The 72,089-nt window shown below is 45.5% G+C and overlaps 1 protein-coding gene and 1 long non-coding RNA gene across 2 annotated transcripts; one reads left to right on the top strand and one right to left on the bottom strand.

The window, feature by feature from the left end:
* Positions 1–45,859: 45,859 nt before the first annotated feature.
* On the bottom strand, positions 45,860–46,793 carry LOC147662955 (uncharacterized). The gene is made up of 3 exons (XR_015305458.1): positions 46,681–46,793; positions 46,208–46,592; positions 45,860–45,932 (listed from the first exon to the last, which is right to left on the bottom strand). It is a non-coding gene; the product is annotated as an uncharacterized LOC147662955 (long non-coding RNA).
* Positions 46,794–49,835: 3,042 nt separating this feature from the next.
* LOC147662954 (uncharacterized) lies at positions 49,836–51,673 on the top strand (the record flags this gene model as incomplete). The annotated part of the gene is made up of 2 exons (XM_086950767.1): positions 49,836–50,170; positions 50,922–51,673. Coding segments are annotated over exons 1-2 (1,062 nt in total), but the record flags the coding sequence as incomplete, so codon positions are not given.
* Positions 51,674–72,089: the final 20,416 nt, after the last annotated feature.

Below are 72,089 nucleotides of genomic sequence, written 5' to 3'. Positions count from 1 at the left end.
TTGCTTCCAGGCCGTCTTGTACGCCTGTTGCGGGTGTCGCTGATCTGGGGTGGCACGAACCACCGAGCTCCACCGGGGTCCGCGCGAGGGTCGGCTTTACCAGCAAAGGCTCAGTTCGACCACTTAAAGCCTCTGTCTCGTGGCTTCCGGGCACCGGAGCCTCAGGCATTCCGTCTCCGACCTCTAATGGCGCCACGCGGGAATCGCTCCCACTTCTCGGGTCGTTGCCGCCTTCGGTCCTCCGACAACCTGGGGGTTCTCTATTACTTCCCCACCCCTGCTATGTCGTCGCGGGGGGAGAAACAATGCTTTAGACGGTCCGGGCTTGCTGTATCGGAGGAGCACTCAGGATCTGCGTCCACTCACTCCGCCATCTTGGCCACGCCCCCCACGCTGGGTGACTTTAAACCAATCTTACCAATTTGCTCATTTCTTATTTTATCCTCTTCCTTTCTCAATGAATCTTTGATAGTGGTTAGGGATTGGCAAATAATATCAGAATTCTAAAGAAGTATCATCATAAAGAAATATTCATTTAAAATAACTAATGAAACAGACTCTGTTTATAAGTCAAAATATTTTATCTAATATCTGAATTGCTCATCAAGTACAAACCAGCTTGAATCATAGATAGGGCTCCCGGTTTTATGGTATTTTTTTTTTTTTAACATTTCCGTCTGTATTTATCCATATTTATTTTTTGGACATTTTATCTGTATTTGTCCTTATTTATTTATTTATAAAGTTTTATATAGCGCAAACAAGATCCCGAAGGATATCAGAGCGCTTTACAAAAGGATGAAAGGAAGGACATAAATGCAATAGCGACATCAAGTATCAAACCCAAACAGCTACAAAACTAGTACAAAACTAGAAGTATGACATTTATTATGGTTGAGAGTCTACATTTTATCTTGCCTTTGTAAACTTTGTGACTGCCTCTAGTGTGGCATCATAGCAGTCAACTTGTCCTTTTTAGATCTCGCAGAGAGACCTATTGTGGCTAAACCAGAGGCTAAACCAGCGGATTTCCGAAGCGGATTTCTGAAAGTTCACGACGCGCGTCCACATCAAAGCTATTAGCCTCCCTCCCACAGGCAACAAGAGGCTAGTTCACGACGCGCGTCCACATCACAGCCATCAGCCTCAGCTCCGACGGGCAGCTTGGCCTCAGGCATTCACCCCAGCGCGGCTTCTCCTCCCCCCTAATTACATCCCTGCTGTTTACTTCTTTCATGGCCGCGAGGCCGTGCTTCAAAGGGATCCGCTGCCTGCTTTAATTACATTAGCTTAGTTTTGGTGATTTTGGTTACTATTGGGTCTAAAGTTACTTTTTTTATTTCCGCGCGGCGCCAATGCTTCTTTTTTTAAGTTTCTCACGGATTCTTTTCTCGAGTCTGGCCTTTACTTGTCTTGGCATACGATCCACTGCGTATCTTCACCTACCCTCATCATTATCACTTCCTCTAGCGTCCTGTCCTTTTGATTCGACTTACCGCATCTCTTTTCGTAGCCCCCTTCATTTCTAATTCTGTCTCATCCGTTTACGTAGTCTATTTCCTGGTCTCACCTGTCATATCTTATGACTTCTTTCTTTTCTCTGGACCTTCCCCCAAGTCTTGTACTTTTCTAGACACATTTTAAACTTTCTTTTCCCCGACTTAAGCCTTTCTCTCTGACCTATTATCTCTTCTCACCCTCCTTCCCTTTGCATGCCTCTTGACCACCCACCATACCATGCTGCTCTCGGCTTTCCCCGTTCCTGTACACCCCTTGTTCGAGACACCGTCTTTTTGTGTATTGAATCATGCCATGCCCAGCTAGCTCTGCCCTGCATCCTCTTACAGCTCATCGTTTGCACTCGTAGGAGGCGTTTACTGCGGGGTCTCCTTTCCTTCATTCTTTCATCATCGCTTTCATGGTACAATGTGAGATCTCCTGCTTGCACCCAAGAGTTAGAATGTCAGCGAATGCAAATATGTGCAGATTAGAAAGACTCCTCTGCTGGAAACAGCTGCCGGCTCAGCTGGTCGCCTCACTTTAGTGACTCCTCGGTGCCAAGGAGAAGGGTTAGCAGGTCGGTGCTGCTGTATGTATTTATTTATTTTATTATTTAGTGCATTTTTATATAGCGCGGACTTTACCCAAAGGTGTCAGAGCACTTCACAACAGAACCAAGAACGTTACATGAGGAGAATAGTCCATATTTTACACGTTACAGAAACATGTACTGTTACGTTCAGGAGCCTTGTCCTTGGAACAGCTATTAATAGGCTGAGGTTTGGACTCAGCACTTCAGAGGCTTCTAGAGCACAAAGTATGCCAAATAAATGTAGCTGCTCACTCATCGCTCAGGCCGTCGCCTTTCAGTGATAATCGCCCTCAGTGTTTACTCTATGGAGTCTCAGTGACGTCATCCTCCTTTGCTCAACCACCACAGTGCTGGCAAGTGGCCCCTGTCATGTTTATTACTCAGCCGTCCCTGCCGCTTTAGCCAGCATCACTTTTAGAGCCCGCAGCTTTGACTTGGAGTACCGCTCTATTAACAGAAATATGTACGTTCTTTTATAGAACGTAATCTCATCATAAAGTACTTATCAACTATATACAGAAAAGACATAGTATTTACAAAAAATATTGCAAAGCACAGGCGCGCGCTTGGCCTCGCACACCACCATCATTTTTCTTCAAAGGCTTGAGAGCTTGAAGGCAATCTGCTTCCCCGCCCCCCTGGTGTTTATGGCTTTTCTCGCTCGCTAATGCATTTTTTCCCCTCCCACCCTTCCTTTGATGTCCATGCGTGGCCTCTGCCTGTCTCCTCTCCGTCCTTCACAGCCCCTTTTTGTCATGGAGTCTCAAATTTGGGGACTACATCTTCAAAACAAGCCTGTTCATGTTGACACTTGTTTTTTGGAGAAGGGGGTGCTTGTAGTGTGACCTAAATGGAAAAAACACGGCGAGGTGCCTGAGGTTCTGAAATGTAGTCTGATTATGCAGCAGCAAAATTAACACATCAACTTTCCAGTAGATTGGCAAGTTTTTCATCACTTGGCAAGTAAACATGCATCCTGGAAACAATTTATTTTTTGTTTTGCGTATAAATTAAGTTGTAAAACTGTACATTTCCGTATTTATTTAACTGATAGACGTGCACTCATACTTTGATGTCTGTTGTGTTTTAGATATTTAAGCTGCCAATATTACATAACAATACATCCAATGGTAAATACTAGCATTATACCACAAATGAATATTGACACATGCTGTTATTAAAGACATTTCATCCTGTTTTTTAATTTTCCATGCTGTCCATCTGCTCAGCTGTTATCCACGAAAGACAGCACGGACTGTCACTTAAAAGCAGAACAATTTTCAGTATTTATCCTCTTTTAAAAATAAATGCAGACAGAAAACACATTGTTTTCTGTCTGTATTTATCTGTAAAAATCTGTAAAAATAGAAAACAGAGAGACTTAATCATAGGTCATCACACAAGAAACAGTAATGATAACAAAACTCAATTGTATACCTCAAATTTCAGTGTAGTAAGTGAGTGGATAGGCTAGGAGACAAAAGGATAAAGAGATTTGCAAATAAGTTTTATGCAAATTCAGAATATCATACTAACCGATCACTCAAAGTTCTAGAAATCAGGAAAGCTACCCTCTGGCCATGAGAGTAAGCTGGGAACAAGAAGTACCAGGATCAGCAGAACAACAGCCAGCCAAAGTTAGGACACAGCAACACAACTCTCTCCTCTTGCACAGTAGGAAAAACGCACCTACCCCCTACCCTCTCTCTACTTGTGAAAAGCAGCGAGTCTCCTAAGACCCCCAAAGCTGCCTGGCGCAGGATCACCTTTAATTCACTTTGGATTTTCTAACAAAATAATGAGGCAGGCCCTACAAACTGGAAGGCAAGAAAAAGGTTTATTACTCTTAAGAGGAGACAACATCAACTGCAGACACCAGGATGTCTCAGGGAGGTGATCTAACTGTATCTCTTGTGACTCTTCCTTTAATACAGGTTTGACACAATGCATTTGTTTAATTTCTTATGGCTACAAGCTTGGAGTCTCCGTCCCAGGGCAGGTTGTCACACAAGCCCAACATTGTTTCATCAACATGGTTACACAAGCCCAACATTAATTCTCCTCCCACCCAGGTCAAAACAGACAATCCAATCCCGCAGCTGGACCTTGCTTCAGGGTCTAAAACATGTGAGACCGTCCAGACCTAAGAGTCCATTCTGTTGATAAAAACAGGTCCCATTGTTGGCAAATACAAGTCTTGCTGTGTGCAGTGCAATAAACCATGTTTGCAAGAGTCTGTTTGGTATTTGGAACCTGTTTGTGTAGGAATATCCATGGGTTTGCCTGTAAACAGAGATGAGAGGAAACACGTGTTTGTGGCTGCAGGTGGTGTTGATGTTTGTTGTGGCAATAGTTTATAGCCCCCAGCACACATATCAGGTTTGGTCAGAGAGTCAGAAGGATGCTAGCAAGGACAGGGTGAAACGAAGGTGACCAACAGAGTACAAAATGGCTGCGTCAGTCAGAATAACTGCAGGTTATGTGCATGTGCATGAACATAGCTAGCCAGCTTGTCAGTCTATTTCGATCTCCATAATTTCCTGTATCTCTTGTTCATATATTACTCTCATTTTTGTTAGCTGAGTGTCCATAGTCTTCGGGCGCAAGGTACTTATGCAAAGAGAACACAACAGTGGTATACAGTGTACAACCAAACAACAACCACATATTGCCAATACTGGGACCAAGAGAAACATTGATATTTTCCAACCCAAGTCCGTCAAGATGCCCCAAAGCTAAACATGCAGTTGGGCTGTTCATTGTAGTCTTTGGTGGCATACAGGTTGTACAGGCAGATACACAGACAGCAGGAGAAGAAGATCGCTATCAGTACAAACAGCATTGTCAATAATCTATGCAGTGAATGTAACAAACTGGGAGATAGTGTATACAAAAGGGTTTTTTCTGTACCACAGTTTAAACTTGGTGATGAGCATAATTCCTAGATGATGCAGTAAATTCATTCTAACACAAAAACGAGTTTATCATACTAATTGTTTTGTAGGATAAGGACCACTAAGTGCATTATTGTGAACTGGACTATGTGAGGAGCCAAACTAATACGTATATTCATGATGGTAACTGGCGTCGTATAATCCTTGAGATACAGAGTTTACTCTTTCTTCCATATAGTATGATATTCCTATGCTATTATTAATACAATGACACTATGGATGCAATTGATGTAGAATTTCAAAGGGAAAACATTTTTCTTGTCCATGTGGGGCATAATGAATACAAGGTGATTGAGAGAGAAATTCAACCTAATATAATTGATGGTCAGATTGTCAAAGCTCTTCTTTCCAGTGTCCTTTACAGTGAGCCTCACTGGTAGGCTTCCATTGTTCATCTAGCGTTGGCGCTGTTGAGCACCGGCGGTGGAGCTATGCGTCGAGCTCGGATCCAGATTCCATGTTGCAGGGCGAGGTCGTTCTTTCTCTGGGATCACAGTCCCTTTGCCCTGTTCACTAACTAATCTATCACTGGTACCTTAGACAGGGTACCCGCACCTTATTCTTGATCCATGATGTCCATCCCTACTAACCCTATTCTATCTTCGTGCACTGTTCCTTCATCAAGTGGATTAAAACCCCATGTGAAAAAGAGGGTTGGGGGAGTCAAAGGAAGAGAGGGTGGAGTGGGGTCAGACTGGAGTTGGACCAAGGGGGGGCAGAGACTCCACACAAGTGAGCCCACCAATTAGGCCCAATGGCCTGAGTCTTCAGGCACAAGCAGACCAACAGGCTGGGCGATTCTGGACAGCCCTTCTCTCTTTCATTCTTCTTGTCGGTGATAGTGCCTCGTCTAGCATATCTTTGCTCTGCCGCTCCACCTTGGTCGTGGCCATAGGCGTTTCATGACAAGCAGCCAGGCTGTGCATCGCCTCCGACCTCTCTCTTCCAATGACTGGAGGGCGTCTTGAATCTAGTAGTGAATATAAAACAAATTTTTAGAGAACTGGCAGGGGAAGACGTTACACAATTTAGTTTTCTCTACCAATCCCAAGCAGCTTGGGCAATATGTATCATTTACTTAAAAGGAAGATAATATGGATACTCAGAATCTTTACATCTGTGTATATTATTCACTCATGAACCTTCACTGTTGTGCAGGTCTGCAAACACCTATAGGAATTTCCAGCATACATATTATCTCTTGTGTCCATTTCTTTTTACGTTTATGGTTGTGGCAAGACATCTCAAATTATTAATTATATAGCTGGTCAAATTTAAACTGACTTTTCCAGCAAAAACCTGTTGTTACAAACAAATTCCTGCAGGGCTATATTTTCTTCAAGCTCTGCTAGCCACAATAAAAAGTGTGATGCGCTATTATCATGGGCATACAGGTACCCTTCCTAGTTTTGTGCACCATAAAGTACACAGGCTGAGCATGGTCACATCCAGTCAATGTTCTTTACTTTTAACTAAACATCTTGACCTCAGTACCCACTCAGCAGGGCTTACTACAACATTCCTTTCAGTTTAGTTCAAATCATTTTCTGTAAACATTATCCTTATTTTTACATCATCCTTTACACCCTAGCTACTTCACTAGTTAATGAAGGACTTGCGATGTCCCTACCACTTATATGCAATGTTTGTGGTAACATGAACATTCATGGTGGTGCCACTAAGGCATTCAAACGAAAGTCACCGACATATAGCTCCCTTTTAAGGGTCAGATTAGGGGACATTAGTCGTCTTACCCGTCCTTTCATTTTCAGCCAATTAAATTCCATCATTTTACAGAAAGCCGGGGAAGTATCATGGCATAATATGGTATTTTGTTCCTGTCAATTTGTTCAAACACTAAGCCAATTAGACGTGTACTTGGGAGGTACAGTGGCTTCATTTATTCAAAAGCGTATTCACAGCATTCTGTGAAGTAAATAGCTAAGAGTGAGTCTACCCAGTTGTCTATGGAATTGGTCCCAGCATGGTCATTCCTGGACAGCGTAGGTAGGCTCAAAGAAATTAAGAAAGAGAGAGAGAGAGAGAGAACAACAAGCTATCCAGTGCACCTACCACGTAGAACAGTACAGGACAATTCGCATAATAAGCGCATAAGCCAAAAGAAAACATAAAACGCACAGTCTTTGTATACACACAATACAGTTTCAAAATGCTTTATTCGGTTTGTACAGGTACAACCATGTAGCAACATACATAAGTACAGTTTCAAATCATATTTATGTAAGTTAAATAATGAAACAATTAAAATTACATCAATATCCATGCCAATCTTGTTTCAGTTCAATAAGGTATGTCTCATTTGAGTACAAAGTTAGATTTGGTCACTATATACGTTTTAGCAGCAGTTGTTGTAGAAAAAGTTAGTGCAAAAGACGCCAATGTAAAGTGCAAAATCGGAAAGACCTATTATATGCATAAAGTGCTATTGACATAAGCAGATATGCAGAATTAAAGATAAAGTGCAACGTCTGATCACTTTAAACATTTTAGCAGCAATTTGTTTACAGTAAAGGTTTGTGCAAAACGCCAGTGCAAAAATGCAAAAACCGGAAGACAGTATTTACCATAAGGTACTTTCGGCAGGTGCAAATATGCAGAATAAAGTATAAAGTGCATATAAATAGATACACGTGCAAACAATGTAACTCAAACAATAAGTCATTAGATAGGATAGGACACATTCGTGACATGAAATGTAACAGCCAGGGGGTAAACGGGGGGAAAGAAGTCATATAATAATTGATTTCCTATGCCAGATACATTTTAAGATATAAGTGGCCACACGATAACACACATCCGGGGAAGCCAAGTCAAACAACAATTGAATTGCGGCTCTTGTATTGCACTTGTTATGTTCTAAAAATAGTTGCTTCAGATAAAACTTTCTAAAACCAGTATAAAAATTACAAAAAAGTAAAAAGTGGCAGATGCTCTGTTTAGATTTCCCATCGCATGGACACAGACATATCCCGGGTTTTTTTACTGTAGGGAAAGCCACTAAATGGTGGACTATTCCCAGCCTCAGGCGAGCTAGAACAAAGCGATGGGAATTAATGCTGACAAATGTAAGATAGGAGGGGAGACCTGTGCTAAGGTTGTACTCCATGTATAATTTAAACGTACTTTGCATTGCATACTCCTTCATTCTGGTCCCTTTTACATGGTCCAAGTAGGTGGATTTGAGGTCACGCTTTGTTAAAACTGATTCTGTTAATATATCTTTAAAAATGTCCTGACCAAAGCGGGTCTTATACCAGGATTGAATGTGTTTTAGCCAGGGGATTTTCGAGTGACGGTCAAGTTTAATACAATCCATAATTACTTCCTGGGTGAACCTGGTTTCTTCTTTGGCCCATATGGACCGCTATAGGGACAGGGGACGCAATGCAATCAAATCTGTAACATAATTTATGCCTAACTCTCTGTGAGTAATCTCGTTTGAGGCAGAAACAGGGAGGCATAATAGTCGTTTTAGGTACTTGTTTTCCTCCTGCTGGATTGACAGGGCAATCTGAGGATTATATCCCCATATCCCTGCTCCATACAGGGCAGAGGACATACACCTTGAATTATAGATGGAGATCATCTCTCGGATTCTACGGCCCCCCAGTTTAGAGGCAAATCTGAAGATGCAATTTACATTTCTGGTCATCTTCAGACCAACACAAGATTGCTCGTTTACCCATCTCCCATCTCCTGAAAAGGTGATACCTAAATAACAGAAATATTGGACAGCCTCGAGTTTATCCCCATCTAAAAAGAATGTCTTGTTTTTCTTCATTTTCTTTCCACAGGTCATAGTCATTGTCTTGCCCCTGTTGATTTTGAGTTTTCTTCCCTGAATAAAACTATGGAACTTCTCAATTAACTTTTGCAGCCCGTTCGCGGTCCTGGAAATCAGGACCACGTCGTCCGCGTATAAAAGGATGGGTATTTGCTTTCCATTGATGATAGGGGCATCAGCATAAGATTCTTGTAAAAATTGGTCAACCTGATTGATAAAAAGGGAGAATAAAAGAGGGGCAAGCACGCACCCTTGTCGGATCCCTCTGCCAATTTTAAAAAAGGGGGTACATTCACCGTCTGTTCCGAATCTGACCTTACTTGAGAGACTACTGTACATTCTAGCCAGGAGGTGGATGATTTTGGGCGGTGCGCCCATGGCAAGTAGTGTTGGCCAGAGCAGTGCGTGTTCTACCAAATCAAATGCGGAACTTAGATCGGCGAAGCACACAAACAAATTCCCTTCCTTGGCTTTTGTGTACTTGCCGATAATAAGTTCCAGGTTCACGCACTGCTCCATAGTTCCTAAACCCCTTCGGAACCCGTACTGGATAGGCGAAAGAATATTATTGTCTTCTGCCCAGGACTCTAATCTCACCAAGAGTACACGACTCAGAATCTTTAACGACGAGTCCAAAAGTGAAATTGGGCGATAATTTCGTGCTTCTGCCCTAGAGCCCTTTTTGAAGAGTGGCACTATAATAGATTGACCCCATGAAGTTGGGGTCAATACAGAATAGGACGCGACAATACATGTACCAAGCACAGAAACCGAAGAAAAACGCAGGGTTAGTTGCACAAAAGGACTTTTTCATGCACGTCGCGCATCTCATAGTTTATTTAATTTATCCAGGGGCCAGGCTCCTTCCTTCCCCCCTTTTTGACAGTAGATGACCTAAGCAGGTGACCTGAAAATACTTACTCTTTTTAATGGCTGGACACAAGCACAGTCGTACTAATACTCACAGTGGTGTCCCCCAACATCTAGCAACGATAGTCCAAGTTGAGGTATAGGTGTAAAGTAGGGATGCCAGTCAGATGTGCAATGGTACGGCTCTTATGTTTCTATGTGGATGGAAGAAGAAGGGGTAAATCTGAAACATGACAATGTCTCTAACTTTTGTGCGGAGGGAGACAGGATGAACCCCAACCCAGGGGACCCTTCACTTCTCCATTTGGTCAGTACATAAGTCAAATTCATCATTCTCACTAGTGTGCGTTACTTCGGCCTAAATAGGATAGAAAGTGTTCCTAGAAAAAGTGAAAGGTTGCACACTTGTGATACCTGCTGGAGCCGGGCTCTTTGTTCTGCAATAAACCTTCAGACTCCTGATGTAAACTGCCTTCCCATTCACTGGCTTCCAGGAGACACGTTTTTAGTAAGTAATGTGTCACATTTTAATAAAAATGCTATTTGTCTTTCGCATGTGGGCAGCAGGTTTGGGCCTGTTTTTCACAGATTTGTAACTGCCAGGGCTGGCAGACCTACCCATGGACTCCACAACCATTGACTAGGACATGCCTTAAATGCTTGTGCAGGCTGCACAACTCTATAAGACATAAAAGAAGCTGTGCCTTTCTAAAACCAGCAATATGTGTTTGCGCCTGACTTCTAAAATACGGTGGCTAGAAAAGCTTTTCCTTATTACAATCTAAACAGATGACCTTTTTCCTAGGAGGTTGTGGGTGGTTAAAACAGAGCAAGACTTTCCTTGAATGTTCATTCAGGTCATGTAACTTGTGCATGGGCATCAAAATATGCCCTTTCAGTAGCATTCTCAAAAGCTTACTTGATTTTCCGTAAGCTTTGCTCGCATTCATGTGACCAAAGAAAAGAAACATTCTTTTTAGTCAAGTCTCTTATTGGCACGCTGACAGTGTCAAAGTCTCGCATGTCCACATTTGCAGCTTTGCATCCGTCAATTTTCCGTCTGTCTGATTTATATTAATCTATTGTTGCTGATTATTGCCATATGTTTTCATTGTATGTGTTTTTTAAGCTCATCTTCCAAAGAAATATGAACACAGTTTGCATAATGAAAAAGTCTTTATAACAAAAAAATTAAAAAGATGAATCAATAGAAATTAATAAAAAATATATTTTTATAGATCTGTTTTGCTTCATAATTTGAGTGGTTACTTCAACAAGATCGCTAGAGGTTTTGGCAATGTCCAAGTTAAACGCAGGAAAGCTATTAATCTTTATTTATCGTGTCAATTTCCCTATATATAGCTTGCATATTTAATATATAGTGGTCCCTTGTTTCCTAAAAAGAAAATCTTGCATACATCTAGAGCAATAGGACTGAACGTAACATAGAAACATCTTGTGGGGGACTGGCAGTTGTTAGCACTTGACCTTTAGCTGGATCGGGTGTCATACCCCATCAGAAAAGATATGGATAAATCATTTTAGCTTTGCCTTAAGGAACTCACATTTATCAGCATTCAAAGTAAAACCGGCATCAAGTGAGCAACTGATACACTTGAGTAAGAGCGTTGTCACACTCCTTCTGGTAGCTCCGAAAACCAATATGTTATCACTGTAATTGAAAGCAGTTATAACCGGCTGTATGATACTTCGAATTACATCTTGGAATAGCTCTGCAGCTGATGACATACCAAAACTTAGTTCTGTGTAACAGAACATACCAACATGTATAGATAAGAAGGTTGTAAAGTACCTGCACTTCTCCTCTAGGTCCAACTGATGATATCCTTTATTCCGATCCAGACAAGAGAATACCTTTTCCCCATTCAATTGTGTTATCATGTCGGCAATATGCGGACCTGGATGTTGTTCTCTTTCATTGGCCTTATGCTCTTGACGCTTATCTACGCAGATGCGTACAGCTCATCACTGTCCTTTTTGGGTACTACCATTATGGGAGAAATCCATTGAGCTGGACTAGTAGAACACTCAAGACATTGTGCTTGAGTAAATATTCAAGTTCCTTTTCAGCAGCTTCCTGTAAGTGAAAGGCAATTTGTCTGTGTCTTTGAGCAATATGATGGAAGTCCTCATTAATGTGTAATTGGACTTTCATAGTTATGAGTTTTCCCAACCCATGAAACAACAAAGGGAATTGACTTACTATTTTGTGATGAGCATTCACGTTATAGTTCACAGATATCAGTCCCATATCAGTGGCTGTGTTGAAGCTGAGTAATCAGGTGCTTAATGCTTAATTGAGTAACATGAATGAGAAGTTGTACTTTTGATTCCTTATGCTTCATCGTTCTCACAAATTAACCTTTACTCTTTAGTGGCATCGATGCAGCCCACGTATGCACTTTAGTTTTCAATAGCATAATTCGGGGTACTGCAGACATATCATTAGATTTCTATTCAGGCATAATATTTATTGGTGCACCAATATTGATATTGAAAGGTATTGAACAACCATTGACCTTTAGTGTGATCTTCAGGCAATGTTTGAATGACTTTGCCGCTTTGTCTTGTTGGTTTATATTGGACCGATTTTTCCTCACAGGCAGCCAGTCCAACATGCTCATGCTACTGATGTGAACATCGACATGGCACACCCATCTTCTTCACTTTCACTTGATAGTGACACAGAAGAACTATTTGATGAAAATTTAGATGTCGATCATCTTCATTTGGTGTTGATTTGCCTCAGCTGATATGGGCGCTTGGCCTTAAGGGCGTGCTTCTGGAACATTTGAACAGCCATTTTGTCTTTGTGCTGTGACTCACATACGTTTTCTTTCCCCATGCACACTGTCACAAAATGGTCCTTCTTTCCACAGACTTTGCAGACCTGCCCAAGGAGGGACATTTATCTACGTGTAGAAGCACAAATCCACACATGAAACACAACTTCTTTTTCTGTGGAGAATTCACTCTGTGTCCCTCGGATTTGTGCTTTGGCTAATTTCTCACATTCATAACTGACTCATTCTGGGCACCTCCGGCCTCCATGGCAGCAGCTTGTCAATTAGCATGCTCTTCAGCTCTAGCATTAAGAAGAAGGGGTCCCAGTAAGAAGGACGTATGAATAGAGAGAATTTAGACAAAGTAAATAGAAATAAGTGCATCTATAATGTTTTATTCACATTATAGGGAACAGTTGTCAAAACCAAATGTACAATATACAATTGTATTAGTGCCCCTGGGAGTAAGGGGGACGTGCAGTCATGAGGGTAGTGTGGGGGGGAATTAGTGACAATAAAAACACGTATTATTCAGACATTATCATAGGTTCAATGTCAAATAGACAGCATATAGATATTGAATCAGCTTGAAAGTTCAGAGTACACATGCCCCAAAGTCCATACTGTACAAAATTTGGGGTAGGAGGAGGCTGTGTAGGAGCTGAGAAAGTCGACGTTTCGACCCAAGGGAGGCAGGAAACATTAAAATCCTTGCAGGTGGGTCTTCATCAGGACGGGAAGAGGGTAGCGGGGCAAGCAACCTAAATTTGAGGAAATATTGAGGATCAGTGAATTATTTTCAGAACTGGGTACTTGATAAGTTATATAAGGGTATACAGGTATGTCCAGACTAACCTGATTTAATCAGTGTTGCTGGGTTGTATTAATTAGTAGGGGTCGATATACACATTCAATCCTAAGTAAGGAAATTTAAAAATGCCCATTAACAATAGAAAAAAAGGGGCATGCTCATGTCAAGAGCTAGAGAGGAGAAAAATATCTCTGAACTTACTTGAGAAAGTACAATACATATCCCACAAGGGTAATGAGGAACGAAACGATCCGGGTGCCTGGCTGGGGGGGACAACTTCAAGTATCTGAATAAAGGAGGACATACTTCAGAATGGAAAGGGGGCCGTTATAAAAGTCACTCAAAGTCAAATATGCACGATGGTAGTGATCGGTAAAGCTTACCGATTTTCAGGAAGTCAATCTCGTGTCCCCGTTGAAGGAAAGGATTAGTCAGATTCCGTAACCTAATGCACAGGAAACACGGGGAGAACGTCAATGTTGGACTCTTGACGAGGCTAGGTTAAGGTTAATATCGGGAGCCGTGTGGGAGGAGAGGCTTACCGGTCTATGGTAGTTTAGTCGGAGCGCAGCGTCTACCTCGGCTGTCTCGAGGAGAACGCCGAACTTCCTGGTGTCTCGGTTGTCATGGCACCCAGGAGGTCACGTGATAATGAATAGCATAGAAAGACTAAGGAGTCAGTGGTTGTCTTAGTAACCCGTTAAGGGGTGAGATTGCATCGGTATTGTAAAACCGATATCGAATTAACATGAGCAGTAAAATATACTCGGATTAAATATATCCAGGTCCATATTTCGTGTAGTGGGCTCATAGGAGATATGGATAATCAAGGACATTGTCGTAAAGACTTAGTCCAAGAAATCTGTCCGTGTTGGAATGGTCATGCCCTCACCACTTGAGGATAGATTCAGTTATCAAGTGTACATTGCGCGTGGTCATAATTAATTACCCTGTGACCCTGTAACAAAAGGGTTGAGAGGTTATAAGTAGCGCAAGAATAATCAGGGGAATTTCGAGTGAGGCATATTTCTGAATTAATAGATATGGTAGCACATGGTATTAGTGCGCTGGGGTATGGGCATGAACAATAGTACTGCGAACCTATCACACGATGGTTAAGGCAGTGTCGATAGTACAAAAAATTGTCAGACTGTAGGAGTGATTGCCCATCAACGATTATGGTTCATTTACAGTTACAGTGAAATGTAGCCAACCAGAAGAGCAGTATTTGGTCTCCATTGCGGTATATAAAACAAGTCTACATAAATCATATGCATCAAGATTCAAAACCATACATATGTACAAGACTGCGTACCTATCACATGATGGTAAAGCAGTATCAGTTCACAAGTGGTTATGCATTACCAAGAGTACCCTGGACAGGTCGAATTAAAAGGTTTGAAGATTAGGGTAAGGTAGCAAGCTGAGAGAAAGAGCTGTCATGTTCATTTAGACCACATTGGATAGAGTTGAAAAAGAACATCCATTTGAGTTCTCTGATGTTCAATATATTTGTGATGTCACCTCCCCTGGGGCCCAAGGAGGCTTTCTCAATCACAATCCATCTCAAGCTCTCCGGAGGGTGTGAAGCTGATCTGAAGTGGTCTACAAGGGGAGCCCCTACCACTTCACACCTTATTCTGCTCATGTGTTGTAAGATGCGCTGTTTTATTTTCTGTTGAGTTTGACCGATGTAAATGAGATTACATGGACAGGTAATGGCATATATCACCGTTGATGTATTGCAATTGGTTAGAGATTTCAGTTGGATCTTGTTCTGGTTATGATGGAACTCCTTGGTTTGTAACGTACTGCTTCAGGCTTTGCACTGCCCGCACTTAAAGTGACCTACTGCAGGTTGGAGGTTCCAAAGTGTTCTTATAGTGGGTTCCTCCTTAGTGGGTAGGAGTGAACGTACAACATAATCTCTGACACTTCTCGATTTCTTGAAAGCATGGAGAGGTTTTTCAGGATGTTCAATATCATCTGCGATCAGTTGCCAATGGTTATTAACAATTTTCTTGATTTGATTACTCCTAGTGGAGAAGGTGGTGACGCATACAATGCGGTCCAATGAATTGATGGTGGAATCCTTTACTCTCAGGAGTTCTTCACGAGGGTAGAACCAGGCTCTCTTTCGGGCCTTAGTGATCAGTCTTTTGGGATAACCCCGCGTTTTCAGGCGGTCTGATAGATCTTCTGATTGTTCAAAATAATGCTCCTTCGTGGAGCAGTTCCTGCGAATTCGCAAGAACTGCCCAAAGGGCAAATTGTCTCTCAGTGCCCGGGGGTGGTGGCTACTATATTGAAGTAAGGAGTTCCTTTCGGAGGGTTTCCTGTAGAGGGTAGTTAGTAGGTGACCTTCGTGGTGATAGATGGTAATATCAAGGAAGTCAATGTTGTGGTGATCTGATTGGATAGTAAATTGTAGATGGGGAGATTGCTGGTTGAGCCAATTATGAAATTCAGTGAACGTGGTCACATCGCCATTCCAGATTATCAGTATATAATCTATATACCGAACCCATATATTTAGATGGTGTTGAAAAGGATTTCGAGTATTCAATACATTGTTGTCCTCAAAGGCTGCCATATACAAAATGGCTACATCCGGGGCAAAAGGAGCCCCCATTGCCACCCCTCTAGTTTGTAAGAAGAATTCGTTCTTAAATGTGAAGAAATTTTTTGTCATAGCAATGCGGAGAAGAGCTATAATGAATTCCGTCGGGACCCGCGTGGGTGCCGGTCTTGTGTCTAAGTACCTAGTGGTGACTGCTAATGCCTCTTCCTGCGGAATGCAGGTATAAAGGGATACCACGTCACAGGTTGCCAGCAGTTGTGTCAATGGATCAAATGGTAAGTTCTCAACCAGATTGATGGTTTGTAGAGTGTCCCTCAGATATGTTTGTGTGGATTCTGCCAGAGGTTTTAGGAAAAAATCAATATATCGTCCAAGTGGTTCTAATATAGAGCCACATCCCGAAACAATCGGGCGTCCAGGCGGATTGGTCATGTCCTTATGTATCTTACGCAATGTGTAGATTGTTGCCAGGCGAGGGTGTCGTTGGTTGAGGAATTCAAATTGAATTCCTCAACCAACGACACCCTCGCCTGGCAACAATCTACACATTGCGTAAGATACATAAGGACATGACCAATCCGCCTGGACGCCCGATTGTTTCGGGATGTGGCTCTATATTAGAACCACTTGGACGATATATTGATTTTTTCCTAAAACCTCTGGCAGAATCCACACAAACATATCTGAGGGACACTCTACAAACCATCAATCTGGTTGAGAACTTACCATTTGATCCATTGACACAACTGCTGGCAACCTGTGACGTGGTATCCCTTTATACCTGCATTCCGCAGGAAGAGGCATTAGCAGTCACCACTAGGTACTTAGACACAAGACCGGCACCCACGCGGGTCCCGACGGAATTCATTATAGCTCTTCTCCGCATTGCTATGACAAAAAATTTCTTCACATTTAAGAACGAATTCTTCTTACAAACTAGAGGGGTGGCAATGGGGGCTCCTTTTGCCCCGGATGTAGCCATTTTGTATATGGCAGCCTTTGAGGACAACAATGTATTGAATACTAGGAATCCTTTTCAACACCATCTAAATATATGGGTTCGGTATATAGATGATATACTGATAATCTGGAATGGCGATGTGACCACGTTCACTGAATTTCATAATTGGCTCAACCAGCAATCTCCCCATCTACAATTTACTATCCAATCAGATCACCACAACATTGACTTCCTTGATATTACCATCTATCACCACGAAGGTCACCTACTAACTACCCTCTACAGGAAACCCTCCGAAAGGAACTCCTTACTTCAATATAGTAGCCACCACCCCCGGGCACTGAGAGACAATTTGCCCTTTGGGCAGTTCTTGCGAATTCGCAGGAACTGCTCCACGAAGGAGCATTATTTTGAACAATCAGAAGATCTATCAGACCGCCTGAAAACGCGGGGTTATCCCAAAAGACTGATCACTAAGGCCCGAAAGAGAGCCTGGTTCTACCCTCGTGAAGAACTCCTGAGAGTAAAGGATTCCACCATCAATTCATTGGACCGCAGTGTATGCGTCACCACCTTCTCCACTAGGAGTAATCAAATCAAGAAAATTGTTAATAACCATTGGCAACTGATCGCAGATGATATTGAACATCCTGAAAAACCTCTCCATGCTTTCAAGAAATCGAGAAGTGTCAGAGATTATGTTGTACGTTCACTCCTACCCACTAAGGAGGAACCCACTATAAGAACACTTTGGAACCTCCAACCTGCAGTAGGTCACTTTAAGTGCGGGCAGTGCAAAGCCTGAAGCAGTACGTTACAAACCAAGGAGTTCCATCATAACCAGAACAAGATCCAACTGAAATCTCTAACCAATTGCAATACATCAACGGTGATATATGCCATTACCTGTCCATGTAATCTCATTTACATCGGTCAAACTCAACAGAAAATAAAACAGCGCATCTTACAACACATGAGCAGAATAAGGTGTGAAGTGGTAGGGGCTCCCCTTGTAGACCACTTCAGATCAGCTTCACACCCTCCGGAGAGCTTGAGATGGATTGTGATTGAGAAAGCCTCCTTGGGCCCCAGGGGAGGTGACATCACAAATATATTGAACATCAGAGAACTCAAATGGATGTTCTTTTTCAACTCTATCCAATGTGGTCTAAATGAACATGACAGCTCTTTCTCTCAGCTTGCTACCTTACCCTAATCTTCAAACCTTTTAATTCGACCTGTCCAGGGTACTCTTGGTAATGCATAACCACTTGTGAACTGATACTGCTTTACCATCATGTGATAGGTACGCAGTCTTGTACATATGTATGGTTTTGAATCTTGATGCATATGATTTATGTAGACTTGTTTTATATACCGCAATGGAGACCAAATACTGCTCTTCTGGTTGGCTACATTTCACTGTAACTGTAAATGAACCATAATCGTTGATGGGCAATCACTCCTACAGTCTGACAATTTTTTGTACTATCGACACTGCCTTAACCATCGTGTGATAGGTTCGCAGTACTATTGTTCATGCCCATACCCCAGCGCACTAATACCATGTGCTACCATATCTATTAATTCAGAAATATGCCTCACTCGAAATTCCCCTGATTATTCTTGCGCTACTTATAACCTCTCAACCCTTTTGTTACAGGGTCACAGGGTAATTAATTATGACCACGCGCAATGTACACTTGATAACTGAATCTATCCTCAAGTGGTGAGGGCATGACCATTCCAACACGGACAGATTTCTTGGACTAAGTCTTTACGACAATGTCCTTGATTATCCATATCTCCTATGAGCCCACTACACGAAATATGGACCTGGATATATTTAATCCGAGTATATTTTACTGCTCATGTTAATTCGATATCGGTTTTACAATACCGATGCAATCTCACCCCTTAACGGGTTACTAAGACAACCACTGACTCCTTAGTCTTTCTATGCTATTCATTATCACGTGACCTCCTGGGTGCCATGACAACCGAGACACCAGGAAGTTCGGCGTTCTCCTCGAGACAGCCGAGGTAGACGCTGCGCTCCGACTAAACTACCATAGACCGGTAAGCCTCTCCTCCCACACGGCTCCCGATATTAACCTTAACCTAGCCTCGTCAAGAGTCCAACATTGACGTTCTCCCCGTGTTTCCTGTGCATTAGGTTACGGAATCTGACTAATCCTTTCCTTCAACGGGGACACGAGATTGACTTCCTGAAAATCGGTAAGCTTTACCGATCACTACCATCGTGCATATTTGACTTTGAGTGACTTTTATAACGGCCCCCTTTCCATTCTGAAGTATGTCCTCCTTTATTCAGATACTTGAAGTTGTCCCCCCCAGCCAGGCACCCGGATCGTTTCGTTCCTCATTACCCTTGTGGGATATGTATTGTACTTTCTCAAGTAAGTTCAGAGATATTTTTCTCCTCTCTAGCTCTTGACATGAGCATGCCCCTTTTTTTCTATTGTTAATGGGCATTTTTAAATTTCCTTACTTAGGATTGAATGTGTATATCGACCCCTACTAATTAATACAACCCAGCAACACTGATTAAATCAGGTTAGTCTGGACATACCTGTATACCCTTATATAACTTATCAAGTACCCAGTTCTGAAAATAATTCACTGATCCTCAATATTTCCTCAAATTTAGGTTGCTTGCCCCGCTACCCTCTTCCCGTCCTGATGAAGACCCACCTGCAAGGATTTTAATGTTTCCTGCCTCCCTTGGGTCGAAACGTCGACTTTCTCAGCTCCTACACAGCCTCCTCCTACCCCAAATTTTGTACAGTATGGACTTTGGGGCATGTGTACTCTGAACATTCAAGCTGATTCAATATCTATATGCTGTCTATTTGACATTGAACCTATGATAATGTCTGAATAATACGTGTTTTTATTGTCACTAATTCCCCCCCACACTACCCTCACGACTGCACGTCCCCCTTACTCCCAGGGGCACTAATACAATTGTATATTGTACATTTGGTTTTGACAACTGTTCCCTATAATGTGAATAAAACATTATAGATGCACTTATTTCTATTTACTTTGTCTAAATTCTCTCTATTCATACGTCCTTCTTACTGGGACCCCTTCTTCTTAACGCTCAATACCCAGGTCCCAGTGACTTCTTTGGGTTAACCCTTTTTCCGATACTATACTTCAGCTCTAGCAGCCATGAGAACTCACTCCAGACTCAGAGTTTCTCTCAGAATTCGTCATCTGAACGAATTTGACAAGAATCAGTCAATCACTTTTAGGTGTATAGGTTCCTCATCAGTAAATTAATTGAACTTACAGTGTTTGATGAGCGTATCCAGTCTTTCAACACATTTGACGATGGTCTCACCAGATTGCTGTCTTTTTTGACTTAAGATATATCTTTCATAATCTATATCACTATATATTGAGGAAAAGATCAAGTCAGCAGCTAAAGCCCCTAAAGAAATAGCCAGAATAGCGAAAACACTATCAACGTGCCCTCAACCAGAAGGTTCCACTGAAGGAGCCCCTCAGAGATGTAAGGAACTGGTAGAATTCTTTAATAATAAAATTCTCAACATATACAACATGTTCCAACCCACTCAGCAGAAGGATACACCATACCCCAAACCAGCTAGTGGGCCGGAGAAACAATGGCTTTTTGAAGAAATCCCGATCATGGATTTAAATACCCTGGACAAAATTTCTGGGGAAATCAAATCAGGATCCCCTTGCGACCCAGCGCCCGCACACATGCTAAGGAAATTCAAGGAAACGATCCTCCCAGTACTCCTGGAAATGCCCAACCTCTCCCTGACCACCTCGACAGTACCTGTAAGGTGGAAACAGGCGATGGTGAAGGCACTTATTAAAAAACCTAACCTGAATCCAGATAACTGGGGGAACTATCAACCGGTTTCACTCCTCCTATTAGTCAGTAAAATACTCGAGAAACACATGAACACGTTACTGTCCAACTATCTGGAATCACATGACATCATGGGCCTCCGCAGGGGGGGGCAAGGAGGGGCGCTTGCCCCCCCCCTGGAGCAACCCTCCTTGCCCCCCCCTGCGGATGCCCATGAAAACCATGACTTCAAGTCGGGGTGCTCACTCTCTTTCCTCTCCTTTCTTTTATTTGCTTCCCTGTGAAATGGATCCAAAAAAGAGATGCTTTTGCTGGAAATGTTGCATTTTAATTCCAAAGTGCAGCATTGGGAATGAAAGGCGAAAAATATGAAAAATAGATAAATAACTAAATAAAGTAAGACAGAGTGGTAGCAAACTGGCAAAACTGATTTTATTCACACTGAAACACATTAGCGCCACGTTTACAGAGTTTGCCAGTGAAACGCCATTTTTAAAATTTTCTTGTCTTTGTTTTCCCTGGGCTTGCAACTAGTGCACCAATCCTGGAGGTGCTGCAATGTGTGGATTGGAAAACAAAATGTGTACTGCGGCTCCACGTCCAGGGATGTGGTCTTTTTACCATACTGCTGGAAAATTATCAAGTGGGGTAGTGGTGCGGGCCCAGCTAAACCCAACAACAATGTACCAGTGGAATCCTGGGTCGATTACTTCGGGCCACAGTACGCGGAAAGTAATAAATCCGTGGTTGCTGACAATATAATACTGGTTTATGCAACCGAAGATTTATTCTCCCTTAGTGAAGCAGAAATTGCCATCTGTTCCACGAAATGTGGGAGGGCGCCAGGTCCAGATGGCATTCCCCCTGACATCTTCAAACATGATGTGACCAGATGGGCGAGATATACCCTCCTTGTGGCAAATGCCTTAGCTAAGGGGGCAGTGGTTCCAGATATTTGGAAGGGTGCAACCATTATCCCCATCCACAAGAAGGGCGATCGCTCATTGCCTGCTAATTACAGGCCTATAAGTCTAATAGCCACCATGCAGAAAATAGTCGGGAGAATGGTAACAAACCAGCTAATGGACTGGGTAGAAGATAATAGCGCCCTTTCCCCATACCAAGCGGGATTCAGGCGAGCAACTAGTACCATCGACCAGGTCTTCCGCTTCACCATATTGCGGTGGAAGACCGTCGAACTGGGTAGGGCAGCCTGTACGTCGCCTTTGTCGACCTGCGGGCGGCGTTCGATCTAGTCCCCCGGTACAAGCTATGGTCGGTTCTCCAAAAGCTGGGGATTCCTGCAGAACTGCTAACATTAATCATGCGACTGCATGAATCCAACTTTGCCAGAGTCCAGTGGGGAGGTAGTAGGGAGATAACATCGGACTTCCCTGTGGAAAGGGGTGTTAGGCAAGGCTGTTCCATGGCCCCTCTGCTTTTCTCGTTATTCATTAACGGGATAGTCGAGAGAATGTTGAGGGCTAGTGTAGATGCCCCATCGTTAGCGGACACCAGGGTTCCGATCCTGATGTTCGCTGACGACACTCTTATTTTGTCTAAGACCCCCATGGGGCTGCAACGTGCATTAAGCATTTTCGATGCTTTTTGCCTGGAGCACGGGCTAGAGGTAAACGTTGGAAAAACCAAACTAATGGCCTTTTCTGCAGGACGTAGAAGCTATCCTAGAATAACTCTAAACAACAGCAGGCTCGACACAGTTAATGAATTCACGTATCTGGGAGTGCAGATCGCGGGGGGGACTGGCTGGACGCATCATGTGAACAAAGTAGTCCTGAAGCACCAGCAGCTCTCAGGTGCCCTAAGGGGGGAACACCGTAAATCAAAAACAAAACCTATAAAACCCGCAATGACAGTGTATGATGCGAAGGTTTTGGGTGCCACCCTATATGGCGCGGAACTATGGGCTTGGAACAGTCTGGTGGCTCTCCAGAATTCCGAGAACAAGTTCATGCGAGGGATTACTGGACTTCCACAGAGCACCCCCCTAATCCCATTGTTCCTAGAGCTAGGCAGACGAACGATTGTCGACAGAGCTCGACTGCGACCAGTTCTTTACTGGAGACGTCTTTGGACGACTCCAGAAATAAGACAGTACGCGGAGGGCTTTCTGTGGATAATCAAGGAAGATATCTTCCATAAGATAAAATGGTTAAAACACCTGAAAACCATGTTGGTAAATCTGGGGTTTTCGAATCTCTGGAATAACCCCGAGGGAGAAATCTTCCCAAGCAAAGAAGCCCTCAAAGAGCAATATTGGGAATGGGTGGGAGGCAAGATGCTAAATAACACCAGGACAGATTCTATGTCTGGTCGTTTTCTGGAGACCAAAATCTTTCCTGTCCTAGAAAACTACTGGTCCAACATTACGGTACCGATGGACAGGAAACTTGTCTTCCAGTTAAGGTCAGGATCTATCCCCCTTAAAAAATTAACATCTGGCTGGCACAGACCCACTAACAATCTATGTCCTGCTTGTGAAAATGCCGAGGAGAGCCTAGGCCATTTTCTCTTCGCATGTCCAGCCTATGCAAACCCGAGGAGAAAATGGCTCTCGCCGGTATGTAAAAATTTGGGGACACGCGATAGTGCAGTGGCCTTAAGAATCCTACGCACAACAAACCAGGATTCGCTAGTGACGGGGGTAGCCAAATTTATGGGTTGGGCTTGGGCGATAAGACGACGGTCTTTGGGGGGTAGTAGGTAATCAGGGATTCCCTTTAATAATTTTTGTGTAATTGGTATAAATTGTTTTATCTGTGATGTTGTATGTGCTGCACTGTGTTTAATGAAGCTTTTATCCTGTGATTATGTATTTTGAGTAAATTGTCTTGATTTTATGTGCTTTTATGAGAATTGTCTCGAATAAAGCTTATACAACAGCACCATACTGCTTACGTTTCGTAAGGATATAAGCAATGGCCATTGAAATGAGTCCATTCAGGGCCCTGTAGTCGTGTCCTTAACTTTTCAGGCAAAAGCACTCACTGATTTCTGAATAGTGAGTGTAAAAGCATTAAGGTAACCATGTTGTTCCTGCTTACATTTCCCAGGGTTCGCTAAATTTTGCATTCCCTATAAGTGTTTGCTTTTTCTAGGATGTTGTTACTTTTTTTTTTGTAGGCCGCATACTGCTCTTGTCTAGTGCTTAATTTAAATTGAGCTGCATTTAGGTGTTTATAACGGGTAACAATTAGATTGTAGTTGAAGACAGTGGGAGTTTTTCTCATTGGGGCAGTAGGGTGTTCATTGGGGGAGAGGATGTGGCACTATGGTCAGAGCTGCTAAATTTGGAACTGGGAACCAGGTTCAGCCTTAATAACCAGTCCACAAGACCACTCTCCTGCGAGAGCACAATCACATGCTAGACCTTAGAAGGCTTCACAACACCTTAGAAGTCCTTGTGTCTTCGCACAAGCAGGTGGACCCTAGCATGACAAGTCTAGGTTAACCTTCAAGGCTTGTCCAACACTATCCATACTGAAGTTCACCTCCAGTCTTGCGGGCAGGCCCATGAAGCAGCACACCCTAGAACAACAGTTAATGAGGTCACAGGACCCTTGAGAAGGGCCAGCTCTAGGGTGGTGCCACCAGTGTGACCGCACCAGGTGCTGCCTTTAGGTGGAGGCATCATGTTTGCAAGTATATTATGGTTTTAAAAACGCTTGCATCCTCCTTCCTGGTCTCCAGCACTTTTCGGCAACAATAAAAATGTCATGAGGACTCTGGTGATTAATGTTCTTCCTAGAGAGAGATCAGAATGTTGTCTAGTGGAAGTTTTGACTCATGGAAAGCTAGCTCAGAGGGTTAATGTACCGGCTGCAAAGAACATGCACAATGCAGATCACAAAGTGCACATAATGTAAATAGGTCAGTGGGTTACTGCTTTTGTCAGAGAGATCCTTTTGTTACTTGCAGTTTATAAGGTAAAATCCTAACTTAGAACAATGAGCTATAAACTGTCATCTAAGAGCTGCATGCAAACTGCAAGGTATAAATTAGAGCATTATGTCCCCCGCCTCAGTCTTTGATTATCCTAATGTCTCAAAAAGTGTTCTTTTGGACAGAAATCAATTCTGATTATTAAGGAGAACCCCCGACCATGGTATTATGTTTTAAATTCCGGGTATTGTGTTTCTCCAGACCAATCACTATAAAACTATACCGGCTACTAGTATGATTGTCATGTGACTCCTACACCTTGTAGTCCTTAGTCTTATGTAACATTTTCTATACAGTGATTTACACACATATTGATTGTCTCTGTGTAATGTGTGTGATGTAAAGTGCTCTGACACCCTACAATGATATGAGTGGCGCTGTAAATCAAATTAAATGCATCTGAGAGAGAGTGGTTATGGAGACTTGGGGGGCACAGTTAAAGGGTGGTAGTATAGGAATCCATGGCAGAGGTGGCCATTGGGAGGCACCAACACACAATAATGCACAGGACACCACCAGTGCTATGGCTGACCCTGCCCTTGAGGCCAGTCTGCCTCACCGATAGGTACCTCCATTGGCCTTGTTTCAGCAGTAGTAGCTGCATCTTACCAGGGATTGGCAATGCCGGATTTGCACGCACACCAAACTAAGTTCGCAAACTACACAGTCTTCCTGCTTCATTCACAAGCACTTTTAACATGTGCTGCCTTCTGTGGGGCCACTGGAATTAATTATGCAGCATAGGATGACAACATTATGCCGTAGTGTTGACTAAATTATGCATTTTAAAAAAGGCTGCAGCGTAATGCAATATATTTTCATATATTTTATTATTTTGATGTGTGTACACATGCTGCCAGTCTCTGGAAAGATTTTGTCTTATTAGTACCAGTGTAAAATACAAACACAGCAGTGAGAAAGGTGACCAGTCAACCTTTACAATAGGTTATCCACTCCGCAGCAACACACGTCACATTTTATATTAACTTTTGATATGTTTGAGCTACAAACAATTTATTAGTTTAAATGGTCAGATCATGCAGCAGATCTTGCATTATGAGGCAAATATGGCAGAGCCGTAATTTTAGAGAAAACATTTGCAAACTAGGATATTTTGCCATTCATGTTTGAACTTCTGTTTTGGGAAAAGGGAGAAGTGCTGATGACAGAAGCTCCATGGTTTGGAGACAAATGGCTTGTGTTTCCACATTTTATCATATTTGGTACATTCTGTGATTAGAAGCATATCCCACTATGTGAATATATTTTAATGTCAATAACTCATTATAACCTTAAATAATCATGGGTATCCATTGGTTGATTAAACTGGGCAGTGAAATGCCAAACAAATACAAAAAATTGGGATGTCTGCGCATTCTGGCCACACCTCTGGCTCCACCCATAGATCCAATCCTTGGGTTATTCTCGCCCTCAGATTCTCCGCCCACTGTTCCCCTACTTTTTTTCCCCACTTCGACCACTGTGTAAGACTCAGCATCCCTGGACCTGTGATGTGCCACTGCTGCGGGCCCCGCACGTGCCACACATTTACGGTGCCGGGCTTCAGCATAAGGGAGCTGGCCATTATTGTATCCCTAAACGTGCGCACGTTGTCAGTTTGACATTGACTACACGTAGAGGGACTCTAAGTTTCTTTTCAAAAATATAGCTAACATTTGGACCTATACATTTTATTTTGTATAAATTAATTGAATGTGTGTAAAATTTAGCAATGCCCAGGGAATTCTAGTAAAGGGAGTACCCATTGGCGAATCACTAGCGTGTGTGATTGCTGCATTATTTATTACTAACTTTGACGTTGTGCTTTAACTTTGGATAAAAGTTATCATGAATTCTAGCACCAAGAAGCCAATATTGGTGAATATGTGTGCTACAAATAATTCCTAACATACACTGTGCATACAGTATATTTAATCTGGTGCTTTAATCATAGGCTGTTTTAAAGTATTCTGATAAAAATCGAATCGTGCTGAAGACAGCCTTGATTAGTGTTGGATAGAGGACCCGGAAGTCTGCACACCTAGCAGACAGATATAAAGCACCTTGTCAAAAAGTTTAGCGTTTTTCCCACTGGTGGTGTTTGTTGGCCTGTGGCAGGGTCAGTCACATGTCCTGGATTCCTGGTATTTAATTGAGTCTATTCTAGTTCTGCACCCCAGTGTTTCTTGTGCCCCACCTGGCACACATCATGTCGGAGGATGGTGATGACATTAACATTTTGCCTCCACCTGGAAAAATGTCTGTGGACGCCCATGCATGACATTCTGCACAACTCACAGACAGGCTTCCGACCTAACCATGGGACGGAAACATCACTCCTAACAGTGATGGAGGAATCTAGGAAAGTGCTCGATATTGGAGGGACAGTGGCAGTTATCCTGCTGGATCTATCAGCCGCTTTCGATGCGGTAAACCATAGGATTCTATTAGACAGACTCAAAGAGATAGGAGTTGTAGGAAAGGCCTAAGCATGACTGAAATCTTCCTGTCAGATAGAACGTTCCAAGTGTTCGAAGGCAGGCACACCTCAAGAGAGATTCCACTTACTTGCGGGGTCCCGCAGGGATCATCCTTAAGCCCCACCCTTTTTAATGTGTACCTAAGACCACTGGGCGAGATAGTGCAGCCATATGGTGTTAGAATAGTCACGTACGCAGACGACACCCAACTGGTGGTAGCCCTCAATCACCCTAAAAAGAGCTCTATTGATCTAAAGTCATGCCTGGAGCAGGTAGCCACTTGGATGGACCAATCATTCCTCAAGTTCAATGGGGACAAAACGGAGCTAATGATCCTCAGAAATAAAGCTGAGACACATTCAAACATAAGTTGGCCAAGCCGCCTTGGTCCCCCTCCTCCCCAGCCCAAAGAGAAGATGAAAAGCTTAGGAATCTGGCTCGACAAATCTCTCAAACTTGACCATCAAGCGGTACTAGTAGCAGCAACTTGCTTCGGCATCCTAAGGCTACTAAGAAAGATTCTGCCAGTACTCCCGGATACTGCGCGCAGAATCATGGTACAATCTCTGATTCTTCCCCGGCTGGATTACTGTAACTCACTCTACCTAGGAACTCCCAAAACCACGATTAGGAAGCTTCAAGTAGTGCCGAACTCCGCAGCCAGACTACTACACAATATTCCAGGAAAACAATCAGCGAAACCAGCATTAATAGCACTGCACTGGCTGCCCATAGCAGAACGCGTTAAGTTCAAATCACTATGCATTGCGCACAAGACGCTCTGGAACACAGGCCCAAAAATAAATCATGCCCTCTTAACTTTTGACCGTCCCATGCGTAATCTACGATCTGCCAACCTCTTTCAATCCAGTGTACCCAAAACAAGGAGAGCATGTGGACGCATGTTCGCGTACAATGCCTCCATTTTATGGTACTCTCTCCCGCCTAAGCTCAGATCCATTCCAGACCATCTAACTTTCAGGAAACAACTAAAAACATGGTTATTCCAGAACATGCAGTAAAAACTCCTTCTCTACGTCCGTTGCTTTGACAGCGCTGGAATGCCTATGGGTAGCCATGCGCTCAACAAGAATTGATTAAAAATAATAATCTACAATTTGCATTGGATTGAACTTGAGATTCAAGACAGCCTTGATTTGACTGTATGTAATTTCATTAGCTAGCAGCATTTTCTTTATGACTTCTTTCACGCTTTAACCAGCAAGATTCTCGAGGTACTTGGTAATTTTCTTGTTACCTGCTTCTTCAATCGCATCAATTAAATCATCAAATGTCTCTATCCAGGCAGTTCATCTGTCATACATTTTCTGCTTTTTAGCAGTATCAAATGGTGGTAGTAGTTTCAAGAAGGCTACAGCATTGTAATTATTGGTGGAACTTACTGGCGTGGAGAGTATAGTTCTCTCCACAGCAGCTTTGTGATCTTTGTGGTAGCAGTCCTCAGCTAGACCTACTAGTGCAAGGGGTTCGCCCTTCTCTGCACAAAGTCCTCAGACCAAATAGGAAGAAGTTGGCACAGAAACTGGAATAAATAAAAGTAACCACCTCATGAGGTGGTGCTACGGTTCAGACAGTACCCTTTCGGTATTGCAAGAAGTAGCACCACAAGGTATGAAAGCATGGTTTATTTATACCCGCACAGGGGCTCAAAAGAAGGCAGTACAAACACAAGAGCACGATTTATGCACATATAAGGTAATATCGAGAGGCACAATCGATCAGTGAGAGGAGCTAACGGTTTTGGAGACTGACAAACACATTCCTATCTGGAACTAATCACTAACAGATGTGGACCCTACTAGACATGCGCGAAAGTGGGGGATGCTAAATATAACTTGTTGCCGGGCAGATTTCAAGCGCCGTAAACAGGAAGATAGGACAAAGCACATGGTCGGCATGAGGCAGCATGTAGCAGACAAGATGGCTGCCGTAAATACAAAATGGAGTCCGCTAAATGTCAAGGTAACAGCTAGAACTAAGATGTCTTCTGCTAATGCTTAATCTAATTGCTGTCAAATTACTACAGACGACCCTTTCAGCATTAGCTGAAGACATTCGCTTTTCTAGGATAGTCTAAATATTCATATTGTATATTTATTGGCATAATTTCAGCTACTTCCTTATTTAACATATGTTGTCCTTTCATCTCTACAACATCCTTCCTGGTTGGTATGCAAGCAGTGATACACATAGAACATGGAAGAACAGAAAGGCTTTTAGTCAGAAAAAAGACACTGGGTGCACAACTTAAAGTGAACACACTGATAATGACTTGGCAAGTAAGGTAGTGCACCTGGGTGAGTGGGGAGCCCTAGAACCACTCAATGTTTGGTAGAAAACTACCAAATAACATGAATTACAAGTATACCCAATGCACTCAAGAGTAAAACAATGTTCAGTGACATTCAGACAAATAAATGATGTACAAAGCGACAGAGAGATGTAGGAATCTCCAGTGGGCGAGTAGTCCGGTGGAGTCCTTTATTAAGTGAAACAGCCAGCCGACACGTGTTTCATCGCTATTGCGAATCCTCAGGGCTATATGTGGCTGTGTTGCACCAGAAGGCCGCTCAGCTGTTGATACTTCCGACCCAGCCGGGCCCGTGACCATGGATAAAGCAAAATCAGTGAAGAGGCTGTCGACCCCTGTATGCGTGGATAATCCTTGGTCTAAGTTCCGTGAATAAACTTCAATCTGCACTTATATGATGATGTATTCGGGCGTAAATAGTATCAATATCTCTCGTGGTTACACGCTGCTGTTGTGCAGCTCCGAGTCGGGTACGACCCACTTCTGTGTAAACACGCCCGATACCGGTATGTGTAACAGCGTTGCCGCATACTTCTCTGGGTTGTGCTCCTGGTGTGCACGTGACACATATAGCCATGAGGATTCGCAATAGCGATGAAACACGTGTCGGCTGGCTGTTTCACTTAATAAAGGACTCCACCGGACTACTCTCCCACTGGAGATTCCTACATCTCTCTGTCGCTTTGTACATCATTTATTTGTCTGAATGTCACTGAACATTGTTTTACTCTTGAGTGCATTCGGTATACACATAGAACATAGCATCGGGCCACAATGGATACACATACAACAGGTGAAAATCACTGCAATTACAATACATAGAGTAGTCAGTAATTTCCAACCCCAAGCAAAGACTAGAGCCCAAAACCATCCAGCAAAAGTCCAGGTGCCATTCTTTGTATGAATATCTGTAGCTATCTTGTGCAGTTTAAAAATTGCGTCATATACTGAGGGCGAGTTGTCTAGAAAATAAAGACGCAACAACTACTACCGATAATTTTACATGCACCACCTCTGTCGGCCAGCATCACATCCAGAACCATTCTATTTTGGAGCGCTACAATTCTGGCAACTTGTAGTTCTTCAGTAATATTTCCAAGCGCTATAGCAGTCTGATTGGTAACAGCTTCTACAACTCTAGTTAACCGTCTCACTTTCCGGCTATTTAATGCAGCACCCACAAAGGAAAACAGACCCAAATTAAAATCAACATATTGCTGTAGACTAGTATCTGTCTGGTCTACTTCATCAGCGCTTATTGTCCTTTTGTTTAGATTTAATGAAATGTCTTTGAACAGTTTAAAATCTCGATGATATGATGCAGGTGCCTGAAAAACAGGGGGTAACAAAATAGATACATAACATACACCCGACCACCCAACTGGTAGTCGATGATATCCATGACTGCCACATACTAGGTATGTGCTATGCGAAGCTAAGAAAGAACTATCGTTTATTCCATCTATATTCAAAACTGTAATGCAATCACTTATTCCAACTGGGATTCGTCCAATACTTTGTACACATAAGTCTGCTTTAGTCTTTGTAACAGTAATCACAAATTGTTCAATTTTGGCAAAGTCTCTCGTGTGGGTGAAGACATATGGCGTAGAAATATTGTCCGGTCAGTATTCCTCCCATTCCTATTTAGTTCCATTAGCTTGAGGATACCCATATTTGTCCAGATAACACTCTTTATTCAAACGGAAAAGAAGTCCACCTACTGTAGGTTTTCGAGTTGCGAACAAAAGAGTGTACCAGGCTCGACAAGAGCCATTATGCAAGAAAGGAAGTAGGATAAAAGGCGTTCCTCCTTTCTTTTGATGCGCTGGAATCATTCCACATACCCAACAGTCAGTAGTGTTCGTGGGATTATGGGTATGATGCAACATCTGAACAAAAGTGTTATTGAGATAAGATTGACGGTGTTTCTGCTCATGATACGGAAGAGTGAAATGCTGGTGCTCCTCTGGGACTGGAGTAGTAACAACATAAAACTCACTAGCAGGAGCCATCATTTCAACAGACCAGGTGATCAATGCTATGATTGTCAAAACAGCAAAAACCCCTATAACACCAATGAATTTCTTCTTATTCATTTTAGCAACAAAATCAATTCTTTCTTAAAAAACAAAACAAAACATAATCGTAGCAGCTCTTCTCCCTTGGGTAGACGTTGATTTCTTCACGAAGATCAAAACGGGTATCACTACACTACGCAGGGCTGACCCCCCCTTGTCATATCGGCATTCCGTTTCCATTACCCAGGGTGGTTGCTCAACCTGTCTCTTTCAAAACTGCAGACTCTTTTCTTGGCCTTAAGTTGTATCGCGATGCTCCAGGGATCGTCCGGTCCGGGAAGAACTCCGCAGATTCGTCAGGTGATACAGCATGTCCTCTATCCATAGTCAGGATCTCTCGATGATCGGTCAGCACAGCAGGTTCCACCAAGGTCGACAATACCTTTCAACAGTGGGTGCTATGCACCCAGTTTTTCCTGTTGGTGACTCGAACTGCTATTCTCGTAGCTAGGAGCACCTGTTCTGGTCGACACCACCTCGGCTCCAAGCTGCTTGACCTCTCAAATACCTTGATCATGACGTGGTCTCCAGGTCGGACCTCATAGCTGTCACCTGTAGATCTGTCGGGAAGTGCTTCTCGAACCTGTTGATGAATCGAAACCAAGCTGTCAGTTAACTGTGCCAAATAGTCATTCATCAAGACACAAGTTACATCATATAAAGAACTCGATTTCGGAACTCCCCAAATGTTCATTGGCCTCCCAAACAGAGTGTGGCACTGCTCTAATAGACAGCAATGCCAGTGGCAACGCATCTGGCCAAGTCAAAGATGTAGAAGCTTGAATTTTTGCTATTTTCAGCTTTAGAGTAGCATTATACCTTTCCATCAATCCTGCTGATTGTGGATGGAACACTGCATGGAACTTCTGTTTAATCCCTATTCCCTTCAAAATATTTTTGATAACTTCCCCAACAAAATGAGGTCCGTTATCATTCCATAGGAGTTTGCAAACACCAAACCTCGGGAAGAATTCCTTCAACAACACCTTTGCAGTAGTGATAGCAGTATTGTCCTTCGTGGGGTACGCCTCAATCCATTTACTGAAGGCACAGACCACCATTAAGACATACTTCAGGTTATTGCAACGCTCAAGTTGGATATAATCCATTTGCAAGACTTCGAAGGGTGCAGTTGGTGTAGCAAATCCTCCAGCTGGCGCTCGCATCCCTTTTCCAGGATTATATTGTAAACAGATCAAACAGGACTGTACTACTCTCTTAGCAGTGCTAGAATTTCTGGATGCTCCCAAATTGCGTAAGCAATCTCGTTATTGCTGAAGCTCCAACATGTGCTAGCCCATGTGCCATCTGAACCATAGGCAGCTTCCATCAATCCATCTGCTTATTCCGCCAACAATCCTCATCATCCAACTCTCCTTCATCAGACCATTGTTTTTTTTTTTTTTTTTGAAAACCTTTATTTTCCGTAAACATAGTACACAGCGTCTGCCTACAACCACTGCGGGCCGGCCGCTATGACAATATACAACCATTCCGAGGTACCTTGCACTGCAACAGATGAAAAAATAAGAACACTACGATGGATTTGCAAGGAGCCACAGGAAAAGGATAAAGAGGGTTTCATTTTATAATTTTGACGAATCGTCCTAAAGTCAGACAGGGTAGCTGAGTGGGCGAGCCACATAAAGGATATCCACAAGTGATACATCGTTATCAAAATACTGGCGTGAATCATTTACAATAAGGATACACAAGCACAGAAGTAGATGTCGCCCCAATTAGCGCCCGCCCAATCAATATATCACATCAGGAGTTACAATCTAGCTTGTCTACGGTATGATAGGATATAGAAGGGATCATTCTATAGCAACAATAAAGGATCTAACGACGTATAAAAAGGACACTAGTTACATGGGAAAATTCGTGACAGGATATGCGCCCTCAAACGATAGTGGAAAAAGGAAGGAAAAGCAAGTTCTGTAATCATTCAATGACTATGTATTATAATCGATATCTTGATCATAGAATCAATAAACCATGTGATAAAGACATAGACGCAAAACACAAAAAAAGTCCCGTAAACAACCAAACCCAACCTCCCGTCTGACCCAAGATATATAAGAAGAAAGAGAGAAATAAGAATAAAGATAAGAAGAAGGCCATAGAAACAAAAAGAGAAAGGAATAAAGCCCCAGCCCCCCCCACCCTGCACGTCGAAGAGGCTACGGCCCACCCCCCCCTACTAACGTGCCTGTCGCCCCAAGAGTACCCACATAAGGGAAAAGACGGGGGAAAGACAACCCCCGGAGAAGAAGGAAGACCGGAGGAGGGCCAGATAAAACAAACAAGCGTCAATGGATTCGCCCTCGGCCACCCCTCCCCAGACCCCAACCCGACACCGCACCAACGTTCACCTCCCCAGCTGTCCAATGTAATCACCAGCATTGTCCGCAGCAGAACAAAGTAAAGAAAGAGAAAACATCTTCAGCCTTGTCCCTGTCGTTCCAGCCAGTCAATAAAGTCCAGTCGAGCAGCAGCCATCTTAGGCGGGAATCGCAAATGTAAGGACCATAACCGAGCCAAACACCATCCACAGTGGTCTGTCCAACGCGGAGCCAAACCGAGCAGAACTACCCAGTAACGGTAAAAACACAGCAGCAATACCTGAGAGTTGACCGGCCAGGACCATAGCAACAACCCCATGATGAGACAAAGGGACCCGCCGAGGGGCGACAAAGTAAACCCAAAGCATGGTGTCCAAAAAGAAACCTCCAGCCGACGGATAGGATCTAGAGTCCCGCAACTCATCACATCCTGAATGGGTAGCGCGGCGGCCACTATTCCCTGGGCGTCCAGTGCCGTCACATACGTCTGGGTAGACTGGCAGCCACCGTCGAGCACAGGATGGGGCAAGGCGCACAGAGCATGATGAGCAGCACCGCCAAGCGGGAGCTCAGCGGGCAATATAGTATCCAGTCGGCCCTCTAGGTCCTGGGCATTTAAACACATAGAAGCTCGCAGGTTATTCAGAGCGCCCAGAACAGCAGCAATCCCAAGAGGTTCCTCTGTAGCAGTTTCATGCACCCGGAGGGCGCCGCCATATTGCCGTCCTCGAAAATGTCCACCGGTGCCCATCGCAATAACAGAGCGCCAGTATTAGATCCACGAAGGACTGCACCCGCGGGGTTGACAACCGCTAATCTGTCCCTGGCCACCAAGACCCGGCTACAATGTAGCATGCACCTCAATGAGCTCTCCGATCAGTCCTCCGGGGTCGGCAGTCCCAAATATTGAGCGCTCGGTGAAAGATGGCACCCACCGTAGCGCTAAAGAACAATAAGGCTCCCAGTGCCGGCCACGAGTCAATCGGGAAGTACAATAAAGCGCTGGCAACAGTTGCAAGGTAGCAAGCATAGAGGTGCGCAGGGCCGGGCGGTACACTGTAGCAAGAAAGGAATTGCAACAGTAACTCGCCAGCCGCCGGTCCCTCCGCTGCAAGCATCCACAGTTGTCGAGTTCTGGAACAGCCGTCTCCGGGAACAAAGACCCGGTCGCTCACGCGCCACGCTGGAACGAAAGTAGGGACGTATCGCCAGTTCTGCCGCAAGATATACAGCGGGGAGCACACCATCGGAATCAGGATCGCCACCCGGTTCCGAAACGCCGACGCTTTATCAGGATGGATGTCAGGATCGGCGGTGTTTCGGAAAGAAAGCGGGCGGGTCGGCGGAGCCGAGGAGTCAGGCGGCCATCATGGTTGAAGGCTAGGCTCCTCCTCATCAGACCATTGTTCACGTTCTTTCACAGAAGCAGATTTCTGTATTTCTAGTACTTCTTGCCTAGCATCATGCCAACGCTCAGCTTGTCACTTCCCTACATACATAGAAGTAGTGCTTCTTTGCGTCGCAGTCTGACGTGCCACGTGATCTGCAAAGGCATTACATTGTCCAATCTTATCTGTCACTTTCTTGTGTGCACTACACTTCACAATAGCTATTTTCTTTGGGTATGTCAATGCAGTCAGAAGATTATGTACTAAGTCTCCGTGCATTATTTTCACCCTGTGAGATGTAAGAAAACCTCTTTCCTTCCAGAGCAAGCCAAAATCATGCGCCACTCCGAAAGCATAGCTGCTATCCGTATAAATATTCACACATAAATCAGCACTAAGCTCACATGCTCGTGTCAAAGCTATCAATTCAGCTGCTTGAGCCGATTTCTGCGGTATACGAGCTGTCTCCACTATTGTCTCAAGCGTGGTGATTGCATATGCGGCTGAGGTCGTGCCATTCGGCAATTTCAAACAAGACCCATCAACCCACAATTCACCATCCACATCTGGAAGGGGCGTATCTTGCCAATCAATGCGACCCTTTGTCTGTTCCTCAGTCAAGAATATACAATCATGTGTTTCTTATGACTGAGGCTGAGTTGCTGGATACAGCAACAAAGTAGCTGGGTTTAAGGTTGCACATCTCTTCAATGTAATGTGAGGAGCTAGCAATGTCAGTTCATATCCTGTCAGACGAGCGCTAGTTAAGTGCTGCGTCTTTGTTTGATTTAAAAGGGCATCAACTGTATGGGCTACCAACACTAACAGCTTATGTGACAAAACTATTCCTTCACTCTGTCGTATTGACACAGGCGTGGCCGCAACTGAGTGAAAACACCCAGGCAACGCTCGGGCAACAGGATCAAGAACTGCTGAAAAATAAGCACAGGGACGTTGCTTATCGCCATGTAACTGAACTAAAACTGACAATGCGCATCCATCTTTCTCATGCACATAAAGTGTAAAAGGCTTGGTGTAATCTGGTGTACCTAACACTGGTGCTCAACAAAGGGCTTGTCGTAACTGTCGAAAAGCAGTTTCACATTCATCTGTCCATGGAAGGGGTATTGGAGTGTCTTTTGTCAAAAGTGCTAACTAAGGCTTAACAATGTACGAAAACCCTAAAATCCATTGTCTGCAAAAAGAGGTAAGACCAAGAAATGCACTCACTTCTTTCTGAGTAGAAGGTACTGGAGTATCTAAAATTACTTGTATGCGATCTGATGTCAATGCACGTCCCTCCTTAGACAAAAGGTGACCTAAATAGGTTACCTTTGGTCTACAATATTGCAATTTCTTTCGTGATACTTTATGATGGTGTGAAGCAAAAAAAGAAAGCAAGGACAGTGTACACTCTTCACATTGTTCAGGGGTATCGGCTGCCAACAAGATGTCATCGACATATTGTATGAGAGCCACATCTTTAGGCAAAACAAAAGAATCAAGTTGTCTTTTCAATGCTTGACTGTAAATACTCGGACTTTCGGTGTAGCCTTGAGGAACTCTGCAAAATCTGTACGATCGGTTATTCAAAGTGAAACCGAACAAGTATCGTCTATCAGGATGAATAGGGATCGAAAAGAAACCGTACTTCAAGTCTATAACAGAGAACGTGGTTGCAGTTGGAGGAACCAATGTAAAAAGTGTCGTAATATCAGAAACCACGGGGTATCGTGGTATTACAATCTTGTTCACCTCTCTGAGATCTATAATGAACCTGTATACTCTAGTATCAGTATCTTTTTTCAAAATCAGAAGAAGAGGGTTGTTGCAGACATTAAATGGAACTTCCTCAACAACCCCAACTTGAATGAGATCATGTACAATTCGTATGAGTGCTTCTTCACCCTCCTGTGAAATTCTGTATTGAGGCAAGCGTGGTAACTCAGCTCCCTCCTTGACGCTAATGTGTACTGGTGGGATAACCATTTGACCCACATCAGTGTCTGAGGTAGCCCACAAAGTTGTAGAGAGTGAAGCGAATGCAATATCCTCTTTAACAAGACAGGCTCTTTCAGTCACAGAGTGATTATCATTCAAAATGACACGCACTCCTTCAGGAGAACATCGTATTGTGGCTCTGAAATGCTTAAGCATATCGAGACCCACAATATTATCTGTTGTGTTTGGAGAAAGCAAAAACGGACATGGAACACTAAATTTATCAGCATGAAATGCAAGTGGTTGTGGCAGTGGGCGAAGGGAAGGTGTTCCATCGAAACCTATCGAAGTAATAGTTACACCAGACCGGGGAACCCTTGGAACCAATTGTTTAGACAAAGCGCTACGAGTAGCTCCTGTATGAACCAGAAACCGATCAGTAGAACCCAAATATGCGCTGTAACATAGGGACCCGTCTGATCTACTGGAACTTCAATTGATTCCTTACCTCATCCTAGGCAATCCTATGCATGAACAGAATCGTAAAGGTCAGGCTGCACATAATCAGACATTTGATACTGATTTCGTCTATCAAAGGTGTTAAACCCATCCTGTGTTCGCACATTAGTATCAAATCGAGCGCGATCATTCGCATTTCCCCTAGGTCCTGAATAACCTAAACGATTTCTCATTTGTCCCCGACCTCGTGAATTCTGTTGGGCACGCAACACTGGACAATCGGCCATCCAATGGCCAAATTTCTTACAATAGGCACATTGATTAATAGACAGATTCGAACGAGCATAGGGGGGATTAAAAGATCCACGTCTGCCTCTATCGTAGCCTCTAGAGGGCAGACAATAAACTTGAGCTAACATAACCTTCGTTTTTAAATCTTTAGATTTCTTTTCTTCACTACCTTTCGCTTCTGATTCTTGACGCTCATAATATTGAGCCATCGTTAAAACAGATGCTGGAGAAGATGTAGTCCAAGAACTTTCACTAGCTTTTGAACAGGCTAGCTATCCCTGGTAACAAATTCGTAACATATTTGTCGACAAAAAGATGTCTGCCTGTATCATCCATCAAAGACTGACCGCTAAAATCGTGAAATGCTTCCTCAAAACGCGTAAAGAAATCAGAAACCAATTCATCTACCTTTTGTTTGCACAATGCCAGAACAGTCCAATCTATCTTTTTAGGAGGGATAACTGTTTTGAGCTTAGTTAATATAGCTGCAGGGAGATCTAATATTAGCTTATGTGGTTTTTGAGAGGGTTCCCTTTCCACATCCAATTGTTCTATCTCCTTCTATTCCACACCAAAAGTAGCACTATCACAAATTTTACGGACGGTCCTCCACATATCCAGTGGTAATATTAATCCGAAAAATAAATCAATATCGCACATAGTCATGGTACAAGAATTTATAGCGCCTTCAACTTCCTCATAGAAAGCGGCTGGATTTTTACATGGATCGGGTAGTGCTGCTTTAAGCGCCATTACATCTGCCCTATTCCAGGGAGTATACACCCAATTATAAATAAAATAACATTTAGCATCAACAGAATATTTATCATCACTGGTACCCGTTCCTTTAGGAGTAACATACAAGGGCGCGGCTTCCCGCATGGGCTTTGTATGGACTGTTATTATCTTATCTGTTCCGAAGATAGAAGACTGCGACCCTCCGGTCTGAGGTTTCTGCGCAGCTGCATCTGTAATCTTTTTCTTCTCCTTCAAGTGAACCGCATCAGTTCGTAATTTAACCAAACGTCTAATAGTATCAGCCACCTGAGGGAAAACAAAAAGACCATCACGCATGTTCTTACAATCAACTGCTACATCATCAGGTTCTAAATCTGGAGAGAATTTCCGAAATAATTCCACAACTTCAGAGGCAAACGTCTCAGTGATATATATCTGCTCCCTTTCCAGCCACCCCTGTATATCAGCTAAGAGATCGGAAGCAGGATCAGTGCTACGTAATGCTTTACGAGCAGCCTGTCTGATATCGGCCGCACGTTAAGCAGACAGCAGAGAACGGGTGTCCCGCGCCTTTCGTTGATCCGAATCGGAATCCTCATCACCATCGGACGGAGCGGATGGAACGGCATACGGAGGTGGAGGTCGATCTTATAACAAAAAATCATCTTGTGGTTTATTAAGGACAGGATAGAGAGGTTGTCGAACAGGGTATTGGCCAGATACCTGCAATCTGTGTTCCTTCTCCTCTCTGTCTTTCTGCTCTTTCACTTCTTTCTTTCTCAACTCCAAAGCTTTGTCATACACATTCTTATGTTACTCTTTTTCAATCAACGCTTGTCCACGCTTCGCTCGTTCACGCACTTCTTTCTCCCACATACGCACGCATTCAAACATATCATGTCTAGACTTTCGTTCAAACATACATTGTTCCACATACTCAATCTTTCATATATCAAATGACCCATGCATAGGCCAACGTAATTCTGGATCCTTATGAGTGTATTTATGCCATAACGTGCTGTACATTATGGGAGAAAGACCAAATTTTACGTACATATCCCTATTAGGCGTCCCCTCTGGGGAGCCAGTTACGATTCCTCGAGTCTCAGTCTCGTACCATTACAAAAGCAACACATCCTTCGAAGTGCGCTAAAAACAGGCATGCCAAAAATAATGCAAGATATGCAGTATTATAAACAAAGTAGCACTTAAGGTACTTTTAGTACGCTGTGCCGTTCAAATTAAAAAAATTGAAGAAGGGATGGGGGTAGGGGGTTGAAGGTATTGTGTTGGAATGTTAAAGGACTGGGAGATGGTATAAAACGAGGAATAGTATTACAGCTATTGAGACGCCTTTCCCCTGACGAAGTTTTAATGCAAGAGACACATCTGATCGGTAACGCATGCCATGCCATGAATCAGAGAGGATATCGACTAATTGCACACTCTGGATTTACTACTGGATCTAGGGGGGTGGGTATCCTAGTTAGGAGTTCCCTCCCCCTGGAGATAGATGATACAATTCTTCAATTCTTAACGACAGGGGATGCTATGCCGTGATCAGTGGTAGGTGGGAGGGGAAGACTATCTCATTGCTCTCAGTGTACGTTCCACCTGGTCTGCAGACTGTGACCTTTGCTGATCTGGGGAGAGTAGTGTTGGGGCTCCCCGAGGGCATCCTGGTTATGGGTGGAGATTTCAATTCTGTGGTTTCCGGTAGGGAGGACCGTAGCCCCCCCAGGGACCTCACGAGATCACAGTCTTGGTTGAGTGGCTTCTTGGAGACGCTGGGTCTGGTAGATTGTTGGAGGCTATTGCATCCGGGACAGTCGCAATACACTTTTCACTCTGGTGCTCACGGTAGTCTCTCTAGGCTTGACTATCTCTTGATGCCAGCTGCACAGGCCTCTTAGGGAAGTCAGACACTTGGCCTGGGGTATTACAGACCACTCCCCACTGTGGCTTCTGATGGACATGAAGATGGGTTCTGAGGGTCGAGTGGCTCCAATCAATCCTTGGCATCTCCGTAACCCCAAAACCCGGGCTGAGTTGGTTAAGTCTTTAGATCATTATTTTGCTGAAAATGAAAAATCTGTGTCCTCTTCTGTTTCGCTGTGGGAGGCTTTCAAGACGGTTGTTCGTGGCCAGGCATTATCGTTAATTGCTGGTGCTAAGGCAAGCCCGTCTGCGCCCGTCCGCGCCAGGACGGGCCATAGGGCATGCCACGCTGACCATCTTATCACATACTCAGCTCAATCCCTTAGAGATCTACAATACTTCACCACCACGCCTTCTCCAACGGCCATTCGACGCATATCTGCTGTTGGCATCACGCGCCCTGACCAACTTCATCCAGGCGGACGCTCACCCTCAGCTACGCCAATTAGGAACTCTACATCTATCAGGGTACTATACCTGAACACCCGTTCGCTGGTGAAACACTCCGAGGACATTTTTATCTTGCTGTCTAACTCCAACCCTGACATGCTCCTACTCACAGAAACTTGGCTAACATCAGAGTCCCTTCCAGACATCCTGGCAGGCCTCCCCCTGATTATTATATTCTTCACGCCGATCGCCCTGATGACCAGCCTGGGGGTGGGGTGGCAGCCATTATATCTAAACGCCTGACCTCTATCTCCTCTTACTCTCTTCCCCTCCCTGAGGTGGAGAACTTACTCATCAGTGTGCAAACCGACATCGGCCCCCTCACCCTCCTCCTCCTATACCGGCCTCCCCACTCTAAGGGCCCCATTAGGATAGCGGGCGGAAAACCACCCCGCCCGCCATGGATGCGGGAAACAACCGCCCGCCATGGAGGCGGTGCAACCGGCAGACAAATTAGGATCGACCGCCACTAGAGACCGACCGCGGCGGTAGCGGTGAAAATGAAACTGCCCGACGTGTGCGGTGATGACAAAACTCCGACCGCGGCGGTCGGAAAAGCAGCTGGAAATACAACACCGCCCACAGGGAAAGCGGAGACACCGCACAGGAAATTACGATATCCCCGAGGGTGGCGCGGGCGGACCGGCAGGCACCGACCGCCGCGGTCGAAGGCAGGATTGCATGGGAGAAATGACGGACAAGCACCAGCAAAGTCACCGCAGCGGACGAACACGAAATCCATCGCGGTCGATGTCAAAGCACCGCAGCGATGCAAAATACTGCATAAACAAAGTAGCCCAGCCACAAATACATACAACACACACACACAGATACAGAAATGGCAAAGAAATACACAATACTACATAACCACACCCACTACACACCTGACAACCACTATCCAATTGGACACACCCACACAGCTGAGTACAAATCCACACCCTCCACTCACCACAATCCTTTGCATCTTCCCAGAACAGAAGGCCACACACCACATCTGAGAGAGGCAAAATCGCACACAACACCCACCACCACCATCAACACCACCATCACACCATCACAATCAAACCCCCAGCACAGAACACACCTCATCACCACACCCTTGCACCCACACACCCCTGCACCCACAAACACCTCAACACCCCCACACCATGACCTCACAAAAAATGCCCAAATTCACAGAGAGTGAGTTGACAGTCATGGTCAACGAGATTGTGAGAGTAGAACCACAACTATTTGGGAACCTAGTCCAACAGACACCATTAGCCACCAGGACACAAATGTGGGAAAGGATTGTCCAAAGGGTGAATGCAGTTGGGGCCACCCCAAGATCCAAGAAGGAGATCATGAAGCGGTGGCATGATCTCAAGAGGGTTGTCAAGGAGAAGAGGAGCAAGAACTGGACTCTGGCAAACTTGACTGGCAGTGGCCCTCCCGTCCCACTGAAGACATTCACACCATGGGAGGAGAAGGTGCTTGCTATCCTGCTACCTGAGAGTTACACAGGAGTAGCCGGGGGAGCGGAGGCTGGTAAGTACAGACAACCACATTGACTTTTACCTCCTTGCAATACCCAACCACCAATACACTGTCCATCCCTAAACAAGATGTAGCCAGCCATTCTGCTGAGGAGGCCTGTATGGGGCCGGAATGTCAGTACAACAACTCCCACCATAGCCCCTGTCCCACAGCCCAGCATCATGGAGGCCTGCCCCACCCAGGAGAAAGTGTCAGCCATTGCACAGTTTAACAAACAAACTTACAGGTAGGTAGCCATCTGCACTTGGAGGGTGTTTGTGGGGGTGAGGCCTGTACCACTACTCCCAGCATGCCCCCTGTCCCACAGCCCAGCAGCATGGAGGCCTGCCCCACCCAGGAGAAAGTGTCAGCCATTGCGCTGTTTAACAAACAAACTTACAGGTTGGTAGCCATCTGCACTTGGAGGGTGTTTGTGGGGGTGAGGCCTGTACCACTACTCCCAGCATGCCCCCTGTCCCACAGCCCAGCAGCATGGAGGCCTGCCCCACCCAGGAGAAAGTGTCAGCCATTGCACTGTGTAACAAACAAACTTACAGGTAGGTAGCCATCTGCACTTGGAGGGTGTTTGTGGGGGTGAGGCCTGTACCACTACTCCCAGCATGCCCCCTGTCCCACAGCCCAGCATCATGGAGGCCTGCCCCACCCAGGAGAAAGTGTCAGCCATTGCACTGTTTAACAAACAAACTTACAGGTTGGTAGCCATCTGCACTTGGAGGGTGTTTGTGGGTGCGAGGGAGGGAGGGAGGCCTGTCTCACTACTCCCAGCATGCCCCCTTGTCCCACAGCCCAGCAGCATGGAGGCCTGCCCCACCCAGGAGAAAGTGTCAGCCATTGCAATGTTTAACAAACAAACTTACAGGTTGGTAGCCATCTGCACTTGGAGGGTGTTTGTGGGTGCGAGGGAGGGAGGGAGGCCTGTCTCACTACTCCCAGCATGCCCCCTTGTCCCACAGCCCAGCAGCATGGAGGCCTGCCCCACCCAGGAGAAGGTGTCAGCCATTGCACTGTTTAACAAACAAACTTACAGGTTGGTAGCCATCTGCACTTGGAGGGTGTTTGTGGGTGCGAGGGAGGGAGGGAGGCCTGTCTCACTACTCCCAGCATGCCCCCTTGTCCCACAGCCCAGCAGCATGGAGGCCTGCCCCACCCAGGAGAAAGTGTCAGCCATTGCACTGTTTAACAAACAAACTTACAGGTTGGTAGCCATCTGCACTTGGAGGGTGTTTGTGGGGGTGAGGGAGGGAGGGAGGCCTGTCTCACTACTCCCAGCATGCCCCCTTGTCCCACAGCCCAGCAGCATGGAGGCCTGCCCCACCCAGGAGAAAGTGTCAGCCATTGCACTGTTTAACAAACAAACTTACAGGTTGGTAGCCATCTGCACTTGGAGGGTGTTTGTGGGGGTGAGGCCTGTACCACTACTCCCAGCATGCCCCCTGTCCCACAGCCCAGCAGCATGGAGGCCTGCCCCACCCAGGAGAAAGTGTCAGCCATTGCACTGTGTAACAAACAAACTTACAGGTAGGTAGCCATCTGCACTTGGAGGGTGTTTGTGGGGGTGAGGCCTGTACCACTACTCCCAGCATGCCCCCTGTCCCATAGCCCAGCATCATGGAGGCCTGCCCCACCCAGGAGAAAGTGTCAGCCATTGCACTGTTTAACAAACAAACTTACAGGTTGGTAGCCATCTGCACTTGGAGGGTGTTTGTGGGGGTGAGGGAGGGAGGGAGGGAGGCCTGTCTCACTACTCCCAGCATGCCCCCTTGTCCTACAGCCCAGCAGCATGGAGGCCTGCCCCACCCAGGAGCAAGTGTCAGCCATTATACCCTGCACGCTCACCTTACAGGTATGTAACTACCGTTTATCTTCATGAAGTGTGTGTGTATTAATCTATTTACTATTGTACAAAATGCATAGACAATCAACCTTTAGGACACCATGATCTAACTATCCACTATGTAATGTAACACGATGTTGCCATGATTTGTACAACTGATGACAGCACAATGCACTAGTGTACAGACAGCTGATGATACACAGATGACACAAACACTGACCACTCCCCATCTACTCCACAGGTGATGAAGAACTCACTGCTGGGGACAACACCAACGACCCGCAGAGCCAGTCTCCACCTCCGGCACATGGACTCACAGATGCAGACTCCCAGGACAGTATGGACGATGAGCTCCAGGCCGGCACATCCGGTGTTCCACACACCCAGAGGTCCCAGGCCCCCATCCTCCCCACCACCACCTCTGCTGCAATGACAACGCAGCAGACCCCTGCTGTCACAGCCTCTGCCTCCACCGCAACCACCACCGCAGCCACTGCCACCAACACCACCACGACCACCAGTACCACCTGCAGCACCCTCCCTGTCCCTAGGGATGACCAGCCCACACCAACAACTGTGGAGGGCAGGGAGCCAGTGCGTGGCGCACCAGTGGCGAGGGAAGAGGTTCGTGGCAGCAGAGCAGGTGGGAGGGCCAGGGCCAACACCAGACCTCGGGCGGAGTGGACACCATCCCTGGACCACTTCACCAGAGTTGTGGATGCCTATCAAGAGGTCCAGGGACAAAGTGGCCGGTCGGACGAATTTTTCAGGGAGCTCATCCTGCTGATGAGGTCCATCAATAACCACATGGGACAGATGGTGGACCTCATGGGCCAGCAAGTGGCGTTGCAGAGGGACAGGCCTGTGTCCCAACCATCACCGCCATCCCCTCCTGTTGTGCAGCAGGATGACAGTCCACCATCCTCCCCTGCGCCAACAGAGAGGGGCGAGTCCTCTGACGCCGCTGGCCATTCAGCAGGCCCCCCACCGCCAAAAAGATCTAGGGGGCGTCCAAAGAAGAGCCTGGGAGTCTCTGGAAGCCAAGCACCTGCCACACGCCAGTCACGGAGCCAGCCTTGAAGACAACCCTCTCCCCAACTGCATTGACTCTTTTGGACTATCTTTCCCCACATTGCCTTGGCAATGGCACCTGTCTGTTGGACTGGGTCACCACATTCATGTGGTGTCTACTCTTGCATCTCAGCGACCATGACTGTCAACTCACTGCTCATTCCCCACCTTCCTGTAAATATTCACGCACAATTCACATGTCCACCCCGTAAATAAAATACCTTACAATCCAGATTTTGTGTAGTGAATTCTTTAGTGCATAATTTACAATGATGATTATGTCCATGATATGTAAACATGATGTACAGTATGCAGGGCAGGAACACGCTGGAGAACCTAGGGAGACACAACAGAACTACAGTCACTGGTCTCATCGTGGCAACACACACAGATCACTGATCCACAAATATCCTAATTATCACAGGTACCCTACACAGTGTCTATCTGAAATGCTGTAATGCCGTCCATAATACATCTCCGGACGTAACGTCCATTCCAACAATCCCATACATAGGTGACAGAACATGTGGCTATTGGGAACATCTGCGCATAACCATTCATAACATAAGCTAAGACACTAGACTATGTAGACGTTGTAACTCGTCACACACCTTCAAGTGAAGTAGCGTTGGATTAGCTGCTGCCGTTGGTCAACTCCTTCCTCCTCTCCACTCTCCTCATCACTGGATTCAGGTCCCTGAGCAGGTTGTGGCCTTGGTTCCTCACCGTCATCCAGGAGCAGGGGGACCCCCTTGTGGATGGCCAGGTTGTGTAGCATACAGCATGCCACAACGATCTTGCACACCTTCCCAGGCGAGTATGCAAGTGCGCCTCCAGTCCTGTCAAGGCACCGGAACCTTGCCTTCAGCAGCCCAAAAGTACGTTCAATTACCCGTCGTGTCCTGCCATGGGCCTCATTGTAGCGGATCTCTGCAGGTGTCTGGGGATTACGGAGTGGGCTCAACAGCCATGGCCTACTGGGATAAGCCGAGTCCCCTGTGGAAAAAAAAATACACATTGCAATGTTGTACGGCCACAGTAAAGGCAGTGACACACAGCACGCGATAGCAGTTGTGTAACTCACCCACAATCCAGGCACGTTCGGGATGCAGATTCTCCATCATCCGTGGCACCATGCTGTTCCTCATGATGAAAGAGTCATGTGCCGAACCGGGATACTTAGCACACACATGTGAAATTGTCATGTCTGCAAGGCACACCACCTGCACATTCATGGAGTGGTAGTGTTTCCGGTTTCGAAAAATGTGCTCCGTCGCCTGCGGTGCCACCAGAGCCACATGGGTGCAATCTATCGCACCGACTACATGTGGGATGTGCCCAAGTGGATAGAAGTCCCCCTTAACGGCATCCAATTCACGTCCCCGGGGGAAATGGATGTAGCGATTCCGATAGATCATCATGGCCTCGAGTACATCCCTCAGCACCATGCTGAACATGGGCTGCGACATTCCCCCAGCGTTAGCCACGGTCTCCTGGAAGGAACCAGTCGCAAAGAAGTGTAGTGCTGCCATTACCTTGTGGGCGGGTGTGAATGCCGTAGGATAGTGACGGCGAGGCTGCAGGTGGGGCTCCAATAGATCACACAAGATCTTCAATGTCGGTCTGTCCAACCGGAATTTCCTGATGATTGCCTCATTCTCCATGTCCTCAAGCACAATCACCTGACGTAGGAGATCTGGCCTCCTCCTAGTTTAGGATTAAAAACAATAGGTCAATGACAAGCATCATGAGATGGCCATAGCACAAAACATCAATGATGTAATGGGTAAAAAACAATGGCCAGAAAGCTGCATGGCACATCTGGTTACATGGCTGCCCAATAGCTACACACAGAGGGCAGGCCTCTCCAGTGACAATACCCAAGTGACAATAATGTGGATACAATGATTAAACGAGTGACATGCGCAGACATGGAGCTACAAGAGCCACAAATCTAATGTGACTTAACATGTCTGTCATACCCATCTGCCGTACCTGCCAGACCTCAATGCATCATGTACATTGTGGAAGCATTCATCAACACAATGATCACAATAGCAGGGACACTTCTGGTTGTGTGCATGATCAGTTCTGAATGCACAAGTCAGGTACGATACAATGCAGTGCCACCAGCCTGGTCAAGGTCTGCACTGACCAACAACACATTAAACCTCACTACATCTATGTAGAGCACCTGACGTCTGTCAATTATCAGCACCCATCAAAAGCCTTACTAAAATGGCACAAACACATGCTAAAGTGGCTCAGACTGAACGTGCGTCCTCCTGTGGATGCAATGGCTCTGTGGCATCGTGTGTACAATGATGTGCCCTACACCATGTAGCTGCATGGCACTTATACATTGTCCATGATTGACATACACAGCAATGTGTACGAAAATGCCAGAACCTAGCGCCAGTCCCTGGCGGTGTGACCCCAGCACCACCATCTACCCAGCCAAGGTAGCCATTGGCACATGGACTGGTGTCCATGCCGCTGGCTAGGCTCCGCCGCATCAGTCGCGGTACCTACCGCCGGTCCCCGGCGGTGTGACCCCAGCACCACCATCTACCCAGCCAAGGTAGCCATTGGCACATGGACTGGTGTCCATGCCGCTGGCTAGGCTCCGCCGCATCAGTCGCGGTACCTACCGCCGGTCCCCGGCCGTGTGACCCCAGCACCACCATCTACCCAGCCAAGGTAGCCATTGGCACATGGACTGGTGTCCATGCCGCTGGCTAGGCTCCGCCGCATCAGTCGCGGTACCTACCGCCGGTCCCCGGCGGTGTGACCCCAGCACCACCATCTACCCAGCCAAGGTAGCCATTGGCACATGGACTGGTGTCCATGCCGCTGGCTAGGCTCCGCCGCATCAGTCGCGGTACCTACCGCCGGTCCCCGGCGGAGCGTCACCGCCATGGTGCATTGCATACAGCCAATGGCATGGGTGTTCAATGTGGCATGATGCAGATTTGAATAATGCGGAAGCGGCGCGCCGCCGCCGCGGAGCCGGTCATTGGATGCTTTTGAATGATGCACCATCGCGGTAGCGCACCCCGGACACCCGCGGTGCGTCACCGCCATGGTGCATTGCATACAGCCAATGGCATGGGTGTTCAATGTGGCATGATGCAGATTTGAATAATGCGGAAGCGGCGCGCCGCCGCCGCGGAGCCGGTCATTGGATGCTTATGAATAAGGCTGACCCAGACAACCAATTGTAGCACCTTATCAGCTTCCTAACGACCCCATGGGCCTATAAATCTGTGGGAGTGAGCCACACATTCCCACTGCTCACAGAGCCTGCTGCCTGAGACCCTCTCCTGCTGCTGCCTGGGACCCTCTCCTGCTGCTGCCTGGGACCCTCTCCTGCTGCTGCCTGGGACCCTCTCCTGCTGCTGCCTGGGACCCTCTCCTGCTGCTGCCTGGGACCCTCTCCTGCTGCTCACAGAGCCTGCTGCCTGGGACACCTCACAACTCACTTCCGCCACAGGTCTGCCATATCCACAGGGATGTCAAGAACAGATAAGATCCGTGCCAGTCCATTCACGAGTGAGGAGCTGGATGTCCTTGTGAACGAGGTGCTGGCACAGTACCCACGGCTGTTTGGTGGCCCCAATGTCGTGGTAAGTCACCATGTAGGGAGCAGTAGGGCAGGGTGGTGTCAGACGTGTATTCATGATGCAGCTGTATGTTATTTTGGATGTGTGGTGCTGACAAACACTGACAGACAAGATGTTTGCAGGTGGTGGGAGTGTGTGTTTTGCATTATGACTCTGTCCTAGGCCAATACTTGTATGTGTGAGTGGGATGTGCTACTTTTTGGGGCAGACATGACCAACGGTTGTTTGCCTTGTAGCTGGTTGGACAGTGTCCGCTTGTGATGTAATTTCAGGGTGCCCCTGTAGTCATAGTCAGTGTGCCCCACAGAGTAGGTTCAGTGGCTGCCCTTCCAAAGTTTGTCCATCAGCCAACTTACATGCTACAGTTGCTGCACACTGATTAGTGGATATGCCACATCAATGCCCTGTACAATTTATGATTTACACAGTGCTGTCGATGCATTTGTGTTGAATCATCATTCTTCAGTGTGATAATCATGGAGACTACGAAGCTCAATGTGTGCATGCATTCACTAATGTTTATGCCATGCAGAGTGGCCTTGTGAGGGTACCCCCAGTTCTGGAGGGAGGGGGGTCACTGTGCGTCCAGATTCAGTGTCTGGCTGCTGTACTGATAGATGCTGACATATGACAATGTGTAAATGTTCATTAGTCCTTCTTTACTCTCATACCTGCAGCTCAAAGTACACCAACGTAAGGCTGTCTGGAGGGCCATAGCAGCAAAGGTGCGAGCCCTGGGGGTATCAAACAGACGACACACACACTGTCACAAGAGGTGGGACGACATCAGCCGGCTGGCTAAGCAAGTGGCAGAGATGAAGTTGGGGATGGTACCACGCACAGGGCGTGTGGCACGCCGCACCATGACTCCGCTGATGGCACGCATACTGGCAGTGACCTATCCAGACCTGGATGCACGTCTGAAGGGGCTTCAGCAGCAAGACAGCGATGGTGAGTATCCGGGGAGGGAGAGTTTGTCTGGGAGTGGATGCATGTGTAGAGTGCCTGTGTCTGCGGTGACACATGTGATGTGCGTGTGCTGCCATGCTGTGATATGTGATGTGAGTGGCAACTGTGATGTGTGTCTGTATGAGGCATTGGCCCACCATGGCCTTACTCTGCAGCTCCTGGCTGCAGTTTTCAGTCCTTGACATATATTTTGTTGTCCACATGGTCACTCTTCTTTGTGATGGTGGGTGTAGTCCCTATTATGCTGTACAGCTGTGTCCACTTAATGAGTGTTACACCATGTCAGTCTACTTTGCATGCACCTGCATGGTAGTGGCCCACACATCTGACAACAATGTGAACCCACATTGGCACATGGTGATTGTAATGGCCTATTTGACAATGTGGCATGTGTAGACAAAACAGGTGTGTGTATTCCCCTCTGGATCCCTTTAGGCTCTGGAAGTGGTGATGTTAGTTGTGGCTACATCATGTCCGTGGGGCAGGTCCATGTGGGCTAGGGGAACACCATCCATGGGCAGGGTGTAGTGCTGTGTGTCATCGACATTGGTCCACTCCTGCCTGTTTGTCCGCATGACAGGCTCAGTTGTGGTGTAACTGGTGTGTAGCAGCACAATGATTTGAGGGTGTGGTGGTTACCATGTAGCTCTAGGCCTCTCATGTGCTGCATTGCTCTGATATCGTGTGACCAGACTATGACACTTATACAACCATGTTTCTGTCACTAATGCAGATTCGGAAGACACCACGGCGGAACATGATCCTGAAAGTGGTGGGGAGACCAGCACGACAGCGGCAGCAGAGCAGGGTGAGACGGAGCAAAGTGACACTGACCACACCAGCGCTACTGAGGGTGACAGGAGTATGCATGAGGAATCTGTGGCTGAGACACAGAGTACCACTTCATCTGATGGCAGGGGGGATGAGTCCCTGTTAGCAGCCACAGGGGATGGGGACTCTGCTGCTGCATCTGACTACCAACGGCCACTGCCCACCCTCCCATCCACTTCCTCTGGGGCTGGCCGTATCCGTGTCACTAAGAGGGGACGTGTGACATTCACACATGGCACCGCAGCACCTGCACCTGTCCCCCCTGCTGCCCTCAGTGCAGAGTGCGTAGAGCTCCTGCGGCAACTTTGCGTGGGCCAGACCGCCCTGCTGAATGCCTTCAGTGCCCACGATTACAAAATAGGGCAGGTTCTGGCATTCATGGAGGGCATACACTCTGACGTGGGTGGCCTACATCGTACACTCCTGTCATTGTCAGGTACAGTGACGTCAGCCCTCCAACATGCCCCCTTTGCAGCTCAGGTGCCTGTGACGTCCACCCAGTCAGTGGCCACATCAGATGACAGTGAGCACTTGGGACATACATCAAGTAAACGTTACAACACTAGGAGCACAGCTCAGACCCAAAGCAAACAATCCCGTCCACAGACTCCATCCCCAAAGAAGGGCAGGGACCCCCCAATATGCACAGACAAGGTGAAGTCACAGAAGAGCAAGGCCAGAAGAACATTGTGTCAGACATCAGGCTCACATGCTGCTGAGCCATCACCAGATATTGACTCTGCTATGCCCACAGAGGATGTGTGGGATGTCATGACTACACCTGGGGTGAACACAGGGACACACCCACCTACCACATCAACCCCAGAACAAAGTACATCGAGGCAGGTGGAGGGAAGCCCTGTTGTGACCAGCCCAGTCATTGTGGCAAAGAAGGGCAGTGTAGTGGCCATCCCTGGCAAGAAGGGACAGGAGGGCAGTGTAGTGGCCATCCCTGGCAAGAAGGGACAGGAGGGCAGTGTAGTGGCCATCCCTGGGGTAAGTGGGAAGGTGGTCACTGTGGGGGGTACACCTTCCAGAGAGGCTAAAGTGGTCCGGAGGCGTAGCCAGCACAAGCGTACTGCAGGATCAAGCACTTCTCCAGAGGGAGTGGCAGTGTCTGCCCCTGAAGTGGAACAGTTGGGGGGTGTGCAGGTGGTGTCAACGCCACTTCCCATCAACCCCATGACAGGGAAGCAAATTCATATTCCAAAGAAGTGGAAGGGCACCCCTCCAACCTCTCCCACCCACACTGTGTCAAGGGCGTGCATGACTCCACCTCCACGTGCCACGGTGCCACCTGGTCCGCACAGCCCTCCACCTTGCAGGCCCTCTGTTATAGCTACACCACATGTCCCTCTGTCACACCAGTCAAGTCGACCTGCAGTCCCTGACACACAGCCAGGTTCCACTCCACATGACAGCCAGGAGTGAGTTGTCAACACCCTCAGACGCCTGTGCCACACATAGGTGTGCTACAGTACACCATTGTTAGCGATGTGGGTGTGTTCCTGGGCCTGTTGCTCTGATGTGCTGTACCCTGCCCTGCCAAGGACACTGGGCCTGTTGCTCTGATGTGCTCTCCCCTGCCAGGGACTCTGGGCCTGTTGCTCTGATGTGCTGTACCCTGCCCTGCCAAGGACACTGGGCCTGTTGCTCTGATGTGCTCTCCCCTGCCAGGGACTCTGGGCCTGTTGCTCTGATGTGCTGTACCCTGCCCTGCCAAGGACTCTGGGCCTGTTGCTCTGATGTGCTGTACCCTGCCCTGCCAAGGACACTGGGCCTGTTGCTCTGATGTGCTCTCCCCTGCCAGGGACTCTGGGCCTGTTGCTCTGATGTGCTGTACCCTGCCCTGCCAAGGACACTGGGCCTGTTGCTCTGATGTGCTCTCCCCTGCCAGGGACTCTGGGCCTGTTGCTCTGATGTGCTGTACCCTGCCCTGCCAAGGACTCTGGGCCTGTTGCTCTGATGTGCTGTACCCTGCCCTGCCAAGGACACTGGGCCTGTTGCTCTGATGTGCTCTCCCCTGCCAAGGACTCTGGGCCTGTTGCTCTGATGTGCTGTACCCTGCCCTGCCAAGGACTTTGCACTTCCCGATTGTGATTCACCAGTGCATAGTCTATGGCATTTGCACATGATTTTGAGAGTTGCTGTTGTCTACTTATGTTGTGTAGCTACATCTGTGCAATATGTGAATAAATACAGTACATTATGGTGTGTTTTCTCTGTCTCCTTACTGATTAAAGTCATTTTCTTGTTTGACTGAGTTCCATGGTCTATTTTGTACATCACCATTGCAAGGTTGTATGTGGCCATATGATTTTTAGACAGGGGGACAGGTTCTTCAGTCCATTGTGGCCCTGCTGATGTTGTACTCTGTGATGGTTATTTGGCAGGCCATGCAGTTTTCGTGTGGGTGAATTGCTATTGCTGCATACACTGTTCACAGGTCACCTTGGGGGACACTGGCAGCACAGGGTGTGCAGCTGTGCTGTGGTGTAGTAGATGTTTATGATGTGATGAGGTGTGTGTTTCCCATTCTGTGTGCCCTGGCGTGTATGTGTATGGTCGTCTTGTGTTGGCCCTTGGTCCTGGTGGCATGGCTTACATGGCATGTGTGTGGCAGAGGTGTGCAGTGTGAAGGGTGTTAGTTTGTAGTGTATGTATGTGTGCCCCTGTATGGTGTGAGACACACATGTGTCAGGCAGGAGTTGTATGCCTGTTGTATGTTTTGTCTTGCCCTGTGTGGATGTTTGTATACAATTGTGTGGGCTGTGGGGAGTGCACTGGTGTTGTGTGTCCGTTGTCAGGCAATCCTGCTGTGCCTTTGTCCCTGGTTGTGTGTCGCAGTGTGTGTGTATTGTGCTTGTTGTTACAGTGCTTGTTGATGTGCAAGGGGGTGCACGGGATTGGCACCTGGCCTGTGACTACTTCGGGTGGTGTGCAGTGTTGGTCGGGGTGGTGTGTCGCTGTGATGTTTGGAATGTGTCCATGCCTTGGTGTTGCCCTGCCTTCTGCATTGTGCGCATGTGTTGACCGCGGCGGTGACGTGTCCGTGACCGTGACGTTGCTGCAGGTTGGCCGACGTTGTGTGTTCCGGATGCCGTGGGGTGCCTTGTTCTGAGGTGGGTGATGTGTGGGTGCCCATGTGGATGTGTTGTGCCCCCCAGCAGGATGCCAGTGTTGTGCTTGGGACCTGTGTCGGCATGTGTGTTGTGTGGTGTATATGTGTAGTGACGTACCTGCGGCGGCGTCCGCGGCGGCCCATCTGGCGATAGTGTTGCAGCAGGTACATGACCGGATGCATGTGGAGGGCTGGGTCCATGGGGTTCATGTCGGATCTCGGCGTGCGTGCTCCGCTGTAGACTTTCCGCCTGCTAGAGCTGTGCGGTGTCTCCGGTGCGGTGCGTCAGCTTGTTTGGCCCATCCTAATTTGTCGAGCGGGGCGGACGTCATCGACCGCGGCGGAGGGTCTCGATTGGCTGCAGCCGCCGCGGTGGCGGGCGCACCTTGATGGCGGAGCGAGGCGCTCCGCGGCGGACGGGAAATGACCTGTGTTTACATATCCTAATGTGGCGGACGTGATTTCCACTGCTAGCGGGCGGAAAAAGCTGTTTTTCCGCCCCGCCATCGTTTCGGTAGTGCCACCGCCCGCTATCCTAATGGACCCCTTAGCCTTCTTTCTCTTCCATCATGAGTGAACAACTGTCCACCCTGTTAACAATGCACTCCTGCTTCGCTATTTTTGGCGATCTAAACTATTGGTTTAACGACACCAACGCCGGCTCCCATGCCACTGAGCTCTTAGAGACCCTTGAAAATGTCTCTCAACCCACCCATATCAAGGGACATATTCTGGACCATTGAACATTGTGGTAATTCCCAAGGAGGGGAAACAACTGGATCGTTATGGCATCCTACAGGCCTATATCGCTTCTGAATGCAGAACCCAAGATCCTTGCAAAATTGTTGGCAAACCGATTGATAAAGGTGATCGGCAATCTGATTCATCCAGATCAGTCTGGTTTCATTCCACATCGTAATACTGCATTAAACCTGTGGCGCCTACATGGCGTCCTGGCGAAAGCGGCGTCGCTGCCTGAACTGGCCATCTTGATTTCCTTGGACGCTACAATGGCCTTTGATACAGTGGAATGGCCATATCTTTGGGCTGCTCTTGCAAAGTTTGGTTTCGGCCCTGGTTTCATCGGTTGGGTAAAACTCCTGTACGAGGAACCACTGGCTCAGATTGTGGTGAATGGTCGAGTCTCTAAGTCCTTTGTCCTGGGGAGGGGCACGCAACAGGGGTGCCCGCTGTCCCCACTTCTTTTTGCCCTCGCCTTGGAACCCCTGGCAGCTTGGCTGCGGTGGGAACCATCCCTCAAGGGTCTTCGGTGGACCCCTGATTTTGAGGACCGAATATCACTTTATGCAGATGATATCCTTCTGTATCTCACGTCCCCTCTGAAGTCGTTGATAGTGTTGTTTGATGTGCTGAACTCGTTCGGGAAGAACTCCGGCCTTGTGATTAACTGGACTAAGTCCTGTGTTTATGTACTCTCTGGGGACACCCCTCCTTTACCACGCATCTGCCCCATACAGGTAACGCAGATGGGATTTAAATATTTGGGGGTCTTTATTTCATTAGACCCCGTTGTCCGTTACGAGCGTAATTCGCTTCCCACGCTCCAGCGGTTGAAGTCTGACGTCGCGGCCTGGTGTGGTCTGCCGTTGTCCCCTCTCGGACGGGCAGCCCTTTTTAAAATGATGTCTTTACCGCGGTTTTTGTACGCGCTTCAGAACACGTTTGATGTCATCCCGGCGAGTTACTTCCGGGAGGTGGAGAGTGTGCAGAGGCGGTTGATATGGGGCGGATGTCCTCGTATCGCCCTTGCCAAACTGACACTTCCCTGGTATGACTGCTGTATCGCACTTCCGGACATCAAGCGCTACTACTGGGCCTCCCAGCTGGGAGCGATTAATCATGCAATGTACGGCCCCACGTTAAACCCTGCGTTTGAGATGGATAAGTGGCAGCTGCCGGGTGGAGATTATAATAGGGCGCTTTACTCCAAGTCTGATAGAGGGAAACTCTCGGGACCCACTAAAATTGCAGTGCGAGTGTGGCTGAGTGCGAATGCGGCAATGGGGTGGTCGGACCGATTGACCCGGGCGACTCCGCTCTATGTGTCTGAAAGATTGGGAAGCTTGTGGAGGACGAAAGGTTTTGAGAAGTGGGATATGATTGGTATTTGTAAGGTTGGGGATCTCTGGAGTAAAGATAGGATTAAGACCTTTGAGGAATTGAAGGTAGAATATGAACTCAGTTACAAGGAGTTCTTCTGCTATATACAGGTCCGCCACGCACTGAGCTCGGTTTTTCCTGCCGGTGTCGCCATCCCGGAATCTTCCCCTCTCGAAGATCGGGTGCTAGACGGATACGTTCCAGATAGTACTATTTCTTTGATATATAAGAAATTGATCAACGACCATACAGACCTACTGGTGCACCTCCGAGAGTTATGGACCAGTGACGGGCTAGAGCTGGATGATGAGGACTGGCAAGCTGCGATATCCTCTCCCAAGGAGGTCGCGATTCCAGCCCGTCTCCAACTAGTGCAACTCAAGATCCTGCATCGGATATATATAACTGGCCCCCGCCTGATTCATATGGGTTACTCTGTGGATGGGTTGTGTAAGCGTGGATGCAGCCTAACTGGTACTTTCCTCCACATAATTTGGGAGTGCCCGGAGGTGGTGGTGTTTTGGAGTCGAGTGCATGCAGTAATGGAGGAAGTCACATTGGTTCCGCTGTTGCCCTAAGCCAGGCGTTGTTTGCTGAATGTTTGGGAACCGACTGATTATGATGACGCGCAGACTCGGTGGGGGACCCTTGGGAATATGATAGCCAAGAGAGATATAGCACAACTGTGGGGGTCCCAGAGAGCACCCACTGTCTTGGCATGGAAGGAGAATGTGGATTGGTGTATGTTTCGGGAGAAAACAGTGTATGTGGCTCGCGGCAAACCAAGAAAGTAGGGTAAAATTTGGGGCCAGTGGAACTCGTACCGGCGAGATGTATGCACACCTCCCCTCACTGATATTCCGGACATGAATCCTTCCCCCTAACCTGACATTCCTAGTGTTGTTCAGACCTAATGAGCTATGTATCTGTTTCCCCCCTGCTCCCCCCTTTTTTCTTTCTACATTGATAATTTGTATTGAATTGTAATACGCTTTTTCCTCCCTTAGAGCATATATCCAGCTGTATTGCCTTTTATTGCCTTGTTTGTTCATGTTTTCTTATATTGTTATTAAAAAGAGTTTAAAAAAAAAAAATTCAGAAAAATCTCCACATTGCCTGCCTATATGGGTTGCAACACACATATTTTCCAAATACAAATACAAACACAAATTAGACTAGTCTTTCCAAATACAAATATGCCACGGTAAGTGTTCCTAAAACTACCTTACCATACAAGGGCATCCAAAACCCATAGTATGTGCCGCAAAACGGCTCTTACCAATCATAGGTGTCCAGATTCCAACTGCCAAGTTCTAAATTCGACCACACGGCCAATGCACAGCGAATCGACAGAAGAGATCTCAGTCGGGGACCGGCGCCACCTGGATGGTCAAATCGGAAAGAAGGGAAAAACGCCTTGGATGCCAAGACTCGGTTCTCCTCTGGCATGCGATCGCGTCCGCAGCGAGATCCCAATCCTTCGTTGCGACCACACCTTCGCCGATGAGCCCCACGTGTCGGGCGCCAATTTGTGGTAGCAGGCCTCAGCTAGACCCACTAGTGCAAGGGGTTCGCCCTTCTCTGCACAAAGTCCTCAGACCAAATAGGAAGAAGTTGGAACAGAAACTGGAATAGAAAAAGTAACATTTATTACACCTCATGAGGTGGTGCTACGGTTCAGACAGTACCCTTCGGTATTGCAAGAAGTAGCACCACGAGCTAAGAAAGCATGGTTTATTTATACCCGCACAGGGGCTCAAAAGAAGGCGGTACAAACACAAGAGCACGATTTATGTACATATAAGGTAAAATCGAGAGGCAAAATCGATCAGTGGGAGGAGCTAACGGTTTTGGAGACTGACAAACATATTCCTATCTGGAACTAATCATTAACAGATGTGGACCCTACTAGACATGCGCGAAAGTGGGGGATGCTAAATATAACTTGTTGCCGGGCAGATTTCAAGCGCCGTAAACAGGAAGATAGGACAAAGCACATGGTCGGCACGAGGCAGCATGTAGCAGACAAGATGGCTGCCGTAAATACAAAATGGAGTCCGCTAAATGTCAAGATAACGGCTAGAACTAAGATGTCTTCTGCTAATGCTTAATCTAATCGCTGACATCTTGTCCATGCAAACTATTTCTTAGGGTTTGCGACATGCTGGCCTCTGGATCATCTTTGATAATGCCAGATAACAGGTCCCCTTTCTTGGTCTCAATTGGAGAAGTAAACAGTCACAATTCTGATTTCCACTCTCTGCACTTCAGAAACCTTTGGCGTTGCTCTGAGACTCACTCATCAACTTTGTTGGGTTGCCACTTTGGATATGGAAGGCTCGGCAAGCACAACCTCGGCTGCTTTTTCTGGGGTTACTCCCTCCAGCGCTGTGGCATGATGACTCTCTTTACTCAGAACTGGTAAGCAGATGATTGTTGCTTGTATCTCTTTGTCTTTAAGCATCTGTTTGTGCTATCTGACACCTAGTTGATCTGTGACATGCATAGCTTCTGTTCACAGTGTTATCTTGCACTTTTCTGCTCTTTCAAAACCTGGTTGCATCACCCTCTAACGTTATCACCCCTTATGAATTTATGGGTTTTGAGTTGTGTAGTAGTGCAATCCCTCTTTGTGCGGCCTTCCCAGCAGGTTCACGGCCCCTGTACACTTTTCAGTCATACTTTCATTTGCTTCAAATGTGTTTCACGGAACTGGGGCTGCGCTTTGACCACACATAGGCAAATGTCGATTCCGCACTTCCACGGAGGCACACGTGGCATTGCTGGACCATGCAAACTCTCTGGGAGAGCACTTTCAAACTTCAGGTTACTTATTCTCCTCATCGCCAGTTGTACCATTCTCCCCTGCCTAAGTACTCGCCAATAACGTGCATAGGAATCACCGCCCAACTCATGACAAAAATCCGGACTATCCAGATCACAGAAGCCAGACTCATCGTCAACCTCTCCAGATGCATGCACATTACCCCTCACCTCAGGAAACTCCACTGGCTGCCAGTAGCAAAGAGAGGCCAGTTCAGGCTGCTCATCATGCTTACAATGCACTACACAACAAAGGACTGGTGTACCTCAACAATCAAATGAATTTCCCCCAACCTACCAGGAAACTGTGCCCCGAACCCTCCTCCCTTTCAGCCACCCAAATAATCTGCCTGACGAACAGCTGAGGACTCTCATTCACCGACCTAGCGGCTAAGGCCTGGAACAACCTCTCCCTTTTCAACCAATAGGAGAACACGCAGCAGGATCTCCCAGTGTCCCACGACCCGCATGGATGATGCAGCTGTGCTCTATAAATACTGATTGATTGAATGACTACGGCACACACAGAGCTTAGTATAACTCATCTTTATTCTTCTGCATGTAACAGTGAAGTCATCCTTCTAAACCGGCATTCAATTCACTACACGCGAATGCTTCAACAAAGTCCATCAGAAACCATAATGGCTCTATCATTACATGCTCACAGGACAGTACGTTGCTCAGAACAACTCCAGAGGACTTCGAATATTGAAGCCAAGAGCGGCGATTGGCATAGTGAAAGGTTGTTTTTCCAATGGAGACCAAGAGCAGGCCATGTTTCCTGCATTTATCCAAGATGACTCAGAGGCCCGCACATCGCAAGGCCTCAGAGATGGTTTGCACAAACAAGATCACCAAGCAGCATCAGAAAGATTACTACTTTCCACATAAGTAAGTTCCAGCCATGGTTACAATGCTGTCACCTTCTTCAAACCACCAGGACCATTAATACCGCCAAAAAACAGCATTTTGGTGACTGATGGACTGCTTGGATAGAGACATTTGATCCTTTCATTGATGTACTAGAAGAAACAGATAACAAGAAGATTATCAAATACCTTAAGAATCTAGCTGGTAAAGGTGTAAAAGAAGTCGTAAAGAAAATGCTGTGAGTTGACAAAATGACATACCATCAACTCAAAGAAACCTTGAATCTCAAGTTCAATCCAATGCCAAATTTAGATTACGAAAGATACATTTTCAGTTAAGAACAACAATAAGTTGATAAAACCATCGTAAATTTGTTGAGAGACGGGATGTGCTAATCAAACACTGTAAGTTCAATTCATTTAAAGATGAGGAAGCTATACTTCTCAGAGTTATTGACAAATGCCTGTCAGATTCATTCAAGCGAAGATGCTGAGAGAAACTCCTAGTCTGGAGAGAGTTTTCTTAGCTACCAGAGCTCAAGAGCATGCCAATCGACAAGCTGCTGACATGGAGGCCAGAGGTGCCCAGAGTGAGTCTGTCATGAACATGAAAAGTAAGTCAAAGCACAAGGCAGAAGGACACAGAGTGATGTCTCCATGGAAAAAAAAGAAGTTGTGTTTCAGGTGTGGAGTTTCGTTTTCACACAAAGGTAAATGTCCCGCCATTGGACAGGTTTGCAAAGGCTATGAGAACATGAAGCATTTTGTAACAGTTTGCAAGGCAGTGCTAAGACAGAATGGCCGCCAGAATGTTCAAGAAGAGACATTTGACTCACTCCTACAAAGCCTAGAGATCACACCAATTGAGGCAAATCAATACCAAATGAAGTCAATTGCCATCTGAATGATCATCAAAACGGTCTTCAGTATCAACATCAAATGAAAGTGAAGACGATAGTTGTGTAATGTTGATGTTTACCTCAAAAAACGGTGCACATGTTACACTGGCCGCATGTGAAGAGAAATGCAGGTCAAGGACAAGTCAACATGAAAAAGCACCATAGTCATTCAAACATTATCCAAAGATTACACTAAAAGTAAACAGTTGCTCAATTTCTTTTATTATCAACAGTGGTCAAGTGGTCAATCAATACACGCATTGCCTGAGGAGAAATACAGAGAAATATCTCTGTTGCCACGACTTATGCCATTGAAAGCTAAAGTGTTTACATGGGTGGCAACAGCGCCATTAAAAATGCCAAGGTTCATTGGTAGCAATGATAAAGCACAAGGAAACAAAAGGTACGGAGTTAAGTGACTGATTACTCAGCTTGAGCACAGCTGCTGATAGGAGACTTATATCAGTGAACTATAACATGAATGCTCATTACGAAATCAAGTCCCTTAATTGCTTCTTAGATTTGGAAAACTCAAGACTATGAAAGTACAATTACACATTAGTTAGGACATCCATCCTATTGCTCAAAAAAACAGATGTATTGCTTTTTCTTGACAGAAAGCTGTTGAAAAAGAACGTGGGGCCAGATGTATGTAGTTTTTTTGAGTTCGCAAACTGTCCGATTTGCATAAATGGGCCGTTTGTGACCGCAAAAGGTATTTTTATATGTACAGAACATGGGCGTCCGCAGGGGAGGAAAGGAGAGGTGCTTGCCCCTCCCTGAAACGCCCCTCCTTGCCCCCCATGTGCACGGCCATGTGCACAAATGCACCCCAGAGGGAGGCCTGGTGCCGGGGTTTGTCCTCTGGCAGGACATCACGGCGACCCCTCCAGGTGCTAGTGGTTCAGGGGGGGCGGTGATCCTCGGCGTTCAGATGGAAGCAGGGGGCTACCGATGACAGAGGCAACAAGTGCAGGCGCCCTGCAACCCACTCATCACCACCACATGAAGGAAGAGGCAACTGCTAATTCATCCAGCCAAAGCCATATGCAGATTGGAGATGCAGGGGTTCTAAGTAGGGGTGAACACACAACAAAGCCTCATTACCAAGTAAATGGTCTTTTAAAGACCTGTGTGAAGTACTGGGGTGCGGCTGTGTGTGTGCCCGGGCACACACTTTCTTATAACATTCACACCCCTCAGAATGACAAATCACCACTTCTAGCTGCCTCGTCATGGGGTGGGAGTGGGAAGATGTGCACAGCATGGGAAAAGGGATGGCCAGTGCAGGTGATGTTTTTCTTTTGTATAGGAATTTCTGCTGGTGTCATAGCCCAGGGTTTGCTGCCTGTGCACTTGTATAGATGTGTATTCCAAACAAGTCACCTGCACTGCCATCCCTTTCCCCATGCTGTCTGTGCAGTTGTATGGATTACACATCCACAGCGCTGCTTACCAGATAAATGGTAAACAGGGCTAGGGATTTGTCTCTTTTTGCGTCCAAGGGCACCGACGAAGAAGCAGAGGCGGCCCAGGCAAGAAGAAACCAGGAGAAATTTTCCCACATCTATCTACACAGTGAGACCTTCAGAAGGGGCTGGATGCCAGGACTACATTGCTGCTGATCAGTCCGACTCCACCGAATAGTATCAAAAGAGCAGGCAGCAGTTAGTTTCAGTAAGTTTAATGCATTCTACAGCATCACCAGCATTACATACAGGCTGCATATCTAGGTTATTCTAAGGCATGGGTACTCACAAACATTCTCTCGGGGGGCAAAATTACAGTCTGGTTTGAGCCTGAGGGCCGCACCAATGGGCCTGCAGGTGGGGGCAAGGGCGGTGGGGAGGATCTTGCAGGGGCGGGGCTAGAGTGAAAAAGAATTACCACCTTTTCAAAACATTATTAGACACTATTTTATACTACTCCGTGTTACTAGTTCAGGAAATGTCTTCTCAATGAACCTCTCCCCAAAGATACACAACACATACTTTGTAAACATTTGTAACAATATTAGTACTTCACAGGGGCTCTCTGGGACATGACACCATCCTATCTGTCACAAAATCTAAAGGGAACAGCTTTTTTGTTCAGGCATCTATGTAAAATTCAGCAAGCAACTGACTAAAGAGGCCCAGAGGCCTACCTGCAAAGACATAATGCATTCATGTTACAGCGACATATAAAGAATTTCAGAAAACATCGAAAATGAGGAGGCAGTAAACAGAGCAACAGGTAAGAGGGAAAATAAGATGAGAAAAGAAAGTAAGATTGGAGCTAGAAAGCAGAAAATAAGAAAACTCAATTCACCAAAAAGAAGGTAGCAGGTCTAAAAATCAGACATTCAGAGGATCTTGAGGACACAAGTCAAGAACAGGGAATGGGCTCAAACGATGTTTGACAGTGCAGCAGAAGTCACCATAGCTCGCAAGAACTTGAAGGATCATCTGGAGACAGTGGAATTGAACGAGTACATCCAAGTTGAAACTGCAGATACCAGGGTTAGTGTTCCACATAAGTTATATGACGTAACACTCTGGATGGAGGGGGACATAACAAGAAAAATAAGAGCACTCTTTTGGGAGCGGCTCTCTCAGGATTAGGACATTCTTCTAGTTGAACAAGACTGGCCAAATCTGTCAGGGAATGCCCACATGGCGAAGAAATCATTATAAAGAGAAAAACGCAAAGGAGACACATTTAGGTCTCCATATAGCTGCACAACCTATTATTAATGAATTTAATGAATTAAATTCGTAATCAGTTCATTTTTTATTTCTCAATTTTATCATCAACTCTTCACTCTTTTCTTCACTCTGTTGTGTTTCAATCCATTATATCCATTAGCTTTGTTCCTTAGCCTTTCAAAAAACACAGGAGAATCCTTGTTTCCTTATGCCACGTTTTTAATGCAAATCACCCAATGCATTTCGGGAAAATAATTCCCTTCTTCGGGATTCTAAAGTGCAAACAGAATAAAACCTGATCAATTTAAGAAGCAAACATGCTTTGTACAACAAACATTTTAAATACCATGTATATTTCAAAAGAGATCACGTATGCCTCATATTCCTGTTGTTTTATCAATACACAAACTGTAAGTGTCATTTATTATATATATACATGCATAGTTAACAGCAATACCCCTGTTCAGTATCTTCACCCCTGAACGTGACTTACAGCAACATTGCTACAGCCTTGTCGGATCATTAACTGGTATCTGTTCTCTAAACATCATTTAGTGAGCTGAATAAGAAAATATACAGTGGCGCGCTTACCGTGGCACTATTTCATTTAACCTTTTTAAAATAACATCCAATTCAGGAAAAGCATCCCACGGCTAAACTGCATTTTGCTCCCTCTTCGCACTACAGGGAAAGCTTGACTGAACGCTGACAAACACTTGCTCTAATCACCCTACTCCTTATCAGCTTTGTTGACAATTGACTAGCCGCCTCGCAGTGAACTTCTCACCCAACTGCTGAAATTATGTTGTCTACCCCGCTTTTGTTCATCTCCTGCACAACAATTACCAGAATCCCCCTGACTACGAATCACCACTGAGCTACAGTCCAAATGACCCGCCCAAACAGTTTCCACGCTGCTTAAATATATAAGACCTTGACACTATGCAATGACAATAATTCAATAAAAGTTGCACACCAACTATCATTTTGAAACCGTGCACAAAAGACTTTGCAATTCACAACGAAAATGACACCTTTGTCTAAAACTCCAAATGTGTCCATTGCTTGTGCATACAATCTGATGTGGCAGGGAAACAAAACTCCTGCGTTCGTGATTTTCAAAAGTTATGATTCTCATCCTCTTTGAATCTGGCACTTCATCTTGGGTGCGACCTCTCCAGTAGGGCGGAAAATTCATTCAATGATACATAGGTGGTGGGGAGATGCACACCTTATTTCTTCTTTAATTTTACTACTTAACTTGTACTGTCCATTTTAAACTTTGTCGGCGTGCTCGCTGTCCGTGCTCCGCCCATTTGCACTGCAAACAAGAGAAAAACGCAAAGGAGACACATTTAGGTCTCCATATAGCTGCACAACCTATTATTAATGAATTTAGGTTGTGCAGCTATATGAAGACCTAAATGTGTCTCCTTTGCGTTTTTCTCTTGTTTGCAGTGCAAATGGGCGGAGCACGGAGAGCGAGCACGCCGACAAAGTTTAAAATGGACAGTACAAGTTAAGTAGTAAAATTAAAGAAGAAATAAGGTGTGCATCTCCCCACCACCTATGTATCATTGAATGAATTTTCCGCCCTACTGGAGAGGTCGCACCCAAGATGAAGTGCCAGATTCAAAGAGGATGAGAATCATAACTTTTGAAAATCACGAACGCAGGAGTTTTGTTTCCCTGCCACATCAGATTGTATGCACAAGCAATGGACACATTTGGAGTTTTAGACAAAGGTGTAATTTTCGTTGTGAATTGCAAAGTCTTTTGTGCACGGTTTCAAAATGATAGTTGTTGTGCAACTTTTATTGAATTAATGTCATTGCATAGTGTCAAGGTCTTATATATTTAAGCAGCGTGGAAACTGTTTGGGCGGGTCATTTGGACTGTAGCTCAGTGATGATTCGTAGTCAGGGGGATTCTGGTAATTGTTGTGCAGGAGATGAACAAAAGCGGGGCAGACAACATAATTTCAGCAGTTGGGTGAGAAGTTCACTGCGAGGCGGCTAGTCACGTGTCAACAAAGCTGATAAGGAGTAGGGTGATTAGAGCAAGTGTTTGTCAGCGTTCAGTCAAGCTTTCCCTGTAGTGCGAAGAGGGAGCAAAATGCAGTTTAGCCGTGGGATGCTTTTCCTGAATTGGATGTTATTTTAAAAAGGTTAAATGAAATAGTGCCACGGTAAGCGCGCCACGGTATATTTTCTTATTCAGCTCACTAAATGATGTTTAGAGAACAGATACCGGTTAATGATCCGACAAGGCTGTAGCAATGTTGCTGTAAGTCACGTTCAGGGGTGAAGATACTGAACAGGGGTATTGCTGTTAACTATGCATGTATATATATAATAAATGACACTTACAGTTTGTGTATTGATAAAACAACAGGAATATGAGGCATACGTGATCTCTTTTGAAATATACATGGTATTTAAAATGTTTGTTGTACAAAGCATGTTTGCTTCTTAAATTGATCAGGTTTTATTCTGTTTGCACTTTAGAAACCCCCGAAGAAGGGAATTATTTTCCCGAAATGCATTGGGTGATTTGCATTAAAAACGTGGCATAAGGAAACAAGGATTCTCCTGTGTTTTTTGAAAGGCTAAGGAACAAAGCTAATGGATATAATGGATTGAAACACAACAGAGTGAAGAAAAGAGTGAAGAGTTGATGATAAAATTGAGAAATAAAAAATGAACTGATTACGAATTTAATTCATTAAATTCATTAATAATAGGTTGTGCAGCTATATGGAGACCTAAATGTGTCTCCTTTGCGTTTTTCTCTTGTTTGCAGTGCAAATGGGCGGAGCACGGAGAGCGAGCACGCCGACAAAGTTTAAAATGGACAGTACAAGTTAAGTAGTAAAATTAAAGAAGAAATAAGGTGTGCATCTCCCCACCACCTATGTATCATTGAATAAATCATTATGCCAGATTTCTCCAAACACATTCCAATTCATTTAAAATGTACCTATGCCAGGAAATGGGCAGTATCCCAGGCTCCTGCATTATATAAAAATCATGAAGGATGAGATGAGGATTCTCCTCACCATAAAATCCAGTTAAAAATCAACCAAATGCACAAAAGCAGTACCCAGTCAAGCAAGAAGCTAAAAAAAAGGTCAGGGAGATATTAGATCAACTTGAATACCAAGGGGTGATTGAAACATGCACCTCGTCCATGAACAATCCTTTGTTTCCTGTCTCCAAACCAGACAATCCATATTGTCTAGTATTGGATTACAGACATTTAAACTCTTGTTGCAAAACCTTTGCAGTACAAAATGCACACAGTGCAGCATTAATGAATAATATTGTGCGTAAAAAGTATAAAACCACATTAGATATTTCTAATGGTTTCTTCTGTCAAAACATTGCACCAGAAAGCAGGTACTTGACCGCTTTCTCAATTATGCAGACACAGTGTCACTTCGGTCGTCTCCCACAGGGATTCAAGAATAGTGCAGGATTATTTTCATCCAGAGTAACAGAGTCACTACAAACCTATGATGATGAGGCATTATCATATGTTGATGACATCTATCTAACAGACAATGACTTGGATAGGCACTTGAACAGAGTGAACACCATAATATTGGGCTTTGCCTCTGAAGGGAGTAAATTCAATTTCAAGAAATCAAGAATTGCCCACCTCAACGTCCTTTTTCTAGGATACGAATTATCCAGTGAAGGCAAAAGCCTGGCAGCAAACTTTCTAGAGAAAGGTGTGCTGCTGCACCCTCCAAAAAACGCTGAAAAACTTACAGTCTTTTCTAGGTTTCCGGAATTTCTGAAGAACTTACATTCTAAACTACGCAGAAATGGTTAAACCTCTCTACGAATTAATCAAACCTGATTTCAAAACAGTTAATTGGACTCAAAAACACACAGATATTTTGTGTTCATTGCAAGCAGACATGTTAGCAACAAAGCATTTACAAACATGCGTAAATGTACGCAACTTAGTGATCCAAATCATTCCTGGCCAATGCAGATTCACATACCTAACCTTTAATGAAGGAGAAAAAGTACCAATAGCTTACAAATCACATTTGTACACACAAGCAGAAATGAAATTCACTTCAATAGAAAATATTCTGACAGCGGTTCAAACTGCAGTAGCAAAAGATAGAGCCCTCGCACAGGGTAAGCGCATAATGGTCGTTACTCCTGTACCTGCCTCAGAGGCAGTGACAAAAGCGAGCATTCCAAATGCAAAGTCTTTACATCCGAGATGGATACAATGGGTTAATGCTCTTGTTGCAACAGACGCTGAATACGTTTTTGACCCTTATTTGACAACACAAGCATTTCTACAATATGAACAAGAATGTCCTCTGCCTACTGAGATTCTGCCTCTAGAGCAGTATGAATGTATAATTTATACTGACGGATCAGCCCAACTGGCTACGGGGGGTAAACAAGCTTATAGTGCTGCGTGCGCGATCGTTAAAGGTCGCTGGTGAGATGGCAAAATGCGACCTATGGTCACTAAAACACAACCTCTAGGAGACTGTACAGAATTCCCCACACTCATAGTGTGCGATTCATATTATTGTGTTCAATCTTACAATGAATACTTGCAAAACTGGATTCAAAATGGTTACAAAGATGCATAAGGGGGCACAATCAGCATAAATTGCTTTGGGAACAAGTAGTTCAGTTATGATAACTACAAAAGGCTCACGTGATACATACACTGAGTCATAAACATGATGGCGTTCACGTTGCAGGGAATTAATTGGCTGATGAAGCCGTGAAGGCAGCTGTGCAAACGGCTTCCGTAGCTGCATTCACTCATTCAAAAACTAAAATAGACAGCAAAATAATGCTAGCTGTCAATGCCACAAGCATAGGCAGCGGTGTAGCGTTACCTCAAAACTATCCACTCAAATACTCATACATAATTGACGCAAACTCTGTTCCTTTTGCCGAATTCCTGGAGTGGGGATAGAGTAATTCCAAACAGGAAACGTAGAGTTGCTTTGATACACGAAGCACATTTGGGAGAGGGTCTGATATATCAGGAGATCTCTAAATCTATAGTAGAATTAAAAGAGTAGTATTGGTGGCCAGGGATGAATGGTCACATTCACACATTTACAATTAGCTGCAACAGAGATCGCAGCAGAGAACGCTGCGAGATACCTGACTACAGTGTAGCCAGCCCAGTGCAGACACCATTGTTAGACAGCATTAGACTTTCTACACGCAGACGTCCCTATGGACAAATGCGGTCCCACAAATATTAAGACAAAATTCATGTGGATGTGGCCTCAGCGCTCGGCTGACGCTCGAACTGTTATAAAAGATTTACGAGTCTTTATTGGCACATACGCAGTCGGCACGCTACATTCTGACCAGGGTCCTGCGTTTAACTCTCGGGCTTACGAGCAGGCCGTGGCCAAATTGGGCATTGCATTGCAGTACTCTAGTCCATTCCATCCCGAGGGAGATTCTGTAGTGGAGAGAAAAAACCGGGACATAAAGCAATCTATACCAGCTAGGGTATTAGGCTCGGGTGACGGGTGGGTCAAACATCTGATAAGTGTCCAACGTAGTCCTAATAATCTGCCAAGAAGTTCTCTAGGGGGAATCACTCCATATGAAATTCTTTTTGAAACAAGAATGATTATTTCGGACCTTGATTGTCAGACTTCAGTGGTAGAACAAAAACCCTTTGATATCAAAGACTGTTTGGCTGTTTTGCAGGACTTAAATGAAATAAGAAAAAGCCAAAGTAACGTGTTCCTGAAGCCAACCCCCACTGAAAAAAAACCACCCGTCCCAGCAAGACCTTTCTGGATTCCAAAGATTGGGAATCTAGTCAGAGAAAAGATCACGGACAAGAAGGAATTTGGGCCTTCTTACAGTAAACCAGTCCCTGTCCTAGCAATCCATGGATCAAGAACAGTATTACTGCTGCCCCTTGCTGGTAAAAAGGAGAACAGGTTTGTGTCCATCGACCTGGTCAAACCACATCATGTGGGCGATCTTGAGCAATAGGCCAAGTGGACTCCAAAGAAGTAGCAGACGCCCTAATCTGGCTACTATCCAAGTGGTTCAAACTGAAAGACTCATCACCTTTGAAGAATCTGCAGTGCGAAAAGAAGGATTATGCAACAAAACCATGGAACTTGTACCTCTTGAGACCCAAATATCAGTTTGTCAAGAAACTCCTGTCTACAACGAAATAGCGTCTGACTATACAAATATAACAAGTGATCAAGTGGTTCCAGCGATTTCAACGTATCCTGAAGCAATCCCTACAATTGACAGAACTGCCTCTGGCTATTTCATTAACTTTGATACATTTTCCGAGGATCCCAGCGAACCTGAAACGACGCAAGTAAAAATAACTTTTAACGCCTTAACCGTGGCGGCAATTCCGCCACGGTGCGGTCGTTCTAATGAGTGGGCGGGGCTGCGACGGCCGTTGTGCGTTGGCAGCACCAGGGAGGGAGTGCTCCCATTGGCCACAGAAGGGGTTATAGAACAAGAAACAGAACATTTTCATCACCTGGAAAAGACTTATCTGGTTTCACCATGGATTGAACTTTTGATTGTGTTGGGTGTACTTTTTCTTCTACTTTGGTTGACTCTGGTATAACTTTGGGAATGCTGATAAATGGAAGCTATGTTAAAAAGGATACAGCAAGTAAGAATATCAACTTACTCCTCAAGCCACACAAATCATCTCATCGTGAGCAAAGAGACTTGTCATCAGTGAACATCACAGCCGTTCCTATACCTGGTGGTATAGCTTAGGACAGAACTGATTATGACATTTTCGGTCCGGCGGAGCTGTTGAAGATTCCAAACCAGTACAAGATTTCCTTGAATGACTTTGTTTCACCTAGTACCTTTTCTGATGATTGGAACTTCGAGACTATTAATAATATGATGCCAGACTTAGAAATGTCTGCTGTGTTTACAAAGCATGAATATATAGAAGGTTCATCAGATTATGATTAAATGTATTGTTATGATCACTATGGTCATAATTTCTTGCACAGATCTACAAATCCTAGAAATGTACTTAAATATAACCAATGGGAACATTGTCCAACACCACGAAAGGGTAGCTCAAAAACATTTTATAGCAAATTTCCATACTTTTCAGGTTTTAATGTTTCAAATCCAGAATCATTTTACTTTAAAAATGGTACTAGGACAGGAATGAAAAGTATATTGACAAATACCAAGCAAATTTATTCTGCGTCCTTTTATGCTCAGCTGTTTTAGTTAGGTTTCGACTTTTGGAAAGACTACATTGAGACAAAAACTGTCTGGGGCACAAAAGACTGGCAGGTGCAGGGATTTGAAGCCTTATTTAGAGCCTGCATCATCCCAGAGCAAATTATGTTTTTGAATGACACTGTCCAACAGACATCTTGTCTTGGGTTAGCCAAGATCAAAGAGTCAAACAAACCGTCCATACCTACACCTACACCTGATATCAATAACACTTCAGAGGCGGAGGTCGACGTACATACTATTTTGCTTCACAGCAGAACAGATCCAGATTGGAAAAAATGGTTAATCTGGCCCACAGATACAAACAACTGTCAAGATAAATTCCTGAATAAGACACAAGGGTTCACATTCACTAGGCCAGATCCAAGATATGTTCGAAGACAGCATCCAGGAATAGTAACAACATACAGTGAAGGGAAACTGTGCCTTGAATGGCTACACAAGTCTACACTAAAGGAAGTAAAACAACACTTATCTTTACTTAAAGATGGCACTGATCTGAGGGACTTCTTACAAAGACCTACTAAACCGCGTCATAAACATTTTATATACGCCGGGTTCTATGCTGCTTATAATGAAGTATGGAAGATAACACAAACAGAGACTGCAGAACGAATACGAGAAATTAATCGTATTTATTTAGAGAAATCTCTCTCTCTGTAGTTGACAATGGGTTAATGACTCTGTCGTCCAGGATATATTCTTTGGACAGCATAGTATCCTCTGCCATAGACATAATAGAACAGGACTTGGCCATGTTACAACATGGTCAGTCGCAATTACGTTCTGTAATGCTATTAGGCTGGACGTTACAAAATCTTCGTTTAGGCTATGTGCCTTGGCGTTTAATCAACACTGCGTCACTGTTTTCAGAATTCAATCTCACTGATAAACAGATCAAACTAGCACAGAGGGGAGCTGATTATACGGTGCTGAGCACTGAAAAACTGGAAAGATTGCCATTTACAGTCGCTGAAAAGCCAGCAATTGAATGGATAATACACGGTACAATCACTCTGCCTGTTACAATTTTCCATTACCAGCAGGCATATATGAAAGGTTGGGTAAAGAATACATCAAGACATCCTGGAATTACCATACACACACAAATGTTGGAGTGGGGGGAAAGAAGTGTTTCTTAGTGGTAAAAATTGGGAAAACGCACTAAGCGGTTCTCTCTTTTGTCAAGGGTATTAATTACACGAGGCCTGCGATGGTTCCTCTAACAATTTAGCCTGCCACCTGCAAGGTTCACCAGCTGCAGTGATTGATCCAGTTTTAAGGC

This window comes from Lissotriton vulgaris, unplaced genomic scaffold, assembly GCF_964263255.1.
Source record: "Lissotriton vulgaris unplaced genomic scaffold, aLisVul1.2 SCAFFOLD_6501, whole genome shotgun sequence".
NCBI lineage: Eukaryota > Metazoa > Chordata > Amphibia > Caudata > Salamandridae > Lissotriton > Lissotriton vulgaris.
The sequence above is the reverse complement of the archived record's forward strand: the minus strand, read 5'-3'. Positions and strand labels throughout refer to the sequence as shown.